A 72089-nucleotide genomic window follows, 5' to 3' on the forward strand; every position below is an offset into this window, starting at 1 on the left:
TTTTAAAATTGGCTAGTCACAGACTGTAATCCCAGCTCCTCCAGCCAAGGCAAGGGGAGTGCTATATTAGCAGCAGACTGCCTCTCCATGTTTGCGTGCTCACTGGATTCCCTCTGGGGGCACGCTCTTCTGCAGAAGAATGATATTTTTTTGCCTTGTTGATCCACTTCAGAGCATGCATTTGATATCTTGCAGCACTCTGATATTTCTAACATCGGGACACAACATCTAGCACTATGTATTTATCATAGGAAGCCTCACCCATGACTAATGATTTAAAGGTACACATGACCTCCCATTATACCTGATTGTGCCAGTCAGGAGCCAGCTCAAACGAAGAGTCTGTGACTCAGGAGGTTCCACAACAACCTGCCCACATGGGAACTTGAGGTTCTAACCACTGCGTCTCACACCACTTGCCGACTGGCAAGATGCATCTGAGGACACTGCTGCCTGAGAGGCTCAGGCCCACACACTGGCATCCTCAGAGACCAGGGATCTGGAGCAGGTAAAGAGGCTGCCCTAGGACAGCCCAGGACTGGACAGGCAGGACTTTACAGTTCCATATTTCACATCTGTCATTCTCTTGTCCCCTGACTGACACTGAAAGAAAAAGAATGAAAGACTGTGACCCAATTCTCAATGTCTTCTCTCTAATCAAAGGGAAGATTTTTATTATTCATGAATGTACCATTTTTCTCCATCAGCTAATGCAGGTCTGTATTCTTTATTACTCCTTTCGCATATGTGTGTGTGTGTATATATATATATATATAAAATTTTAAGATTTTTATTCCTTAGGGGACTCAAGAAAGCTGATCTGCATGTGAACCCCAATGGATTTTTCAGTCAATGGTCCTCTGCTATGACCCACCATGAGCATGATGCTCCATGAGATAGGATTCTTTTCCCTGAGACCACAGCATCTTCATTCCCCTGGGATTAGAGACTCCCAGAGGCTCTGCATTGCTATGCTCATCAACATCTTCACAAACACAGCCTACACACCCCTGTCACAGGAAGGTGACCTATGATTGGGAAGGGTTGGACCCTTTCTTTGCAGGGATCCTTTACCCCTTAATAATCTGAAACAGGACAGAGTTTTTCCTGGAGCCATCCACAACACATACATAGATTGAAAGTTTGGGACAAAACTTCTGTTCCTCACTCTGATCCCCATCCTGTTCAACCTTATTCTCTATCTTTATTTTTTATTTATTTGTTTTTGTGTGTGTGTGTGTGTGGTGCTGTGGATCGAACCCAAGGTCTCATGCATGCTAGGAGAGCACTCTACCACTGAGCCACAACCCCAGCCCAACCTTATTCTCTAGAAGAATGATATTCATCCTTCCCGAGTGTGATCTTAGATATCTCTTACTGATGTTAGTGATTAGGTATGAAGTGGAATAGGCAGATGGCTTTTGCTGGTTGCAGGGTCTAGTGTTCTCTTAAATCTCTGATTTCCTCAAATACTGGTTAAAAATTGATTCTTCTCTAGATCATAGATAAGCAGAAGCTCCATCCCACATAGGAGATAAAAATAGAATTCATGGCACATGGAATCCAACTTGAGTTCAACTATGCGTTCTAGATGTCCTCAGAGCAAAGAAACAGTTCTCTGGTGTTTCAGGTACACTTGCTGGCACTGTTGCCTGGAGCTTCCAAATGAGTGCATGTTCCAGACGAGAGTTCCGTGCCAGCATCACAGACTGATGAAATAGCATGAAGAGTTCTTTGGGGAGGGGGAAGAGATAAAAAGGAGGTACACTTTGTCCCACCTCCTGCCCTCCAGCCTGGGTTACCAGGCCTCGTATCCGAAGACCTTCAGTCTTTCCTGGGTCTTCATTTGTCCCGCAGCATCCATCCTGTCATATCAAATGTAGTTCTTGGTAGAATTCCATTTATTCCACACATAACCTAGATATCAGAGGGTCCTAGCATCACTCTTGGAGAGTTAGACTTTAGCCCTGCCAGCCTCAGCCCTGAAAATTCAGAAATATCCTGCAAATTTTTTTGTTAATTCCTGAGGGTTCATTGTCTTGGATCTACCATGTCCTCTGTTTGAGCTTCCCTGTACCATATACCTGTACTTTAACTCAGTTTTTTCCTCTCATGTACCTCAAAGAAACCACTTCCACAGATGCCTCAGTGAGCCATTTGGCCTTTATTAAGGAGGCCATATGTCGGACACATGGGGAGAGAGAACCGTCTAGCCCCATGAGAAACAAGTCAATAAACTTAGAGTAAGTACTTTTCTACAGCATGTCTCCTGGGCTGCTCTGCCAGTTAGGAAATCACAGTTCTTTGCTCTCTATCTAGGCAGCTCCTTTCCCTGCTATCCCATTCTTCTCCCCGCTGCTCCATCTCACCCACAACATTCTGTATCCTCCATTTTTGTAGATAAATTCTGCTATCCCAGGTCCATTCCCTAGCTTATATGCCTAACCCATTGTGATTTGGAGAAGTGCAAGTCTTCTCTTTTGTACAATCCAACCTATTTTATTTATTTATTTATTTTTTATAATGGGGATTGAATCCAAAGGTGCTTTACCACCTAGCAACATCCCCAGTCCGCTTTACTTTTGGCTTGATACAAGGTCTCCTTATGTTGATGAGGCTGCCCTTGAACCTGTGATCCTCCTACATCAGTCTCTGGAGCACTGGGGTTAGAGGCTTGTGCCACTCTGCCCTACAATTCAAACTCTTTTTGGGGGGGCGGGTACAGGGGATTGAGCTCAGGGGCACTCAAATACTGAGACACAACCCCACACTATATTGTATTTTGTTTGGAGACAAGGTCTCACTGAGTTGCTTAGTGCCTCACTATTGCTGAAACTGGCTTTGAACTCTGGATCCTCCTGCCTCAGCTTCCCCAGCTGCTGGGATTACAGGTGTGCGCCACCACACCTAGCTATAATTCAAACCTTTGAAAGAGCAATGAGTTATATATAGCAGTACAGTATGAGTTTGCTGTTTTGTTTTAAAAGCCGTTTTGTTGAGGTATGTTACACATATAAAAAGTCATAGGTATTTAATGTATATAACCTGAAGCGTTTGGAGAATAGTACACATCCATAAAACTATTATCACAATGTCATAAAACACTCAGCGCCTTCAAAAGTTCCCTCCCATTGTCTACATTTTCTTAAGTTTTGTTGTTTTTTATTTCTTTCTGTGATAAAAGCACCTCTACAATCTACCTTCTTAGCAAATTTCAAGTGTATAATGCAATATCGTTAGTCAATGCCCTGTAGGTACAGTACCTCTCCAAAACTTATTTATCATGTATTATATTGTACCCTTTGACAAACCCCTCCCCATTTCAGCCTCCATGCAGACCCTCCCAACCACCACCCTTGTCCTTTCTGCTTTTGTGAGTGCAACTATTTTAGGTTTCACATATAAGCAAAGTCATATAGTATTTGTCTTTCTGTGTATGACATTTCACTTTGCATGTCTTTTCCAGGTTCATAGATGTCCTTGCAAATGCCTTATAAAAAATAACCTTATAAAAGAATTTACTTCTTTTATAAGGTTAAATAATATTCCCTGAGGTGTGCATGTGCATGTGTGCTGTGTGTGTTTGTGTGTGTGTGTTCTTTATCCATTAATCCACTGATGGACACTTAGATTTTCCCCACATTTGGTTTACTGTGGCAATGAACATGAAGTACAGGTATCTCTTCAAGGTTACTAATTTCATTTACTTTGGATATTTACTTAGAAGTGGGATTGCTAGATCCATATTACTGTTCTCTTTTTAACTTCTTGAGAAATATTCATTGTTTTCCATAATAGATTTATCATTTACATTCAAATCTTTCTTGTTTGTGATGTTTTTCATTGCTCCATTAGCCAGTCTTACACACAGGTGGAAAGATACTAACTAGCATGTTCAGAACCCAGCACGGGATATTGGAGATGCTTAAGAACTTGGTAGATATTTTAGTTTTAAGCTCTATCAATTAATCTTTTACCACTGATTGAAAGAACTATTTTTAGTCACTTCTTGTTTATTTTAAGTTCTATCAATTTGGAATTCCTGGAGCTGATCATGATCACCTGACAAATACCCAGGTTACTCATGGAACTACCTCTGATCACTCTAAGAATATTGAGCAAACAACATGAATTCTCAAATGAGCAAGTATATATCAAGATAGGGAAACAGCCATACTGAAGAATTTTATTTTATTTTATTTTTGTATCAGAAATGAATCCAGGGGTGCTTAACAGGTGAGTCATATCCACAGTCCTTCTTCCCTTCCCTTTAAATTTAACTTGCTAGATTGTTGAGGTTCGCTTTGACCTGCCATCTTCCTGCCTGGGCCTACTGAGCCACTGGGATACAGGCTGTAGGCCACTGTGCCTGACAAGAACTCTTTTAAAGTAATTTTAAAACCCAATGTTTTGCCTACACATTCCAAGTGGAAAATCTTTCTTACTTTTTTGTTATAAGGGATTGAACCTGGAGGTACAGAACCATTGAGCCACATCCCCGGGCCTTTGTATTTTTTAATTAATTACAGGGTCTCACTTAGTTGCTCAGATCCTCAATAGCTTCCTGAAGCTGCCTTTGAACTTGGCAGTACTCCTCCTTCAGCCTCCCAAATGGGTGGGATTAGAGACATGCACCACTGAGCCCCGCGCCTAAGTGGGAAATTTCTTAAGGGCAAAAGGAAGTATTTGAAAGTATTACACATATGTTTTATATATTTTCCTAATTATAGAATAAATAATTATAAAACATTTCTATTGTATATTTTGTATATTTAATATTTAATGTTTCCAAATGTAATAACATAAAACATAAATAGTATATAGTTATAGGCACATCCCAAAATATAAATTATGTCAACGTCACTAAAAACTAAGATTTTTTTTCGGCATAAGGGGAAAAAGGAGTACAAATATAAAATTTATAACCCCGTAAGTTTTTATTTGAATTGACATTATTAAGATGAATTCATGATTAGAAATATCACTACCATCTCAATTTCTAAAATGCACGGTTCCCCGAACTATCCATTGAAAAATCTGGAACTGATGACAACCTAGTAGCAATATACGTCCCCGTCCCCCCCCCCCCCCCCCGGAAGGATTAGCTAGGAAACACTCGCTGCCCAAAGGAACTAGGGCTTCTTGAAGAAATGCGTGATCTAAGATGGTTCAAAGACTCCACTTCTGACAGTAAAATAAGCCGCTGGTCTTAGGGGAGGCGCCTGAAATACCACGTTTGAAACCAGGGGAGGAAGGGCAGGGAGAAATTTTCTGCGGAAATCCGACGAGTGGACGGGAATAGCACTCCAAGGAAAGGGGTGCAGCTGGGACGATGAGGCTTGTTGACAAGAAATGCTCAGGCAGCTCTATTTTCACCCCTCAAGGGGGAAAGGGGAGGAGGAAACGTCTAGATAGGGCCTCGGGCGTCAGTAGGAAAGGTCAGGATTTTACCCCTTTCAGAGCTTCTACAGAAAGCAAAGATCCTCCCGCCTCTTCCCGCACAACGGTGCCGGGAGGTGGTCCTCCAACCAGCCTAACCACTGCCAGACCAGCCAAAACTTGCAGATCCGCCGGCTTCCACAAGTCATGCAAAGCCGGCTCCCAGACTCGCCCAAGGGCAGATCCGCCTCCTCCCGCTCCGGGCTCCTCATTGGTTAGAAGCAACTGCTCGTCTTGGCCGTTGTTAGCAGCGACGTGGGCGGGTACAATCTTGGTCGCTAAGAAACCCCGCACTTCCGCTTCCTTTCCCCTACTGTAAACCAATCTCTTTCTTTTGTTCAATGGTAAATGGGAAGTGGGCGGGACTTCACTTGCTCGGACCAAAGAAATGCGGGCTTGGCGCCCCGTAACGCGGCCAATGACGGTGGGGCAGCCCCTGTAGAGTGGCTCAGGCGGCCCCACGCCCGCCTTTCCTCCTCCTCCCAGCACTGCCCCTCCTAACCCCGTTTCAGCACAGCGCTGGCCGCAGTCTGATAGGAACGGGACGGAGCCAAGATGGCGGCGGCTGACGGCGACGACTCGCTCTACCCCATTGCGGTGCTCATAGATGAACTTCGCAACGAGGATGTTCAGGTCCGGAGACTCCAAGGGAGTTGGGGAAGACGGGGAGGGGGACACCGGGGCGCGGAAGGCCCTCTTGGAGAGGGCTGAGCGTTCGCTGGGAGTGGCGGAAGGAGACGAGGCCAATCAGCGTTCCGCTCTCATCGTTCCGGGTCGCCGGACTCCAAGAGACGGCGCCCTGGATTGGGTGTCGGTCCGCGGAGGGCGGGGGCTGGCGAGCCGCGCGGGTCCCGGGCCTGCGGAGCGCGCGGCGGCCCGGGACCTGGGCGCGGCGGCCGGGGTGGGGGAGTGCGGGCGCCTAGGTGATTGGCCGCAGGCTGAGTGGCCCCTGGGTCTGGGCAGCGTGCAGGATTCTCGCGAGGTGGGGCGGGGGTCTTTTCAGCGCGGCTCAGGGATGGCCACCCTTCCTTGGGTCTCTACAGCTGGGTCAGGTGGGGACCGAGAGGCAAGGCTGCCATCCCCATTCCTGCCCGCCCTCCGCGACTGATTTTGGAGTAGATCCCCAAGGCGAGGGAGACGTGAAAGCACTCTCCTCCCGAGGGAAGGGCTAGCCAGATTTGGGGGTGAATCACGCCGTAGAAACCCTCCTGGCTCCCGCTGCCCCTTAGGACAGTTTCCTTAGGGGACTGACATTTCTGGTGAGTTCGTTAGGGTGGCCCAGACCCCTGATCCCGGCTGGCTTGGGTGTGAGCTGAGTTCAGACTCCAGGTCCACCTCCCACCCTCCGAATGACCTTGTGCACGTTATTTCATCGCCCTGGGGTTGTTTTCCATAAAATAGAGGCTAATGATAGTCTTCGCTTTATTGGGTGTTTGTGAGGAACTGAAATCATAAAATAGAACGGTACCTGGGCGCTTGTAAGGGCCCAGTAAATGTTAGCTGTGTTATTAGGATTGGCATTTGAAGAGGTCCCATCCTCCATTTGGGCCCGTTTCCCCTTTATGAAGTTAAGCTAGGTGCACTGGGAAGCCTGCTGAACCTGACTGCCTTCTAGGTTCTGGTGTCAGATAGACTGCAGTTGAAAATCCTGGCTCTTCCACTTCTTGCTGATTGACAGTGGGCATTTAATCTCTTTAAACCTTGTCTTCCTCTTCTCTCAAATGTGGTTAAATATCTAGTTAATTGGCCCCTTGTATGAATTCATTTGTTTAGTGGACACCTGAATTGTCTATAGTGTCAGGCATATTATGGTCACATCAGGTGCTGTCAGGATACAGGTATATTGCAGGTAAACAGAACTAAGTATACAGTATTATTAACATGTAAGAAATGGTGAGAAGGAAACAAAAGGGATGATGTGATAGTGAATCAGCAAGGGTTTGTTGGGCCTCTACTCTGGGCATTGTCCTTGACACTGTTGCACAGCAGGGAACAAGACAGACAAACTCCAGGCCATGGGAATTTACCTTGTAGTGAGGGGAAACAGACAGTGGATATCAGGTGAAATGTATATTGTATCAGATGGGAATTTATGTGTGTGATGAGGGATGTGATTTTAAAGAGTGGTCAGGGGAGACTTTGATGTTTGAGTAAATAACCCTACTGCAGAGGCAAGGGAAGGAACTGTGAGGTTTCTGGGCAGGGGGCACAGGAAGTACAGAGTGGGGTGAGCCAGTCAGGGAAGGTACTTCTGAGGATGCATAGTTGAAGGTGGGATTGGAAGAAGAGCCTCCCAGAGGGAGCAGACCTGTAATTACTCATTCCCATCTTGGAGTGATTTAGCCCACCAGGGGACATTTGGCAATGTCTGGAGACATTTTTGGTTGTCATACCATGGGATTGCTGTTGGCCTCTAGTGGGTGCAGGTAGATGCTGTTAAACATTCTACAATGCACTGAACATTGGCCCCAAAGCAGAAAGGGGGAAAAAAAATTATCCAGCCCTAAATATCCTTAGTGCTAAGATTGAGAAGCTGTTTTATGGGAGATTTGCCTTGAGGCAAGAAGGAGCTTGGTTATCTTTGCTCAACATTCTAGTTTCCTATGGTTGCTGTAACAGTTGCTATAAACTTGTTATATTAAAGAACACAAATGTATTGTCTTATAGTTCTGGAGATCCAAAGACTGTCATGGGTCTCGCTGGACTTAAAATCAAGGTGTGGTCAAGGCTGTGTTCCTTTGATGAGACTCTAGGGGAAAATCTTGTTTCCCCACCATTTCCAGCTTCTTAAGGCTGTCACAGTCCTTGGCCCATGACTCGTTTCTCTGTTTTCAAAGCCAACCACATTGCTTCTCTCCAACTATTCTTTCTAGTCACATCTGCTTCTGACCACAGTCAGGAAAGGTTCTCTGGCCCACACAGATAATCTAGCATCATACTCCCATCTCAAGTTCCTAACCTCAGTCACCTCCACGCAATCTTTTTTTGCAATATAAAGTAGATTCTCATGTGTTCTGGAGATTAGAACATGAATATATTGATTGGTGGGTCTCATTCTGCCTATCACAATTACTATAATTAGAAAGTAGAGATTGAGGAGAAAATTCGTAGAATATTGAGGATGATTATAAAGTGTTTTCTTTTTGCTTTCTTAATTTAAATAATTGAAGGTTATTTTTTGTTACTTTTTTTCTTTCTTTTTTTTTTTTTGCCTTGAAGTCATTGAAGGGGCACTACTCACTCAGCAAGTATGTATGGAGTACTTAACTGTGTGCTAGGCATTGATCTGGGTAATGCGGACATGACAGTGTACCATGAACAAAAATGCCCTTGTGGAGCTCACTTTCTTGAGGCAAACAAGAAATCAAGTTCATTTTATAGAGGGTGGTAGACGCTGATCAGTACTGTGGAGAAAAATGAAGTAGGATTGTGTGTGGAGAAGATTGGAGAGTGTGCTGTAACTTTATATAGGATGGCCAGCGTAGGTAACACAGAGGAGGCAGCAGGCACCGTGAATGTCTATGAACTACCATTCCACGCAGAGGAAATCAGTGTAAAGGTCCCTAGGCAGGAGTATGTAGAAAGTGTTAGGAAACAGGAAGAAGGCCATAGGAGCCAAGGGAATGAGCTGTTTATGATGGGAAATGAAGTTGAATAGGAAGCCAAGGTCAGACCTTGCAAAGACCTTGTGAGCCATCATTGAAACTAGGGATTGGCAAATAGCTGCCTGGCCCTATGCTTGCTTGCTTGTTTAAATAAAGTTTTTTATTTTAATTAATTATTTTTAAAACTCAGATTTGTCCATATGTTTGCATGTCTTCTGTGGCAGCTTTCGTGCTACAGTAGTAGAGTATTTAAAGAGAGGGTCTGGCCCTCAAAGCCCCAAATATTTACTGTCTCTCCGTTTGGAGGGGAAAAATGTTAACTCCTGACTTAAACCATCTCTATCAAATTACCTGATATTTGCCTCTGCAAGATGCTGTTCAAAGGAACATTTTTTGTGTTCTCATTGGATTCTCACAACCTTGAAGTAGGTCCCTTGCTTGTCCACATTTTCCAGATGAGGAAACTGAAGTGCAGTAAAGGTAAATAACTTGGCCAAAGCCTTACAGCTGAGGCATAGAAAAGCCAGGAAAGAATATCAAAGGATGTAAGACTCAGGGTGGAGTAGAATTTGGCCTTATAGATTTCTCCTGTCTTCAGTGAGACAGTACAGTATACTAGAAAGAACATGGAATACCAGATCCTGTAGTCTGAATACATTCTTTTCAGAAAATATTTATGCAGATATAATGTGCCTGCTATTGTGGGCGATTCCATTTCAGATACTGTAGGGAGCAAAACAGCAAAGCTGCTGCCCTTGTGGAGTGTATACTTTAGTAGAAGACAGATGATTGATCAGTAGTGTGATGTCAGTGGTAGTGTTTGCTGAGAAGAAAAACAGGGCAGTGACAGGGAATAGAGCAAGCCCAGGGCTGATGTTCAGGTTAGGGAAGGCTCCCCCGAGAAGGGATGTTGAACAGGCCTTGAATGAAGTGAAGGGAAATGAACAGGTGAGGAAAAAGAACCTGGGCAGAGAGAAAGCAGGTACAGAGCCCTTAGTGTTTGATGCATTCAGAGAACAGCAGAAAGGCCCACATGGCTGAAGTTGGGTGTATGGTGAAGTGGTGTGATGTGAGGACTAAGATGAGGCTAGATTAGGTGAGGCCTGTGGGCAGGGCAAAGATCTGGGCAGAACAGTGAAATGTTCTAAAGTGTCCTTCTGGCTTTTGGGGCAGGAGATGTGCAGGAGCAGGTAGTCTTAATGAGAAGCCACTGCAGAACACAGGACCAGTGTTAGCACATAGATGGAGGAAGGTGGTGGTTAGATTCGGAACATGTCAAGAAGGGCTGATGAGTTGGATGTGGTGTTGGTGGGTGATGTAGAGGGAGGCAGCGAGGATGATGGAAGTTTGATCTCAGCTCTGCCAGTTTGTTCTCTGTGCCCCTGGAGTAGCTCCCATCTTTGGGTCCAGACCCCTCATCTGTAAAATGAGGATAATGATGAAGAATCAGCATCCACCTGGTTGTGGAGGTGCTGTGAAATGGCATGGTAAGTGGCTGTCTCAAGGTAAAGGCGTTGAGCAGGTGATGATTTCATTCGTTCCTCATGACAGCTAAGGACCTTATACTTGGAAGGTGAGGTAGTAGATGTGGTAAGGAGCAGAGGTTTAGTTCTCCCTGCTGGACCCACCATAGATTCACTAGGTTTGCATGTCTTGCCCAAGCCTCCCCTGCAAGCAAATTCCAGACGGAGACCAGAAAGCAGTGTCCCAGCTGCGAGGAGTGCTGGTGACATCTGCCAGGTAGAAGCCACCAATGCTACACCACATCCTGCTATGCCCAGGACAGCACACCTCACCCCTCCCGACAACCAGGGATTACGCAGCCCCAAATGACTGCAGTGCTGAGGCTGGAAAACCCTGCTCTGTGCTATACAGTGTGCTGAGTACTTTGTTTGTGTTAATTAAATCCTTTTCCATTAAAAATTTTTTAATCATCAAATTTCAAACATACATCAAAGTAGAGAAAATAATACTAGATACCTAGCTACAGCAATGTTTTTAATATTTGCCACATTTGTTTCATCTTTTCCTCTTCTTTTTTTCCTGAAGCATTTAAAAAATCCAGGCTTCAGACATTTCCTCCTCCATCATTCAGTATGCGCTTCTGAAACAGTGGACACTTTTATAACTGCACTGCCATTATCACACCCAAGAAAGTTAGCAGCAATTCTTTGGTATCATCTGATTTTCCTGATTGTTTCAGAAGCATCCTTTTATAGTTGGTTTGGTTTAAATCAGATTTGGCCATGAATCTTGAGTCTGATTCTTCCTATTTAATAAGGATACTCAACCAATATCATACAACCTCATGAGTGGCAAAACTAGAATTGTCCAAAGACACCAGGCTTCAGGGCACATTCCACCACCCATCTTTGGCCCCCCTGCAGAGACGGCCTTACCCCAGAGATCACATAGAAGAGGCAGTGTCCTGGGCAGGGCACGGCAAGGTTCGAATTCCAGATTGGCCCCCACAGAAGTTACTCAACCCTTTGGGTGTTTGCCTTTGGCCTTTGGTCTTCTTTTCTTTCCTGCCCCCCCCCCCCCCCCCCCAAGTACTGCAGATGGAACCCAGTGCTAGGCCAGCACTCTATCACTGAACTGAACTACATCTCCATCCCTGGGACCTTGGTGTTCTAGTTAAATGAAAAAATGAATGGAAGGCACACCAACCAGGGTTTTGCAATTAAATTAGATGGACTATGTAAAGACAGCAGTTACTAGCCATCATCTGAGACACTACAGAATTCCCCTGTGTCTACATTTTGGAAACATGGTGTTCCAGATACTGGCTTCTTTTTATGGAGTGTCTGGGGACTTGGTAAAGCAGAACAGAGAAAAAGGAGTTTGCCCTCTGAGAGTTTACAAATAAGGAGTTGGAAGAGGTGGAAGAGGGCAGTGGCTTTGCCCAAATTCACTGAGGGACAGCATCCCCCTCTCTGCCTTAGTTTTCTCATCTGTGAGAACGTGAGTGCAGAGTCGTGTTTGGCTCTTCCCTGGCTGTGAGAGAGAACAGGTATAAGTTCTAGTTTTGAACCTAGCACATAGAAAGCACTCTGTAAATAGTAGTTGGGTTTTTAAAACCTTCAAAATTTGTTGTGTATGTGTATTTATAGTGAGAAAACATAGTTAAAACTAACCAGCTGGACTTAGTTTAGACCATTTTGATTGTTTTCAGCATCCAAAGCATCACAGTCAGGAGCCAGTTGAACCTAGGCCTTCTGTCCGTTAGGACTGGTCAGCCTGTTGACCTTGGCCACACCAGTGAGATAGAGCTCCTTTACAGTGTGGCTGGTCTAGTGCTTGTTGGCCTTGGTGTCCAGAGTGAACACTGGCAACAGAGCAGTGCCTCCCGTCTGCTTCGTGGTAGACTCAGTGGTCAGGAAAGCTTGATGGTGGGATGGCAGTCACTGTGCTTCTTGGGAGGGTCTGCTTAGGGTATTTGGGCTGCCTCTGGAGCTGCAGTATCTTGGGCCCCTGGAAGGTGGGTGTCATGCGGGGGTGTGTATGTGACTTGATGCCTTTCTGCTCTACCTTGGCTCTCAGTGCCTTGGCAGAGGCAGGAGCTTCCTTGTTTTCTTTTGGTGCTGTTTTGCCAAAAGCTCTGTTTGTTTTTTAGTAGGACCAGCCCTGTACTGAAGTCTAGTTCACGAATCTTCACTTGGTACTCGTCCTGCTCCTTCCTTATCCCAGAGACAAGGTGCCTTCCAGATGGGGGAACAGGCACGTCTGTAAACGATCATAATGCCAAACAAACTGAGAAGTGCTGTTGCTTCCAGGCGGGTGGGGAGATTACTCTCCCCCCCATTTTAGTGTACTTTTTCCTTTTCCCTGCTTCAGAAGCACATGAGAATAATAATGGGTAATAGCAAGTGCTTCTGTGTCAGGCTCTTTTTCTGTGGTCCTCCTTTGATCATCCTGGCTATCCTGTGAGGCAGGCCTTTATTTCTCATTTTACAGTGGAAACTGTAGTTCCAAGGTGCCTGGGACTGGCTTGAGGATCCTTAGCCAGTAAAGGTGAAGCCAGAGTAGACTCGTTGATTTTTTTTTTTTTTTAAACAGTTTTTTAGTTGTCAATGGACCTTTATTTTATTTATTTATATGTGGTGCTGAGAATCGAACCCAGTGCTTCACACATGTGAGGCAAGTGCTCTACCACTGAGCTACAACCCCAGTCCCCTCATTGATTATTTTTAAAAAAGAAGGAAAAAAAAATTCAGATGCCACAGATGTAGAGGTCATGTTGGCTGTTCTCATTTCTCAGTGAGTCTAAACAGTCATCAGGTGGGTGCTTATTTTTTCCACACACATCCACCCACACACCTTATTTTCATTTAAAAATTTAGTCCTTCATGGAATAAAGAGGACAGCTGCATTAGACCTTAGGGCTTTATGGTGGGGATACAATGTCATTCGCTGAACATTGTCAAAGCATACGCATCACAGACACATCCCACCTCCATTATTGGCCACCATCTGTCCCAAACAGCAACTGTTTTGAGCATATTTCTCTGAGTACTTTTTTCCTCTGCATATGCTAACATCTGTATTGTTTATTTTACCAAAATTAAGCCTGCAAATATTTATTGTGTACTTTCTCTGTGTCAGGCCCTGCACTAGGTTCTTGGAGCAGAGTGAAGGAGGCAGAATCCTTTGTCCTGGTCAGGCTCATACTCTAGGAGGGGAGGAGAAACAGTAAGCTAGCAAACGCATGTTGGGGCATGATAGAAGTTAAGCCGTGCAGAGTGGTGGGTACCATTCAGAGTGGTGGGTCACCAGGTGAGGGAAGAGCCCTGCGGCACGTGGGAGAGAACTTACCAGACTAAGGAAACAACAAGCCAGCAAGTGTGCAGACCTGGGCTGGGAGTGGCTGTGGGTTTTTCATTGGTTGATTACTCTCAAGGAAGCCATTGTGACAGGCACCCAGAGAACAAGGGGAGTGATGGGGAATGAAAATGGATCACTAGACAGGCAACAAGTCAGCCAGAGTAAGACCTCTGGCAAGGCCACTGGCTTTTTATTTTGATTTTGAAAGGAAGACATTCTATGTGTGAGATCCTGTGGGATCATACTGCACTCACTCATTTCATTGAAAACTCCATGGTTTGAATGTGAGGTGAGTCTTAGAAGTGGGTAGTGTTTCTACAGGTGCATGCAAAGGGAAGGGGGATTTTATTCCTTAGGCCTTCCTGAACTGGGCTCTTGCCCAGTTCTTCTAGAGACAGATAGGTCCTTGGTAAAAGAGTAACATGAAGCCCTGTGGGTGGACTCTAGTAGGTGCTGGTGGAGCACACTTAGAATGCAGTACACAAGGAAGTCCTTTTGGGATATGACATGATGAAGGGACAGCAAAGGAGTCTTACTGACATTAATAACTGTTCGTTAAGAATGCTACAGGGAAACCCAGTCGAGGTTTGTTAAACAGCAAGTCCATAATTTTTTTTTTCCATACAAGTTCAGCTCCTCAGGGATATCACAGAATTAGGTCAAGTGTGACACTCCTTTGACCAGCCTTGAGTGGCCACAGGGTTGCCATAGCATCTGCTGTCCTCTTGGAACCACACTGAAAGAAGAGCCAGCCCAGGACATAGAAAGACTTACTTGTCTTCTTCTTCCTCTCTTGTGTCAAGGAAGTGTTCTTTTACGAACTCCTCAGCAGACTTGTCCTTAGGTCTCATTTGCAACTAGACCGTATACTGGGTCAGTTGGGATCAAGTTTACAATGATAAGAAAACTCTAAATAACAGGGGCTTAAATGAACTTGAAGTTTATTTCTGACTGATGATCAAAGTGTCTGGTGGCAGTCCAGGCCGCTCTAACACTCCAGGATGTTAGGGTTCCACTCTCTTAGCATTGTACTCTGCATATTGTTTTTTTACAAATACCTTCCAGGTTGCCTCAAGGCCCTGAGATGGCTCCTGAAGCTCCAGACATTATGACCACATTCCAAACAGGAAGGAAGGTGTGATACCATCCCACTGTAAAAGCAGGAAGTAGCACATACCATTTTCACTTGGGTTTCATTGACCATGTGCTAGTCTTCAAGTAGCAGATCCAGAATTAAGGTGATTTGGAAATGTCTTTTTCAAGGGGGTCTTATTCATAGCTGAAAAGCAGGTGATATGAACCACAGTATAACCGAAGTAGGTGCTCTTGACTGGGGCTCATCTCTGATTCCCAGGAAGGCCCATGAATTTGAATGGGAACAATAACTTAATTTCCACTAACTTCTAACTTACATTTAACTTTTCTTCTATTGAAAGCATATTATTACAGAATCCTTTTATAACCTGTCACCAGTGGGAATCACAACATATCCGTATCTTATTTTACCGATTGTGTGCACCACTTAATATGCTTCCATTTAATGTGTTTATGCTTACTCTATTTCAAAATCGTGCCAGTGCTAGGCCTGCTAACACTGGACCTTGCTAAGGGGTCCATGGCACCAGCGCCAGCTTCCCTCCCACTAGAAAAGGCAGAGGCCTGTGGACCAGTAGCACCTGGTGGCTAGACTGTATTCTGGCTCTGCTCCCCGTGGACTGTGTGAGGGTGTTCAGCCACTCTGTGCTTGCTTTCTCTACCCTCAGATGGGTGTCCTGTGTCCCCTCATGGGGGTGTGAGGGTCAGATGAGTTGAACGCTAAAGCATGCATAGTAAGCACTGTGGGTATAATCTGCCACCACATTTTGGTGGGCAGCTAGCCAGCTGCCTGTTGTGCTCTTCCTGATTACCCCAACAAAATCAGAGTGCTGGGGCTAGGTATGTAGCTCAGTTAGTAGAGTGCTTGCCTCGTAAGCACAGGGCCCTGTTTTCAATCTCCAGCATTGCCCCCCCTCCAAAAAAGTACTCAAAATCAGAGTGCTGTTAGCAGGGGGTGCCACAGCTGCTTTTACTGATCTTTTTCTAGTGCTAGGGTGTTCTGGGGAGTTTGTCATTTTGTACTCATGACAACCTTCTGAGGTTAGGTTATCGTTCCCACTTCCCAGTGGAAAAATTGAGGCTCAGAAAGGTAGAAAAATTGCCCAAGATCCCACAGCTTCTGTATAAACAGTTTACCTTGAACTGAGGTGGTGTGGCTCTGAAACAGCACCTGTTACACCTTTATTAGGCATTCTTGTGCCCTCTGCCCAAACAGACCCGTGGACATTATCAACAAAACCACAACTAGGATGTCCAAGGACAGCTCTCCACTGTGGGAGAGGAGGGCTGCTCTCTGAACCTGCCTCTTGGGTATCTCCCTTAATGGTGGTGTGATGTTGAGATTGAGTCAGGTACGTGAGCTCTGCTTGTGGCTCCGCTGCTTTCCAGCAGGTGACAGCTTCTCCAAGTCACCACCCTCCCTGTAAAATGAGTCATTCTAGAAACAAACCCATGGGCACCGTTCTGGGGATTGTGTTGATCACCCTTGTTGAGCGTTCAGAAGTGCACAGGAAACAACCAACAGAAGTGGTCGGCACGTTTGCTGGCCTGGTTACGATGATCATTGTGGTGAGGCTCACTTCCTGTGGTCCTCGGGGCTGCTGCTCCCTTCAGCCCTCGGCCCGTGCTTGCCTTTCCCTGACGTGCAGCTGGGAGAGCTCAGAGCTAGTCTGAAGCAAAGATGAAGAAGACAGGCAACCAGAGCAGTGCTCCCCCTGTACCTTATGAAAAGGTTCAGACACAAGAACATTGAAAAACTAGTACAAGAGTCGGCGAAGTGCAGCCTGTGGGCCACATTCAGTCACTCCTGCTTGCACAGTATGCTTTTGTTGGAACACAGCCACGCTCCTTTGTGTATACGATATTGGGTTCTGCGGCTGCTCTTGTACCATGAGGGCAAAGTTGAGTGTTTGGGATAGAGACTGGGTGGGGGGTGTGCAAAGCTGAGAATATCTACCAGCAGTTCATGGAACAATTTTACTGACCTCTTGGCTGACACCCTAAGCTGCTGTATACTTAGCACCCAGATTCGGTGATGGATCATTTTCGTTGTATTTGCTTTTCTATCATTCCATAGGTATGTTTCTGTGTACATTTTATCATTTGAAAGTGAATTGTGTGTCTAACTGTCTAACAGGACTTTATTCTTTGGTCCTTTTATTGCTCAGAAGATGAGTTTTGGGGCCACCTGAAGCTCAGGTGGTCCAAAAGGCCCAGTAAAGTTCTGTGAGAAATTCCGGGTGTGCGTTTCATTAGGATCTCAGTGTTGCCTGTGGTCCAAGGAGGTGCTTAGACCCCTCACCAGAGAATACCCCTCATAGGCCCTCGGTCACTTGTAGACCTCTTCTCAGTTTTCCCTGGGCTCAGAGCAGGCAGTGGGAGCCTGCTCCTTGCCTCACCCAGTCCCTCCTGTTCTCCACTGAGAGGACTCCTGTGTGTGACCACTGGTGCTGGCTCACCCTTGGCTGCTTCCTTGACGCCCACTGCGTGGTCTTTTCACATCTCTGGACAGCCTTGAGAGACCCACACTTGTGGAGTCAGCCTGCAGTCAGAGCAGCTGGACCTCTGCCACGGGTGGAGAGGTGTCAGCAAAGCCTTCTTCCCAGGCTGGACAGGCTGCATTGAGGATCCGCCACATAAATGCTCTGAGAGTGACCTGTCGTGTGTTAACCAATGTATTCATTTTCTAGAGCTATGTACTGCAGCAAATCACCACAAACCAGGTGACTTAAGACAGCAGATTTGTCCTGTCTCTCTTTGGAGACCAGAAGTCTAAAATCAAGGTGTCAGCAGGGTTTCCTCTGCAGGCTCTGAGGATGTGATCTAATAATAGACAGGGTGGGAAAATCCAGCTAGGCCTGTGTGCAAGCGTTCCTGTTGCCAGGGTATGGGTAGGACCCATTCTGAAGTGGGGGTCTTATGATCTACTGTCAGATGAGGAATTCCAGAGAATTCCATCTGGGGCAGCTCCAAGACAGATTGAGGAAGGTTACAGTTTCTGTAGCCTACCTTGAGAAAGAGAAATTTTGGTGTCTGCAGCCTGCCTTGAGGAGAGAGTTACAAGGTAGGAACTCTAGAAGAAAATGAAAATATGTGTCATAATCATGGGCCACAGGTTAATCCACTATGCTAGTGGTATATCAGCACTATTAATGCTGTTGTTTCATAGGAATGTTGTGGCATTGTTAGTTACTTCATCATCACTGTTAGCTAGCAACCTTGGCTTTCAATGCCTGCTTCAGGCCATCTTAGCTCTGTGACTCTGAGAAGGAACTTTGGCTCCCTAAGCCTGTTTCCCTTCGTAAAAGGGGACTTTAGAAAATAGCTTAGATCTCAAGGGCTGTTGTGAGGGTGAAGTGGGATCTTGAGTGAGTGCCTGGCGTAGGACCTGGCCCAGAGTAAGCCTTCTGTGCCAAGGCTGCTGCCGTCCAAGGGCACGCATATCTTGTCAGATGGGCGAAGCAGGGGGAGCGGTGTTGGGAGGCAGGGTGCAGTCTTGAGAAGTGCCGCTGAGGAGTGGTGGGCTCGGTGAGACCCAGAGGGTGCTCTGGCATCTGGTTGCCTCTGCTGCCATTGCTTTTGTGTTTTGTTTGTTTTTTCCTACCATTGTTTTTAATGGTCCATTCGAGGTCGTAGAACATTTGGTAGGTGATGACTACATCACTACTGAAAATCTTTACATGTAGATGTTTCTAGGAATTGACTGGTTTCCAGAGCTGTGGAACTGCCTTGAGTTGTGGATTCCTAACTTTCTTCCCTTTTTTTGTTCTCTGGTTAGCTTCGCCTCAACAGCATTAAGAAGCTGTCCACCATTGCCTTGGCCCTCGGGGTTGAGAGGACCCGAAGCGAGCTTCTGCCCTTCCTTACAGGTAATGAGGTGGACTCCTGGGGCACAGGTGGAGGGCAAGTACCGGGTGGTTCCTACTGATTAAAATAGAAGTGCATTGCAGACCTAACATACTGTGCCTGCTCCATGCTTCTGTGAAGTGGGGACAGGGCTTCAGGAGTCAGGTGCAGCCCTGCTGAGTGAAGGCCTGCAGTGATGGTGGCAGGCTGGTGTCGGGGCCTCGAGGCACTTGAAGCCCATCTGCACTGGGCTCCAGCTGTTAGCTGATGACTGTAGCAGGTTTCTTTACTTGACTCTTCCCTTTTTTATTTTCTATCAACAAAATGGGGATAATCATCTCTGCATTCTAGCATGACTGAGCATTAGAGATGAATGATGACTGCTGACACTTGGAATATGCTTGCCATGTGCCGGTGGTATCTGGGCTGTTCTGTGAAATTGAGTCAGTTCACATGAAGCGTTCATGTGGTGCCTACACCTGTGAGGGTTTCTCTCCCTTGCCATTCACCAAGCCAATCTCTCAGCAGTGCCGTGTGGCCAGTGATACTACTGTCCCCGTTTTGTGGATGAGGAGACGGAGATGTGGAGAGGTGAAATTATTTGCCTGAGGTCGTACTGTTGGGGAGGCAATGTCTCCAAACTTGATAGCATTTGTTAATGGACCAGTAACACAAACTTGGGGTCCCTGCTACCTGATTCAAATCCAGTCTCCTGCTTTCCTTGTGTGTGACTTGGGACTAGACAGCCCGTGTTGCCCTCCCTCAGATTCCTGATGGGTGAATAGGTGTAGCAGTGTGAGTGAAGGTGAGGACTGAGGCAGTCTTCTGTAGAGGGCTGTGATGGCGCCAGGCTGTGGCCCGCGCTCGTCTGCTGGTGGTGGGCTGCCTCCACGCCCACCCTCTGTGAAGATGTGTGGGACTGCTCGTGGCACGCCTGGCACAGGCTGGACCTTGGTCAGTAGTGAATCTCAGGCATACTACTTAAATTCCCTCTGGACGTTACATTTGTACTAGTTAAAACTGCAGCTGAAGGTCTAAGTGCTGCCACTGGCGGTGTCTGCTCTCTGGTCATCCCTTCTGGACCCAGGGATGATCCTAGGGTTGGAGGCGGCCAGGACTGTTACCCCTCCCACCAGCAGTTGGGAAAACAGGCCAGAACGAGTTCAGTGACTTGCTCACAGTGACGCTGTGGCTAAGGGGCACAGGTGTGTGAAACTCTGACCACCACCTGAGGAGTAGGTGTGTGCACTTGTGATTCTGAGCAGGTGACCCCCAAACCAGGTGCGTTGGAGTTTGCTGAAACAGGGAGCAGTTGGGTTTAAACCTGTAGGGGAGGACAGGGTACCATCGTCGATAGCTGCTAAGGGTAGAGCCAGTTAGATGTAGAAAAACCTCACGTACATTCTGAATTTGTTATACGAGGAAAATTACCACATTATATTTTTTTGCTAAGGACAAAATACCACAGACCAGGTGTCTTAAACATCAGAAATTTAGTTTTGCATTTCTGGCAGCTGGAAGTGTGAAATCAAAGTGTCCGCAGGCCTGCTTTCTCCTTAGGCCACTCTCCTTGGCTTGCAGATAGCAAAAATCCAAGCTCAGAGGTGTTCAAATGCTGGTGGATGTCAGAGACATGGTTCTCTCTGCCAGTGGTAGCAGTTCCCACGGCCTTGGGGAGAGTCTTGAGCTCAAGGGGAGAGGCCTTTGAATTGGTCATACAGGGATCATTTTCCCATTGCAGAATCAGTCGTTCCGAATCTGAATCGAGCTCTTTGCTGGTATCTGGCAGGAGTGGGTACATCCAGGGGCCAGCCCAGGGTGAACACAGACGGTGATGATAAAGGCAGCGTGGAGGAGAGGGCCCAAGGAAGGGGTCTGACTTGGTCTAGGGCCATTCTGGAATTCCTGCAAGAGGTGGAAGCTAAGCCAAGTCTGGAAAGACAGACAAGACTGTATTAGGCAGAAGAGGAAGAAGTTCCTGGCAGAACTTCCTGGAAGCTTGCCCCACACAAGAAAGCTTCCAGTGACCAAGTTCTGCCCTGTATACATATCGTCTGCTCACTGAGAGACAACAGTGATGAGCACCCTTTTCAGGAGCAGTAAATGAGGCTCAGTGGGTGATAGACCTCTCCCATTGCCCCACACCTAGCACAGGGCAGTCCTGGGACTTATTGTCCAACCCAAACCTGTGGCTCAGTGTTTGTGCCAGTTGGGTGGTAGGTGGGAGACTGGGTGCTGACAGTGTAAGGAAGCAGAGTGGAGCCTGCCTGTTCTAAGCTTGGATTACTGAGGGTCTGGGGTTTAACTTGGGGGGGTGGCACTGTAACAGAATCTGTGTTGATCCCACAGACACCATCTATGATGAGGATGAGGTCCTCTTGGCCCTGGCGGAGCAGTTGGGGACCTTTACCACTCTGGTGGGAGGCCCAGAGTACGTGCACTGCTTGTTGGTGAGTCTGGAAGTGCCAAGTCCTCTTCCAACCCCTTCTGCCAAGTCTGACCTGTGATCCTTCCTGCCGGGGCCAGAAAGGGGAAGATAGAGTAGAGGCTGGGAACCACCTCAGAACAGACAGGGCTTGACATTACCTTAGTCCATCAGGTCAGTAGTGGTATTGAATATGGTTTTACTGAAGTTGCACTTATCATCCACACTGTTCCCCGGACACCTCTCTGATTAGTGCCAGGCCCAGCAGGCACGGCTTTGGGTTTGGAGTTGGACTGGGATCTACCACTTGTTGTGTGACTTGTAAGAAAGTTACTTGACTTCTCTGTGTCCTCTTATATGAAATGGGAATCATCAACCCCTATTTTATAACTGACTTTAGAAGTCCGTGGCACAGCACTTGGCACATAGTACTAAGTAATGCTCCCTACAATTGTCCTTGTCACTGTCATGTCTCCCCTTAGGGGTAGAGAGAGTCTGAATAGAGGGACCACCTGGAGCACTGGGAAGGTGAGCATCCCAGCAAAGTCACACAGCTAGTAAGGGTACAGCTGGGATTCCAGGGTGCCCATTTGACTCTCTGCCAGACCCTGCCCTGCTGCCTGCCTGTGTGTCATTATCCTGGATGATGGCCAGGGACACAAAGAGGGTCAGATACTAACAGGAACTGCAGTTTAGGAGAAGATAGAGTCCAGGGGGCCTGGTTTTAGGTCCTAGGTTGTAGCGGTTGCCAATTTGGACAAGTAACTTAGGCTCTCTGTACCTCAGATTCCTGCTCTTTGAAATAAGGCCAGTATCAGGACCCATTCACAGGATTTAGTGACACAGTGACCCTGCTTCAAACACAGTAAATAGGCATTCTGCTCAATGTCAGTGAAGATCGTTGCACCTGGAGAGGAAGGGACAGGTGGTGCCCCTTCCTACAAAAGTGCCTAGTGTAATTTTAAGATTGGTGGATCCCAGTGAAGATCTTTCAAGGACCCTTCAGTAAGAGCCTTTATGGAAGGCTCACCAGATGAAGAATGGGATGGGGTGATCAGAGATGAGTCCTCCCGGGAGCACAAGGTGGGGCTTCAGAGCTGAGATGGCAGGAAGGGGGCTGTCCCCCAGTGACCTCATGTTCTTGCCACAGCCACCCCTAGAGTCGCTGGCCACAGTGGAGGAGACGGTGGTGCGGGACAAGGCGGTGGAATCCTTGCGGGCCATCTCACATGAGCACTCACCCTCAGACCTGGAGGCCCACTTCGTGCCGCTGGTGAAGCGGCTGGCGGGTGGCGACTGGTTCACCTCCCGCACCTCGGCTTGTGGCCTCTTCTCCGTCTGCTACCCCCGAGTGTCCAGTGCTGTCAAGGCAGAATTGCGGCAGTGAGTCCCTCCTCTTTCTCCCTTGGCAGCCAGCCTCCCTGTCAGCTTGGTCCCCTTCTCTGGAGCCTCAGCCCCTCTGGGTCTACCCAGGGCCCTGATGTCCCCAAGCTCTCCCAGCTCCTCCCGTCGGAGGCCTGTCCTCAAGAGTGATCTCTGGATGCCATGGCAGTAAACCCACAGGCTCTGCCTCAGTGGGAGCTCCTCCTCCCAAGCCGCTGTGGGGCTTTAAAAGAATTGTCCCTGTAGAGTGCTTACTGCAGAATCGGGTACTCGGAGCCTTGATGGATGATGCCAGACGTTCCCTGGGGCCTGTCCCAGGTCTGCAGTCCTCAGCAGCTACACCCTCAGGTTTTGACCGTCTCCATCACTCCTCTCGCTGCTGCCCTGTACCTCACTCCACGATGCCGGCTCACACGCACGCTTGAAGGTGTGCGATAGTCCCCACACCACTGGTCGACATAATTGCTGCTGAAAGATGAGACCCTTCAGTGGCATTTTGGTTGAGCACTTTATGTGGTCATTACATAGTTGTGAGCTCCTGCCATTGTTTGCGAATGTACTGTGTGCAGACAGGACCTCAGTGTCTCAACCACGTTGAAATCTGGTGTCAACCTGTGGGGAGGAACTCTTGCTGTCAGCCCCACTGAACAGGCTGGGAAGACTCAGAGGGGCCTTCACTTGCACAGTCCCCCAGCCAGAGTTAGCACCTGAGTGACTGTGGAATCTGTGGTGCCCCTCTCAGCCCTGCGCAGTCTGTTGCCTTGGGATCCCCAGGGTTCCTCCTCCTGAACCCCCTTCTCTCCACCCCAGGTACTTCCGGAACCTGTGCTCAGATGATACCCCCATGGTGCGGCGGGCCGCAGCCTCCAAGCTGGGGGAGTTTGCAAAGGTACTAGAACTGGACAACGTCAAAAGCGAGATCATCCCCATGTTCTCCAACCTGGCCTCTGACGAGCAGGTGGGTTTGTCCCCTGGCCCCGTCATTCCTGCCTCTGATGGTCCCAGTTTCTTAAAGGGAATGCTGGGACTCAGTGGAACCCCTGCTCCAATCCTTTCCCCAGGACTCGGTACGGCTGCTGGCTGTGGAGGCGTGTGTGAACATTGCCCAGCTTCTGCCACAGGAGGACCTGGAGGCCCTAGTGATGCCCACCCTGCGCCAGGCTGCTGAGGACAAGTCCTGGCGTGTCCGCTACATGGTGGCTGACAAGTTCACCGAGGTAGGCAATGGGCCTACCTATGGGAGGGGACACACAGAGGACCGGGAAGGCATGTGCAGGAGTGGAGGTTTTCATTAGGCTAGCGTATTCTCTCAGGTGGTGGAACAGGAAGATCTCTGTGATTGCCCTGTTGAATCCCATTACACATGCCAATCCTGGGTGGTTGATATGGCAACTGAAGTGCCATAGTGAGAGATTTGAGGCCAAATTTAGACTCCCAAAAGTTTAATTGGTCAGATTGACACCTCCAGCAGATAGAACAGGGGCAGCAACCCAGGACAGTGCTCTTTGTTGATCATCCTCTCTTTACTGGGAGTTTTTGGGGTGTAGTGAATTTAGCATATTCCTCTTCAAAGGGGCTGGTCAGCCTAGATAGAGGGAAACTGATAATGAAGTGTCAGAGGTGTGGGGCACATAGGTAGTGGGGACCAGGAAGCATTGAGGAGAGTGTGCTTTAGCTGGTTGTGGTGCTTTAATTGGTTGTGGAAGATACATGGGTGAGGGAGAGCTAGGGTAGGACTTGTGTCCCGGGAAGAGCAGGTGTGAGCAGGAAGATTCAGGGCTGGATCTAGGGCCCAGTGCAGTGGAGATGGGCAGGGTCGGATCAGACACACTTCTCTTGCCACTCTCATCGTGGGCTCCCTCTCCTGTGTTGTTGCTTATTTACACTGGTGTCTGCTGGAAAGGTCAGAGCCTCCAGTACTGTTTCCCTGGGCTCTGTGAAGATGCAAGGGAACTAGACCATGCAAGCAGGTGTGCACATGCCTGTGGGTCAGTGCCTCCCTGGCCTTGTCTCCTGAATAGCACACACTGGGTCTATCTGGGCCTTGGAGTAAAAGTTCTAGGAGGGCAGGGCTTTGGGCTGTTGAAACAGTGCTTGGCTCCCAGCAGACAACAATATGTGTTAAAGGAAAGCCTGACAAGGTCTTTACTTATTTATTCCCCTTTTGGTAATGAGTTGTCCTGCTCCCATCTGTGTCTGTGGGAATGAACTCTGAGCAGGTCTGTGCTAGGAGACAGGTAGGACTTGTGTACTTCTCCCCCCTCAGTCTGTATCATTTCATTTTAATTATAAAAGTAGTACCTATTTCTGGTAACCAGTCTTAAAAAAATAAAAATCGTATCCGTTAAAATGTTTCTGGATCAGGTAACATAAAACCAAACACAAAATCATCTGAATGATAAGGAGGTCTGTTGTTATCTTTAATGCAAACAGCACTGTGAAGGCCATGCCCTCAGGACCCTCACTTTGCTTCTGAAGAAGCTAGGGTTCAGAGAGGTACAGAGTTTTATCCAGGGTCATTTGGTGCCAGGATTAGAGCTCAGTGAAGATTCTGGTCCCCTTGCTCAGGCCCCTGATTCTGGCGTCTTGATTTTGATTTTACCCATTGGCCCAGGGTGGCTTCCCAGCTGACCCTCACTCTCCCCTGCCACTCATCCTCTTTCTCCCTCTCTGTAGCTTCAGAAAGCAGTGGGGCCTGAGATCACCAAGACAGATCTGGTCCCCGCCTTCCAGAACCTGATGAAGGACTGTGAGGCTGAGGTGAGGGCTGCAGCCTCCCACAAGGTCAAAGGTTGGTGCTGGCAACCAGAACACAGCAAGGGGGGTGGGTGCCCAAGGGGCGGGAGTGGGAGCAGGACGCCGGGTCTCACCTGCCCTCCCTCTCCTCACCCGCAGAGTTCTGCGAAAGCCTCTCAGCCGACTGTCGGGAGAATGTGATCATGACGCAAATCTTGCCCTGTGTTAAGGTGAGGGGAGCTGAGTGGGAGGGTCAGAGAAGAAGCGTGTGCTGGCCTCAGGGCTGCCAGGCACAAACTAGGTTCCCCACCTGCCAGTGCCCCACTTGGGCTTGAGGCAACTGGGGTTCTAACTACAGACAGAACCTGAGGCTTGGACCAGGGCATGAGACCTCAAGTTGGAGGGCAGCCTCAGCAGCTTAGCGAGACCCTATCTTAAAGTATGAAATGAAGAGGATTGGGGGGCCACGTGCTCGGTAGTAGAGCGCTCCTAGGTTAAGTCCCCAGTATCCAAAAAACACGCAGGAATCTGAGGCTCAGGCTGACTTTGGCAGCAAGTGCTGGCAGTGAGCGTCCTCAGACGGGATCCTAGTCCCCTCATCCACAGAGCTTTGGGATTGGGGTGGGGTTACTGGGTGCAGGGTCATCAGCTCTAAGCAATGGGGGCATGTTTGAAACTGGTTTGCCCCGTCCCTGAACTGCCTGTCCCATGAGTGAGCAGGGCAGGGGAGTGGTCATCTCAGAGCTTCCTCGGAGTTGGCGTCTGCTTGGCCATTGCCACTGCAGGGCTGGCCTGTGCTGGTGCCTCCCTCAGAGTTGGCGTCTGCTTGGTCATTGCCCCTGCAGGGCTGGCCTGATGCCGGTGCCTCCCTCCTTGTCCCTCCAGGAGCTGGTGTCAGATGCCAACCAGCACGTCAAGTCAGCCCTGGCCTCGGTCATCATGGGCCTCTCACCCATCTTGGGCAAAGACAACACCATTGAGCACCTCTTGCCCCTCTTCTTGGCTCAGCTGAAGGATGAGGTAAGGTGCCAGGAGGGATTTCAACTCTTGAGTTTGCACAGGTGACGGTCTGGCTGCCCTGATTGACCAGGGATCTCCTAGAACTTCAGCAGGCATTCAGATCTCTGCTGAGTTTATTGTTTGTGGGCACAATGGTCTGTGTGTTCACCCATTCTCTTATTAGGCTTTGATTTGTGTGTCCCACACTCTGTGTTTGGTCCTTTTCCTGGGTGTTGGGAATACAAATGAGGAAGAACAAGTCCGTTTTAATCTTCAACCTTCAGAAACTGGCAGCAGAGAAGGCAGAAGGGCAATACGCATCTACAGCATCCAAGGTGCTATAGGTGCTGAGAGGGGTGGGTCATGTGTTTTACGGTTCAGGTGAAGATGCTGTAATAGAGACCCCAAGATGCAGTGACTTAAATAAGACAGGTTTGTTTCTCTCTCAGTGGGCCCACACTGGTGGGTTAGCCCTGCCGACTTCAGCTCCCTCTGGGCTGAGGTGAATGCTGTAATTTTTACCGTCTCCTAGTCCCAATGAAGGGGTAGGCACCTTACAGCAGCAGGCCTGGTCCTCCTAAGGACAACACACATCACGTCTGCTCACACCCCACGTGCCCCATTAGTCAGAGATACTCAGGTGGTTACTCGTGACTGTCCAAGTAAGCTGGACCACAGAAAGCAAGAGAAGGTGATAACTAGAGAGATCACCAGTGTGACCACTGGGAAAGGAGTTTGGATTTGTGTCTGTGGGCAAGTGGCAGAGCCGAGACTCATCTGGTGTTAGAATAGAACCCTGAGGCCAGTGCAAAGGAAGGAAGGTGACCTTAGGGTGCAGGGAGGCCACAGGGACTGGCTGTAGGGGTCAGGAGGAGCCAGCTGGACCAGTGGTGCCATTTTATTTGGGTCATGTCTACCTCTAATGGAGCTCTTTGATGACGTGTAGTTGTAGATTCTGATGTGTACACATGAACCTTTTCCTAGACTGGGGTGAAGATAGGTGTTCCTACTCCAGAAGTCTTTTTCTAGAGCAGGAAGGAAGGGCAGGTCAGAAGATCATAGCATATGATTGTGGATTTTTTCCTGAGGAGAGTCAGTCTTCAGTTTAACTCTGTCAGGCTCAGGTCCCAAAGAGCTGTTTATGGGAGCCAAGGTAGAACAAAGCAGAAGGGTTATGTTAGATTTAAAACTGCTGGTGGAAATCTTTTCAAGTTTTGCTTTGGTAAGAGGAAACCACTGAATGACTCTCCTGATGTCATGACAGGCCAAGCTTTTGTAAACTGTGGAATACAAATGCCTTTGAAGGAAAGCTAGGTAAGCTTTCAACAGACTCATTTATGTCAGTTTCTGAACACATGAGCAGCGTTTCACAGAAGTTCAAGGAGTGGACTGTTGAAGCACTCAAAGAGGAAAGTGAGATCAACAACCTGATGAGCCCTGGAACTCTTCCTGCCCTCCCCCTGAGCATCTGGGTCGTAGAAAATTGAGTTTGCTCCTTGTCAGGGCGGGCGGGAGGAATGTTGGTTCTAAGACTTCTTTAGCCTTCAGACTAGGTAGCAGAATACTGGCTGTCTTCCATTTCCAGTGGAGAATCATGTTTTTGGATAAGAGGGATTTATATGCTTTTTACAAAGGAGTTGTTGGGGAACCTCTTGGGGGATTCTACTTTGGGGTCCCGGATAAGGCCACCTTGTCCTCCCATTGATCGCCAGTCCTTTTGTTCATTGCTCGCTGCGTCTGGGTCCTTGAGTCCACCCTCAGGTTCAGTGAGTTGCTGCAACAGCCCGCAGAGTTCAGATGAGCTGTTGTGTCCACATTTCCTGTTTCGTGCAGTGCAGGGATCCAGATCGAGTCTGCTGATTCACAGGTGATGGGAGAGACCAGCTGGGTTTCTCTTACTTCTCCCAGCACAGTTGTGGGGACAGTGTTTACTTCACCCGGCTACGATATGTGGCAGCACCCATGGAGTATTGCCAACCAGGAGGCTCAGCCTGAGCCTTAATGGCCAGGATTTCATTGGCAGTTGGTTGCACAGGCCAGGAGCATCTGTGTGACTGATAATTTTTACTTAGTCTCCAGCCCCTCCAGAGGGCATGCTTGATACCAAATGTTCCAAGATCTCAACCATGTATCACACTGTTAGCACAGATTATCTGGAGTGACACGAGGTACAAGGTGAACCAGGACACTCTTGCCTATCAGGACATCCCAGGGGCTTAGAGGTTCCTTCCCAGGAGCTGGTGAGGGGCAAGACCTTTTTCTGGAATGCACCACGTTTGGACAGCCTGAATCTGCTGACTTTACTGCACACTTGCTTAGTTGTCCACTGGCTTGTTTCTGTGCTTGCTTCTTTTTTCCACACTTCTAAGGGAATATAGAGAAAAGTAACTCAGTGTCTGCTATTTGGGAATATGTAATGTAGGACAAGGATCTGGGAGGCTGCTGTTTTTGAGTAACAAGAACTAATTTTGGCCCAGTGGAGTGACACATTCCTGCACTTCCATTGCTTGGGACACTGAGGCAGGAGGATCACAAGTTTGAGACCAGCCTCAGCAACTTAGCAAGATCCTGTCTCAAAATAAAAAGTGCCCCTATGTAGAATCTCTGATATCCAAAACAAAGAGAACTAACTTTGTTTATATGTCTTTTCTTATAAATTTGTTTGTATGCTTTATGGACATTGATGCAATATGTATATATACATGTGATAAATCAAAAGATCTCACAATACTGGTAATCACAAGTAGTTCAAGAAATATTTCTTAGCTAGACATGGTGGCACATGCCTATAATTACAGCTACTTTAGAGGCTGAGATAGAAGGATTGCAAATTCAAGGCCAGCCTCAGCAACTCAGTGAAACCCTGTCTTACAATAAAAATTTAAAAAGGGCCGGAAATCTTTTTTAAGCACTGGGTTCAATTCCCAGTACAGTAGAGTATACACACAAAAATTCCTTCTTTCTTTCAGCAGACACGTATTGAGACCTATGGGCCAGAGACTGCTGGGTACTGGAGATGTAGGAGGAATGAAACATGCTCTCTGGGACTCAGATGGGCAGAGAATAAAAGCAACAGCAGTGACGAGAATGAGCTCCTGCCTGTTAATCCTTTGTGTCTTAGCCGCTTGGCCCTTTCTTTGCTCTCAGTAGCCACAGCAGCTCTTTGAGGCCTGGATGCACTTTTCATGTCACAGATTGATAACCAGAAAGGAGCCCTTCCCAGAAGCCCCAACTAGCAGGAGGCAGAGGAGGTTTAAAATCATGTCTACATTACTCTTGCTTTTGCTGCAACATTGTATTTTCCCCTGTGATTCCTGCTAGTTCTTTCAAAATGGCTAAATATGTCTTGAGGTGATAAGGTATAAAAGACTGCATCACCTGGTAATACACACTGCTTGCCCTGTGTGTGCCTTTACTATAGGGCCAGGAGCTGGGAAGGCCCTTGTGAGGTGTTGGTCACACAGAGTTGGGGCTTTTGTGCTCTTTTTACTGGTCTTGGGTTGAGCACACAGAGCATTTTCTGAGAACCTCCTATCCTCTCCGCAGTGCCCAGAGGTGCGGCTGAACATCATTTCCAACCTGGACTGTGTGAATGAGGTGATCGGCATCCGGCAGCTCTCTCAGTCCTTGCTCCCTGCCATTGTGGAGCTGGCTGAGGACGCCAAGTGGCGAGTGCGACTGGCCATTATTGAATATATGCCCCTGCTGGCTGGACAGCTGGTGAGTGAGGAGACCCGGGGCCTGGCAGCACTGCCCTGGGGTGGCAGACTGCCAGGGTCTGGTAATTGGAGTGTGCAGGGCAGTGGTGGGTAATGGCATGGAAGCCTGCTGTAGGGGAGTCAGAGGAACAGACCTGGGAAACAGGTCCTTAGAACGTGTGTAGAATGCAGTAAGCAGGCGGAGGGAAAGGGGCACCTCAGGAGGCTGAGAAGTGTCCAGTGTCTGGGATGGACCTCATTTCCCTGGGGTCTCTGGCCTCTTTCTCTGCCTCTTCTCCCTTAAACCTTTATCTCCTTTGCTCTTGCAGGGGGTGGAATTCTTTGATGAGAAACTCAACTCCTTGTGCATGGCCTGGCTTGTGGATCATGGTGAGTCCCTCCAGCAAGATGGCGGGAGGAGACAAAAGCTCCAGGAGGGTTGGACGATGGGCTGGGGCCACTGCCCCGATTCCACGTGCTCAACGGACCCGTTCCCTTGCTATTTAGAGCCCTAGAGAAGTGCAGGCTGGGAAGGGGATGTGGCAGGTCACACAGGGACTGCTTGAAATAGTGAAGTTGGAGGAGCACCCAGCAGACAGACTTGGATTTGAATCCCACTCTCCTGGCTGGAAGCTTAATCGAGTCATTTTCATCTCTCAGCCCTGCACTCATTCTGTGAAACATGAGACTTCTCATCTCAGTCTCTCAGGGCCATTGTAAGAATTGCTTATTGTTTTTATTAATAGTGGTAAAAAATAAAAGTTAGTGTTTATCTCTGCCAGGTACTTGTTTGATGTGTTAAGTGTTTAATGATTTGGGCAAATGACTTCTTGGAATCTCAGTTTGCCCTTCTGTATATTGAGGCCAGTTCCTCTTGGAGTGATGAGGAGATGTTGTATGAAAAGAAGACACTAGGTAGAACATAGTGAGCCCTTTTTTCTTTCTGGCTGAGTTTATTGACTTGCATTTGGCCTGGCAACAGACATTGCTTTGTAAGCAGTAGTGTGTAGGATGTTACACACCTTGAGCCCTTCACCCCTGACCACCTCCCTCTTACTCTTCCCTGCTGTAGTCTATGCTATCCGTGAAGCAGCCACCAGCAACCTGAAGAAGCTAGTAGAGAAGTTTGGGAAGGAGTGGGCCCATGCCACTATCATCCCCAAGGTGTTGGCCATGTCTGGAGACCCCAACTACCTGCACCGCATGACTACACTCTTCTGCATCAATGTGAGCACCCTACCTGCACATCTGGGGAACAGTGTGTCTGGGAGAGGAGGGCAGAAGAGGGCCCCCAACCAAACAGCTGGTGTGGAAATGGAAGAAGTGGCAGAGACCCAGGGTACCTGGGACTGCAGGCTTGAGGCTCCCAGGCTTGGGGCCATTGGGCCTCTCATGGCCAGGACTTGCGTAGGGGGAGATGGTTGGAGAGACCTGTTAAACATGAATAGCACTCTCCAAAGTGTCGTGAGCACCCTCTTTCCTGCGAGTATGTGAGCTTATTTATTTATGACACGGTGGCTAAGCATGCAGGCTCTAGACTCAGACCTAGGTTTAAATTCTAGCTCTGCCACTCAGCAAGCTCTGCAGCTTGAGAAAATTACCTAACCACTTAATGCTTTGGTTTTCTCACTAGAAGGGTTTGCTACTGGTAACCACAGTCCCTAACTCATCAGGTCGTGTTGAGTTAAATGTGTAAAGGGCTTAGAACAGTCAGGACACATATGGGAAGTGCTCATATCTGTTTGTATTTTCTCATTTTGATTATCTCATGTACTTCTGTATTTACATACTCATCGTACACATGTCTAGAAATTCAAGAATGGGATTCGGAAACAAATGTAATTCAGTATTCTGATAATTTCTTCCCATGCCACAGTTTAAAAAAACCACTGAATGAAGAAGGGTTTTCAGGGATTAGAAATCAAGGCCCATCTCTGTCCCAGAGGACAGAGACCAGGAGTATGCCACAGTGTCAGGGGACCATGGTGTTGGGGGACCTGGAGCATCCAGAGGATAAACAACTCAGGGCAAGTCTGCTGGACCCTGATGCTGCCTAGCATCCCCTTAGCACCTGATGATCACCCCAGTGGCCTGGTCAGGGGACAGGGAACACGGAATTTAGCCTGAACTTCACATAATAATCCCTCTGTCACTCACTGGCCCCCAGGTGCTGTCTGAAGTATGTGGGCAGGACATCACCACCAAGCATATGTTACCCACAGTCTTGCGCATGGCTGGGGACCCAGTCGCCAATGTCCGTTTCAACGTGGCCAAGTCCCTACAGAAGATAGGGCCCATTCTGGACAACAGGTGAGGCCTGTATGCTCCCTCACACTAGCAGGGCATCTTATTCTTTGACCTTGAAGATGGAGCCCAGGGCTGAAATCAGGCCTTTTCTTGGCTTGGTCTGAGGCCCTGTCCTCTCCCTTCCCCTCAGCATTCTTATGACCTGCCTCACAGAATGGAGGAGAGAGGAGGGGGTGGCACTGTGTGCCAGCAACTGAGCATTGAAAATGAAGTTAGCAAGTATTTTATTAGAAAATGAAATTACTGAGTATTTACATATCGTATGTATACACATACATATATAAATCTCTGTGTGTATTTATGTACATCTATATGTTTGTACATGTGCTTGTATAAATAATAACAAACATCAAATAGCCAGGAATGAATTTAATGAAAGATGTAAAACTCCTGGTGAAATCTATAAAACATTGTTCGGAGAAATTCAGGGAGATCTATACGATATCCACATATGGGACAGTTCCCCAAATTCATCTTTAGATTTGTTATCAGCCCATTAAATGTCAGCAGATATTTTTAGTGGAAAATTGACAGGATGGTACTTGCTGGAAATAACACAGAAGTGCAGAGATCTGAATCAGCCATAGCATTCCTGAGTATGAAGTTGGACAAGGTATTGTACCAGATACCAAGACATACAATGTCACTGTGCTCAAAAGAGCTGTCGACGCAAGAACATTTATAGCACAGTGGCATCGGGTGGAGGCGGCAGAGCAAACTGAGCTTGTGCTGCAGCAGGCCCCATTGCACCCAGCAGGGAATGCCCATAGTTTCAAAAGTGGCTGGCTCACTTGGATGTCCACATCACTTGGATGCCTCAGTGTATAAGCATATTAATTTGAAATGACAGAGCAGAGCCAGAAAGATAAATAAGTCTCCTGGAAGAAAATGTAGGAGAATGTATATCTTTACGACTTGGCATAGGAAGAGGTCAATAGGATGGCCTTTAGTAAAATGAAGAATAGTTTATGAAAAGGTAATATTTTGAAGTGGAATGGAAAACCTCAGACTCAGAGGAGGTATTTCTGATAAAGGATTCACCCAGAAAACTTGTCTACAAATACTAAGGCAAGGGAAGCCCAAGAAAGACAGAGGCAAAGACTTGAACTGATAGCTCAAAAGGAGGGTCTTCACATGGCCAGGAAGGGCATGACAGGCGTCAGCATCGTTCATCATCAGGAAGGCGTGGCCACAGCTGGGCCAGGTGTCATGGCACTGCCAGACCAGCTGCATAACAGTGCTCTGTGACCGGGTGTGGAACAGCAGAAGGCTCCCGACTGCCAGAGGCTGTGGAGGGGCCATGACACGCTCCGAATGCTGGTGGGCTGTGGTGAGCCTCGTAATCCCTGAATGCTGCATGCCAGCCCTCGCACCCTGGTCTACGTCCCAAAGAAGACAGAAGGATGCTGGCGGCAGCTTTGCACATAGTAGCTGCAAGATGGAAGCAACCCAAGTGCCCGTCCACCCTAGAGTGGATTCTTTGGGGCTTATTTGTAGGATGGAAAACTCAGCAATGAGAAAGCAGACCCTTGCAATGACACGTGTGACTCAAATATCCTGTTGCGGGAGAAGCCAGACCCAGGAAGCTTACCATTTTTATCAATTCAGAAATAAAACAAATCGGTGGTTACATGGGAGAAAGGGGGAGTTCTCTTGTCTACCAGGAGAAGACAAATGGGGTCTGCAAACCTTGTTTCTCTGTGTTGCTCCAGAGACTCTCACGTTTAGTTTGTCTCAGAGATCTTCCTTCATTCCCAGAATTACTGATTTTCCAGTGAAGGCAGATGTACTTGGGCCCAATCAAGAGGTGGATTTCTCTGCTGAGCTCCTGCAGGAACAAGAACTCCCCAGCTGAGCCTCTGGCCACACGACTTTTACTTATTCCCAGTTTGGACTGTGTCTTTCTCCTGGTTCAAGCTGCACGTGTGCAAGAATCAGGAGTGATGTGCCACTGCATGCACACATGATATGCAGTTCGCTAGATAGGTGTCTGATCAGTGAAAGGCACCCAGCTGCCCAGTTGAGACTCAGGGTTCTCTGCTTCTTTGCTCTGCTTTCCCTGACAGCTCTGATGTTCCTTTTCTGGGCCTCTGAGATGTCTGTCCTTGTTTGTCACCTTCCAGCCTTCAAAGTAATTGCCTCCATAGTCAGGAACTCTGCCCATCTGTGGCCTCCAGCCAAGCCTGGCTTACCCTGTCCTCTCCCTTCTCCCAGCACCCTGCAGAGTGAAGTCAAGCCCATCCTGGAGAAGCTGACCCAGGACCAGGATGTGGATGTCAAGTACTTTGCCCAGGAGGCTCTGACTGGTAAGGCCTTGAAAGCATAGAGCCCCAGTTCATAGTGGCCTGGGAAGAGGGAGATGTGGCAGTAGTGGGCAGAGGGACGGCTGTGGTTCTGAGTCTTGCATATTCCTGTTTTCCCAGTTCTCTCTCTCGCCTGATGCTGGAAGAAGAGCCAACACCGGCCTCTGGTGTCCACCCTTCATCTCTCCTGAGTACCTCCTTGGGGAGACAGTGAGGGGCCACTGACTGTCACTCCCTGTGCATGGTCTGACCCCAGGCCCCTTCACCCAGCACGGTTTCTCCTCTCCCCATCCTGGGATGACTTCTCACTGTCCTCCTCCCAGGGGCTAGGGGAGCACAAGGTAGGACAGGGCAGCAACCCTGGGAGGAAGGGGCCACCCCTGCTCACACTGGGGAGAGATGTAAGCGTCCCAGGTCACTGGCTCCTGCTGCTGTAGTGGGGCCCCTTCCTGTCTGCTTGTCCACTTCCCTTTCTCCATCCTCCAGTGGATTTTATTGTGTCAACTCTGCCATTTTTATTTTATTCCTTTTTCCTCCTTTTCACAGAGAAATAAAGGTCTAGAAATAGTCCTCTGGTCTGAGTTGTCAGCATGGAGGAGGGGTGCCACCTCAGGGCCACAGACACTGCCCTTCTCTCTGGGGAGACCTAGTCCTGGAGCCATTACAGCTGGTGTCCCCAGAGTGAGAAGGGCTCTCTGAGGCCCACCAGCGGTGTGTTGGCCTGTAGGGCAGTGGTCCCCTGTGAAGTCTGCCTATGGAGTCCTGTGCTGTGATTGACTCGTGTAGGCACTGATGGCGTATTTGGTGCTTAAAAGCATAGTCCTTGGTTTTGTGCTTTGTAAAATGGGGTTACAGTTGTGCCTAGGTTGTAAGGCCAGTCGTGAATACCAATGGGTTAGTCCTGTGGAGTGGGAAGCCCCGAGTGGCACCTCATGTGCAGTCAGGCTCGCTCTAGATGCTGCACACCCGTACGCCAGGCCCTTCGTGCTAGGAAGTCTTGGGCCTGCACCCTCTCTCCGAATCTCAGAATGGTCAAAGCTATAGCCGTAAGCAGTAAGAGGACTTGTGTAGCAAGCATTTGTTCTCAATTTCTGTTCTGCCCCTCTTAACATGGAAACTCTTGGGCACATGGCTGCTTGAAGCCAAGACATTTCCCAGTGTCTGTTGAAGTTTTGTGTGGAGTTGTGACTAAACTCTGGCCAGAAAGGTGTGGACAGAGATGGTATATATATGGCTTCTATGAAATGATCCTTGGGGGTAGGGTGGGGAGGGAGAGGCATGACCCCCTCCTTCCCTGCTTCCGTAACTCTGGACTGTAGATGAGATGGCTGGAATGGAGACAGCTATCTTAGGCCAGAAGATTACCTAGGGAATGTAGGCCCTGCAAGGCAGAAGAGCAAGACAGAAGCCTGGGCTCCTGACACTGAACAGCCAGCTGGTATTGGTCACAAGGAAGGGTCGAGAAGGAGCCTGGTACCAGGGACGGTGTGTATGTGCGGAAGGGTTTCACAGAACAAGGCCCTTAGTCCTGGAACTGGTCACGATAGGGCCAGGATGGGCTCCTCTGTCATCCTCTCCTCCCTGCAGGTCTGAATCAGCAGCTGCACAGCTTCTCTCTAGTGACCACTTCAGAGCACCCACACATAAGCGTTGTCTTCTTTTTGGATGATTCTACTTCTTTGATTTTTTTGCCAGAAACCTCTCTACTGTTTTACTAGTCTGACCCAGACCACCTGGGTCAAAGGTGAAGTCGTGGAGTTATCCAGTGCCTTTAGCTAATGAGCAGAGGTTCGGGCAGAGCCTCAGACATGGCACTGTCTCTTGGGCACAGGAATTGCTGCAGCTTCCCAAAGCCAGTGGGGTTCACAAGGTGATGCCTGCTCACCCCAAGGAGCGGTCCTGCGTTTCATCAGAATGGATGAAAGGAAGACTCCAGGTGTGTCTGTCCAAGGGTGACAGCAGGCCTGGAAACTTCCCTCGCCATCACCTTTGTGCTCCTGGTGGAGCCCGTGTGCACCTCCGCAGAGATGTCCCTGCTGCGCGGAGCTCCTTCTGAGCCTTGCTGCCTGGGCTGGGTCCGCCTGTTTGGCTGTGGGGGGTACTTATGTCACTCACTTTCCACCCCAGCTCCTCTTTTGCCTCCTTTCTCCTGAGGCAGCGTGTGGTTGTCCCACAGCATGCCTGTCATTTGTGGAGGACTCCTTGGCATTGCACTGCAGCTGTCACGCTGGGGAGCAGGCAGTTCCTGGTCTCTTAGGGAGGGTCTCTCCCTTCCTGTGGTACCCACCTGAGAGGGGCACTGTCAGGGTGGCCTGCTTCTAGATAGCAACGTCGTGCGGCTGGCCCGTGAGCAGCACCTGCCTTGTTTCTAGGCCTTGCCCTTTTGTTCCTTCAGGGAGCACATCAAAAAAGTCTTCAAACATACACTCCCACCCAGTTCTACCTCCACTGGACCGTGAGTAAGCCTCTAAACTGTAGAAAATGTCCACCGTTCCCAGGAGAGTGCTCCTATCTCCAGGGTTTCTTTAGAGCAGGCTGCCTTGGGAAGGGAGGGTGTGCAAAACACTTGCTCACATGGGGGGTCAGTTTCCTGTCCTGAGCTTGGAAGCCACTTCTGTCCTGTGGCTGGAGAGGGATGTGTGCTGCTTGAAAATAGGGAGATTCCTGCCCATGTCTGCAGGTATCATGTCCTCCTTCTCTTCCTGGCTTTTAGGCTTGCCCGCGGCTTGCTCTTCCTTTGGTCCAGTGTTGAGATAGCCGGGGTTACTATTGACACACCAAGCACCATAGCTCTCAGACTGCCTGCCTGCACAGTAGGTCTGAGGCAGAAAGGGGAGGTAGCAATGTGAGAACACGTCCCTTTGGGTCAGGGAAGGCCCACAGCCCATAGCAGTGTTCCTATGGCTACCCTGCTTCCCCGCTCAGGGAAGGTTTCTCTTTCCTGCTCCTCTAGAATGTGCTCAGGGTGGAATCTCAGGCTGTGCTTGAGTGTCGGGAACTGAGTACAGCTCTCGGCCTCTGTGGGGCAGGGCAGTCTTATCCTGGAGATGTCTCAGATGCACGGCTTTCTTCCCACTCCTCCTCAGGATCTAGCCACCCCCACTTCCCGTTCCCATTACTAACACTGGAGGTGCTCGTTCCTTACCTTTCCTGGAGGTCTAGTGGGAGGGAAGCCCTCAGAAGCCTGTCGCTCCAGTGACCCCACAGCTCTGTAACATTTGACACTGAAGGTGCAAGGGGAGGGCAGCTTGAGCCAGGTCCTGATGTGAGGTCTTCCTTGAATTTTCTTGTTTCAAACGTCCCAATGTTTCTGTAGAGAGTATTTTTTTCAAATGGCATTAAAAAAAAAAAAAAATACATGTAGTCTAAAAATAAAACATCTGAGCAAATGTGCATTAAGTCATCTGCAGTGGAAAAGGATGTGCTGGGCCACTGTTGTCTTCCCTGCATGACCCGGGCAGCATTTCAGAGCAAGGGCTGGCTTTGGGTGTGCTGGGTGTGAACCCCGTCCTTGACCAAGGCCACGTCCTAGGTGAGCCTGCACTCCAGTGTGGCCCACGCAGAAGACACTTTTTGGAACACAGTATGTCTTTACGTAGGAGCAGTAAGCATTCCTGGTAATCAGAAGTGCCTTCCTCAAAAGTTGACCTAGGATGAAAACTAATGCATTTTTTTCTGCCTTCTGGATTTTCATGAAAATTTGTTTTCCCAGGGGGGAACAGAGGGAAATTTTCTGGATGACCAAAAATAGACTCCCAAAGCCAGCCTGGGGCTAGGAGGGGGTGACCTGAGGATCTGGGATCCTTGGCACCTGCTGATAGGGTCAGGTTGGCTCCCTGGGGTTTTGAAAGGACTTAGGCCTCAAACACAGTTGCTGACACTAGAATCTCAACATGTTTATAGATGTTGGTCCCTTTCTCTGATGGGTCTGCCACAACATGTCTGTGACCCTCAGATGTGGCCAACAGCTTAGAATTTCACATTTGTCACTGGTCTTTGCTCAAGGCAGGAGACAGTTACAAGTTACAAGGATTCCCATCAGTGGACTCTGCCTGGGCTGCCTCATGCTGATGTCCTCTGTAAGCTCAAAATCTAAGGTTCAGCCCCAGTTCAGCTCTCGGTCAGGCTCTCCTAATCCTTAGCACAACCTGCTGCCTACAGAACCAGCCCTGGTTTGAGAGTGGGGTTGGCCTAGGATCTCCGAGGCTCACTCCTAGTTCAGTGTTTGCAGGTATCCCTCTGCTTGGAGTTTCCTGAGTTGAACCAACTGAAGCAAATTGACTTCCTCCTTTGTAGAAACCCCTCCCCTGTGGCAAGAACTGGATTCCCTCCTAAATCAGGATTCTGCTCATCCTGTATCCATACTAGGGGCTCCTCCTGTGGGCTAGTAGATCCGTCTTGCCTCTCTCCTTGGTGTTCTGATTTCAGTCTCCTCAGGTCCCTCCTCTCTTCCTTCAGGTCTAGATTCTTATCCTGCCTCTTGGGCCTTGTCTTAGTCCATTTGGGTTCTACAAGGGCATAACATGCACTGGTATTGAACAGCTGAGACTAGCTTATGAGCTGCAAAGGCATTGAAAGTCCTCAGAGATGGTGGGCCTGTTGCCTCAGGGAGGGATTAGAGGGGCACCCTGGAGACCCTGGGGTGAAACAGGCAGATCTGTGACTCAGTTTTCCACCTTTGCTACCCTTCTTACTTCTGCACTGATAACTGAAAGATAAGAAGAGCGACTGGAACTCCAGTCTCACTGTCATTTCTCCAGACAAATGGCAGAAACTCATTATGAATATTTTGACTTTCTAGGTCTGTTACTTTGTTGTTACTCATTTTTAAGGTGGGTAAAATTTTTTTCATTGTCTTTCCTTCAAGGGATTTGTGTCTCCTAAGATTTTATGATCTTTAATTGTTCATTCAGTCCGTGGTCTTCTACTAGGGAAGGGGACAGACTTTTGCCTCCTGGAGCATGAAACTCCACCAGATATAATTGTGCCTCCTGAGCTCAGGGCTTCCTCTTTCCCACGTAAGACAGGTTTCCACAGTCTGTGTTCTCTTTAGATCATTCCTATCCTGGAGGTTTGGTCCAGAGGTCTTGGTATGGAAGGTGTCCGATGAACAAGTTTTGCCGTTGCCTCTTCCCTGAGGATCCTGCGCTCTCTGATGCTGTCGTCTAAGCCATTGAAATACTCTGATATTTTCCCAGAAGTCGTCCACCACACACCGATGAATCGTGAACTTCGGACAAGTCCCAGGCCTTATTCTCACTCGTCATGCCCAGACAGGTTTCCTCTAGGAATAGAGATCTGGTATCTCCTGAGAGGCCCATCTCAGTGTGTCTCTGTGCCTGCATAACTGGTTAATATGAGCGGAAGAACACGCAAGGGGTAGGCTGTACTGGGGACTAGTTCTAGGGTTCCCTTACTTGACATAACTCTTGAGTTTCTTAAATAATGATAGAAACAAATTCATCTCAGTGTGGCAGAGAAACAGGAGAAGTCCCACGTGGTGAATGGGAAATGCAGTCTGCAGCATGTTATCTAGTCCCACTCGGCCGTGACCCGCTGTCTCTTTGGAAGAAAGGAAGCACTCTCCTTGTCTGTCGCAGCCTTGTCCCAGGCAGCCTGGTGTGAGGAGGCATGCTCTCTGACCCTTGCCAATGGACGGTCTCTGAGGATTCTCCAGTGGAGGAGAGAAGCTCAGACAAGGGGAGCTGGGCTCACAGCCCCCACCACACTCTGGCCTTAGGCCCCCACTTGCCCTGCCTGGCCAGTCCCCCTGGTCTCCTTTCCAAGCATCAGTCTTTCATCGTATTTCACGTGCAGTTTAGACTATCTCCCTTGCTATTCCATAGTGACCCAACTATCACCTACCTTTCCTTACCCCATAGAAATTTTGAGTCTGATACCACCAAAGCCAGAGCCTTGAAAGTCTGAAACCATCCAAGGTAATTACATTCTTAGAATGTCCACTAGGTTCACCTATGGCTCCCTTTCAAAATCCGTCTGCCTCATATCAACCTGGACTTAGGACTCATTTTCTCATAAAAATCCAGGTTTATAACTAAAGCCTCAGTGCCCCACCCCTTGCTTCATAGAGCCAATACCCGCCCGTCAGCAGATGAGAACAAAACGTTCATCAGCACTACCATTTTCCCTAAGAAAAAAAAAGTTGCTCTTATTCTTGAATTTGCCATTGGTAGTTGGTGGTCTTTTGGGACAGATGTGTACCATGTTCTTTTTGGAATTCCAGTTGACATACCTTGAAATGGGAATGTCAGATTGGAGTCATATGACTCAGCCTTCTCGACAACAGCCTAGTTGCAAGTTAATGGCTGACTTTCAAAACAGTGTGCCGCGCCGTGCCAGTGTAGCTTGGTGTTAGAGTGCGTGCCTGTCTTGTTCCAGGTCATGGGTTCCATCCCCTGACACACAGACACATACACACAAGCATGCACACACAGCAGGCTGGTCCTGAGTCCATACTCTAAGAGGTACTCCAAATGAGTGCTGCCTGCCTTTGCTGGAGGCTCCAAAACATGAAACCCCTAGAGTTTTCTTCACTGCTGGAAGCACTGAGGATTACAGATTGGAGAGGAATTACCATCCAAAAGGCCTAAGGTTGAGGAATTACCATCTTAAAGGCCTAAGACTTAGGCTTCTCACTTTCCCACAGCACCATCAATATGGTGAGAAATTTGGTCTTAGAGTAGAGAGGCACAAGCTAATTTCTGACTTGTCCCTCATGGCTAATGAGGGAGTTCTGTCACTCTTCTTGAACCTCACCCACATCAGGATGACTTAATTTAGGAGTTGAAATGGATTCTTTGAGTATTCCTAGAGACAAATTCACAATTTGATCCAGGTTCATTATCCAGGCATCCCCAGTATTCAACTTGGATTGGAGGTAGACGCAGACTAGATAAAAAAGCCGATTTGCACACTTACAGGAGGATGCAGACTGCATGTGGTCATTCACATTCACGTACACACCAGGCAGCTTACCTGATGCTCAGACAGTCCCTCACCTTCAGTGTCTTGCACACTCAAACCTTAAATACCCTTGCTGTGTGTGTGGACATGCTCATGTGGAGTAGAGGAGTTATATCTCCAGACCTCTGGATGCCGGAGGAGAGGGTCCATCCCATCATTTGTAGCCCCACACAACTTACAGGACAATATTTATAAATAACTCTTACCTTTCTGTAGCTGAAGAAATACCTGAGATAATCAACTCATAAGGGGAAAAGGCGTATTTTGGCTCGCGGTTTTGGGGCTTCCATTTTATGATCAATTGACCCTAATACTTTGGTGCTGTAGCAAGGCAGCATGTCATGGTAGCAGTGTGTGCCAGAGAAAAGCCACTTACCTCAGCAGCCAGGAAGCAAGCTGGAAGACAAAGGGCCAGACAAAGGACCAGAATTCCCGGGGACCATTAGGTCCCTCCTCTTAAAGGGCCTTTCACCTCCTAATAGCACCACCCTGGTAACTAGGCCTTTAACACACGAATCTCCGGGGAGCATTGCAAATCCAGACTACAGCCACAGCCTTAGAAATCGGTGAGTGTTACCACCTCACATTGAGACACCTGGTAAGAAGACTGCAGCACTGGGAGGAGAGAAGGTGCTGGGGTGGAGGACAGCGGCATACAAAAGGGGCAGGGTACTGATGAATAATAGTGGTGCAGAGTCTGGGCATGGCGGCACAGAGCAGAAGAGAGAATCTGCAAGGATGAGAGGCAGCTGGTGAGAGGTGTGGCAGGGCGTCGACATGCATTGCAGGGACCAGGGCGTGGGGCAGAATATAGGGAGGGGAGTTAAGTGTGAAGAGAGAGTCTGCAGGACTTCTGGAGAGTGAAGGGGCAAATGCAGATGTGGTCCTGGGCAAAAGGTAAAGGTCAGTGGTTTGCGAAAGTCACAGGAAACCTATTGCAGATTTAGAAATGGGGCGTGACAGGAAGAGAAGTATGAGCTGGCAGATCTTGGAGGTAGGCAGTGGTGGAAGGAGGGTACAAGTGTGAGGAGGAGGTTGAGCCACAAGAAAGAGGCCTGGGCAAGGGGGCAGTGGCACAGGATAGAGAAGGCTCTGGGGGACAGTGGCAGGAGTCGCTAAGGAAACCAAGAGAGAATGTCAGCAATCAGAAGTGGGCGTATTCTCTTTTATTTTTTTTTTCCGTGGTGTTGGGAATTGAACCTTACACAGAGACTTACACAGACTAAGCAAGTGCTGTACCACTAAGCTACATTCCAGTCCTGGGAAAATAAGCTTAAATGGGGGGGGGGGGGGGGGGGGCGGGGAAATACAAAGGCGAACATGTCAAGTTTAAAATTAAGAGATTTTTTTTTTTTCTTCGTGTGAATTGCATATACAAATTTTGGAAAATGGAAAGCATTTTCTGAAACTGAGGTGATGTAAATCTGTATATTAAAGCTGGAGATCCAACTTCCTATACAAAGCCCTGCTGTGTGGGCATCAAGGGAGGGAAGAGTCATTGCTGGATACCCACACAATTGAATCCGATCACTATCAGTGTGAAAATGCAGGCAAGTTCACAAGCATGTAATTTTAGCTAAATACTAAAGAGTTTGTGCAATGTGATTCCATTTATACAAAATACAAAAGAGAAGAAAGTGACTCATGTAGTTAACTGTCACATCGTGCTCACCTACGGACCACAATGGGACAGGAATGAGGTGGCACCAATGAGGAGAACCTTGCTGTCTTTTTGACAAAGGAGCTGCATGCAGAGCTGTGTTTGGTTCAGTTAGTGAAATATCATTGAATAAAGCACTTGTGGCCTGTAATAAATTTAAAATTATTTTTAAAAACACACGAACAATTAAAACTTGAAAAGAAGGTAAACGGGTTAGTATACAACAACCTTACATCATCAGTGTGGAGACTGAGTTCTAAATGATTTTACCCAATGGCCAGTTTTCAAAAATATGCTGTGATTTCTAAGTTGAAATCTAAAGTGGTAAATATTCACCATCAAAGAAAAGGGGTAAAATGTGAAATTATGAAAATAAATTACACAGAAGAAATGAACACAGAATAAGAAAATAGAACAAGTGTCATGAAGAGTACATGATCTGTAGGTAAATCCTTCCCAAGGATGCCCATGGTTATATTAACAGAAAAGGCTTATTTCACTTACTAACTGCTCTTTTAAAGTCAAATACTATTTGATTGTTATTCATCTGGATATTTTTTCAAGAGAAAAGGCCAAGACAGGAGGCCTCATGGCACAAGGGGAGCATATTGGACTCCAGAAATAGCTAAGACTGAAAGAGTCGAAGTAAATAGATGAAAGATAGTTCATTGCCTTGTAATAGGTTAATCAACTAGAATAACAAGATTGACATAAAATAGATTTTATGTTGAAGAGATTGTTGTTTTAATGAGCCTTAAAATTGAAAAATTAGTACTCGTGTAAAATTTCTTACATTGCTTCAGAGACAGTCAACATCTTGAAGCTACATGAACGAAGACACACATGCAAAAACACATTGGAAAACTCTGCAAATGTGTATGTCTGTGTGTGCTGCAGTCCTCTTACAACGTGACCGATGTATCACTGCAGTACGTTTGTAGGCAAAGCCAAGTGTGGAAGCTCTGGAGTCTCAGCTGATGAGTGAAAAGGGGCTGACAGCTGGGAAACACCCGGGACTACTGTAGCTTTGTTCACCAGGAACAAGTTGGGATTATAAATAACACCCGGGAAAACTTGAAAGATGCAGGAAAGTGGATAAGAAAAGACAAAGTTGCTTATCAGGTGAAGGATGGTTTTGTGACATCAGGGAATGTTAGCAGTGCTGCATGCAGTGAGATCAGGGTTTTATCATGAACAGCAGAACGGTATCCAAAATCGCTTAGGCCGGTGGTAATTTTGTTACTGTATTTTTTAATCACAAGAAAGTGAATGTTTACTAGGAGGTACAGGATCCAACTCAGGAGGAGCCAGTGTACCTGGGAGCTTTCATGTTAAACTGCCCACCTGGAGTCCCCGGAGTGAGTGTGATGGCCTTGAAAATGTTGAAGAGGCAAGGACACACCTCTGCCCACCCTGTGGAGAAAGAAAAGTGCCAGTGGACACTCCTCTGCCCACCCTGTGGAGAAAGAAAAGTGCCAGTGGACACACCTCTGCCCGCCCTGTGGAGAAAGAAAAGTGCCAGTGGACACACCTCTGCCCGCCCTGTGGAGAAGGTAGTTTCCATGTTTCAGAGTAAAAGCCCACTGTCTGGGGAACTCCTCTGCACAGGAGGGTTAACAAGCTGGCCACAATCAAGTGCCTCAGAATCAAGTCTGTGGCCTTACCCTGCACCCAGTGAAGTCAAAGACCAGGTAACGGAGGAGAAGAAAGGAAGTGCCCAGAGCTCCAGCCACAGTCTGTGACAGGAAGATGATTCCTGCAGCCACATCACTGGCTGCCATCCTGCCAGTTCCTGCTGTCCCAGCCAGAGGGTCCTGCAGGGGAACAGGAGGCCTGGGCTGCATGTGTCCCGTCAACCAAAATCCAACGTTCTCTGCTCACAAGAACTGCTCAGAAAATTCACCTCATGTTTCTTCTTTTAAGGCTGTTTCTAAAAGATTTAATCTAAAGGCATCAATCATGGCTGAATCCCTGCTATGAAGGCAGCACTTGTGACTTCTTGAATCTTCACAATAGGAGATTGTGAAGATAGGCAGAGGTGACTTCCAAATGAGGAGGAGAACGTGGGCACACAGAGGTCTAAATTCATAATGAGGACAGAAAGGGGGTCTTGAAACTGGCTGAATGGACACAGGGTTCAGTGAACCACCAGGCTTCCCTAAAAACCAGTTAACTGGATTCTTCAAACAGTCCAGTTCTATATTTACTTTTGCTCTTCTACATTCCTATTCTAAACTAGTGGTATCTTATGACTTCTTATTTTAATGTTTCCATTAAAATGCTTGTAAATATTTATTCTACATGAAATATCAAATATAAATGAACATTTAGGTATTTTAATAACTGCAGAGGCACCGAGGGAGCTATAGCACTGCAGGCACCTGTCCATGGTGAGTTACATCCAGTGAAGAAGGACTGACTCCACATCAGGACAGCTGCCCCAGGACTCATATGCATAGTATGTTAGGAACACAGGCTCAATGACCCCAGCACAGGAATCTGTGACAATCCTGCCATGAAGCATCAGGTACCTGATAAAAGAGCATAGAGTAGAAACAAAACCATTACTGATTTCAGATGCTACGTTTATGGGTTAATAATACCTGAGTTAAGTGCAACTGTTAGCACAGAGCAAGATTGGTGAGTGATAGTACACCATGAAGTCCTGTGTATTTAAACACTTGAAATAGATTTTTGTCTATATTGTGCATTTAAAAACTCAAATACAGCTGTCCTTGAAATGTATATATTGAATAGGGCTTCTGTATTTATAACATTTAGGTCAAAAAAATTAACATAGGTGAAGAGATTTCTTCCTGCCCGTACACAGCCTCCTCCTTCCTGGATCAGATGATGTATTTGCTACAGTCAGGAGAATATATTTTAAATAGGTGAAAACAAGATATTATTCACCTGATAACTGGTGTTGGACCCTGTAATATGTAGGCAGTTTTCTTGGAATATCACTTTTCATGTTGAGTGGGAAATGGCCTCACCATGATCATAGATCACTGATGGTTTCAAGATTGGTACAGTTACTGTCTCCGTTGTGTTTCTACCCAACATGGAGAAAACATCACCCAGCAAACATCACTCAGATGACTTTCCACACAGGACTAGGGGATTCCTGTAAGTTCTTCTGACTTGTTACAGTAAGCATGGAGCAAGTACAGGTCCAGCTCTTGAAATCCTATAGATTTAGGCTAGGGTTCCTTTCAGGGAGGCTGAGCAGCAATCTGATTTTAAGACAATACCACACATCTTGAAAATTAGTGTTGTTTAATTCAACAACCACTGTCAGTCAAGATCACATTAAGTTAAATTAGAAACCATCAGGGATTGGTGCAGGGTCTGGAACCCCATTTGTCTTTATATCATGAATTCACTCCTCAGAATTTTTTCTGTTCCTGAGTAGCTTTAACATTTACCATGTGCATTCCAGAATCCTTTTTTTCTAATATGATCACTTATTCAGACTCTTAAAATGGGTTTTCCCTGAACAAAATCTGACATTGGAAATACTCAACTGGTTATTTATTTATTTATTTAATTTTTTAAATTTTATTTCTTCTAATTAGTTGTACCTGACAGTAGAATGCATTTATACATTTTAATAGATCATACATGAGCATAATCTCTCATTTTTCTGATTATACATATTGCAGGATCACATTAGTCATGCAGTCATACATGTACATGAGGTAATAATGTCTGTTTCTCTCTACTATCCTTCCTATGTTCGGACTCCTTCCCCTTCCTTCACTCCCCTCTACATAATATAAAGTAACGCTATTCTTCCCTATCCCCACCCCCTATTGTGAATTAGCTTCCGCATATCACAGAAAACATTCAGCCTTTGTTTTTTTGGGTTTGGCTTATTTCACTTAGCATGATATTCTCTAACTCCATCCATTTACCATCAGATGCCAGAATTTCATTCTTCTTTAAAGATGAGTAATATCACATTTTGTGTGTGTGTGTGTGTGTATCTCACATTTCCTTTATGCATTCATCTGTTGAAGGGCATCTAGGTTGGTTCCATAGTTTATTGTGATTTGAGCTGCTGCAAAATTGATGGGGCTGTGTCACTATAATCTGCTGATTTTAAGTCCTTTGGGTATAAACCTAGGAGTGGGATGACTGGGTCAGATGGTGGTTCCCTAAAAACTCATTGGATGTACAATGGAGAACAGCAGCAGCATGGTTCTTTTCCTAGGGATGCCTGGTTCAGGATGCAATGTGGGCAGGTCTGGCAGGAGGTGTTATTCACTGACACCTGGTACCTGCATCTGTGGGAATTTCCAATTACTTCTTTACTTCCTGGGTAATCAGTGATGCCTATGACTGCTATCTTTTTTCATTAAGCCTTTGGAAGGGCTTGCCCTTTCTGTGACCAGAATGGGTTGTTTTGCCCCCAGGGTGCCATAGTTTGGGTGGGGTTTGTCTCCCAAGACTTTTTGTATTAAAAAAGGTGACCAGTGTGGTGATGTTATGAGCTGGTGGGGTGTTTATGAATTGAGTCCTGAAGGGTGAATGCTAGGTCGCTGGATCTGCGGTGGAAATGATTGAGATAGCCCAACTGTGAACCGAGTGAGTACAAATAAGAGAATGATTATAAGATAGAAAGCCCCTCTCTGCCTTCCTGCCTCGACATATGACCTCTCCTTCTTACCTGGTCCTGCTTGGATTCCATCTTCAGCCAGGGGAGCCTGGCTCACAGGAACTGAGCCAATGTTGGTGCCATGCTCTTGAACCTCCAAACTGAGGTCAATGAAACTTTTTCTATAAAGTCCACAGTCTCAAGGATTTCGTCATGGAAATGGAAAACAGGCTAATATACACTTTTTTCTGCTACATTCATGGCTTATCCAGAGATTCTTCCCTCTGAATTGGGAGGTCCAGCTCCACATTCTCTTCTTGGTGTTCTCCAAACTTCAGTCTCCTAGGATCATCTATCCCTTCAGTATGGACTGTATTCTTTTGGATCTTTGAAGCCTATTGTTTGGAGCACTGATGTACAGATCACCCATCTGCTCCTCTGAGGTCCACGTGAATGCACAGTGCCTAGAGGATTCACAAGTCCAACAGGTGCAATCTGGGGCAAGGCAATGAGAAGTCAGAGGGCACATCTGGGGCATGGTCATTACAAGGGGGCAAACTTGAAGTTGGCTTTATCTTCACCTTCGTGCCAAGTTGATTTTAAATAAACGAGTTATCCAGAATACGGGCAACCAACATTCTTGATGGAGGGAGCATGACATGGTTGTTAGAGCTTCTAGATGATCCATCCCTCACTTAACCTTTGATGGTTTTATAACTCATCATCTCTCTCTCTCTCTCTCTCTCTCTCTCTCTCTCTCTCTCTCTGTCTTTCTCATACTCTAAAAATTTTTTTGGTGCATTATATTTACACATAGAATTCTCTTGATTTAGTTGAGGACCTGGAGACTTCTCACATGCAGCTTTCCCATGGATCTCCAACTTTCCTGGCACCTTGGATATTGCTGTTACTTGGCTGGATACTTACTTCCCTATAAAGTAAACTAGTTTGTTTTCTACCCTTATTGGGCAAGGATATTTATTATTATAAACAACCATGAAAATGCAGTACATCAGAGAAAATGCACAACCATCAACCTCTAGTATGTGTGAATACACAGGAAACCCATAGAGAATTATTTTTGGAAATATCCGTCCACTCACTCTTCCTTCCTTTTATTTTTTTTTTTTCAACACTGAGATTGAAATCAAGACCTTCACATGGTTAACAAGTGACCTACAACTCAATGGCACCCCAGTCCTTTTTAAAAGTATTTGAAGACAGGATCTCCCTAACTGGTTAGGCTCTCCTTGAACTGGCAATCCTCCTGCTGCAGCCTCCTGAGTAGCTGGAATTCAAGGTCTTCTTCACCTCGGCTGACCCCATTTCTTCACTCCATTTCCATTGGCAAAGTTTTCCAAGAGCAAACGACTTAGTGAAACACTGGTTTTCAAACATAGGAGTCAGTACCTTGTGTTTCAAGCCACATTTGGAGAATAATGATATGAAAGGATACTGTTCACCACCACCATTCTCAGACGACGGAAATACCCATGTGTTTCCCTTAGGAAAATGTATCCTCCTTAAGTATCTGTGTTGCCTTGTATAGTTAAATGGATAAATTGCTGACAGTTGTGCAAAAACAACACATTTCTGATCAACTTAGGGAGTTTTGTGTTGCTTATCCAGTGAAAGCAGAACCTGATAGAGAGGAATCCCAAGTTATGAACAGAAAGGAGGTGAAGTTAGAAATTGGTCAGAAATGTTTATCAGCCACCAACTGAGATGATAGAAAAGAGCAAAGAAGATGTGAAGGATGGAGACGAGGGTGTGAAAACACACAAAGATGATCTCCAAACAAGGGTGCTTTCTGTCCCTCTGGACTCAGGGAACCTGGGAGAAACATTAGTGCTGTGACTGTGCTGAACCTGCTCATGGTTTGAAAATCACAGGGCCACTGGCTGTGATCGTGAGCACAGAAAAGAAATTCCAGGGAATACTATTAACGCTATATAGATGCAACCAGCAATTTTCCATGATCTACAGTGGAACAATATCCAATGTCTCATTTCTTTGTGGTTTTTCTCATGCTGTTTTCTGGACACGTGCAACACACAGGAAAAAATGAAACTGATCAATATGCGTAGGAAACCAGATGGAAGCAGAGAAGCCAATGTACTTCACCACATTTACTTTAAGATCCATCACATGAGAATTCATGGGGATGGATATGATGGTCTGAAAGACACTCGAGGTAGATGGTGCCGATAGAAACACCCCTACCCACTCTCTGAAGATAGAGGAAGGCTACCATTGCCTGGGGCAGTCCCTTAGAAAGTCTGATTAGGAGCTGGTATACACAGCTGCCTGAGAATCACATGGGCAGACGTAGCCTGCTCTTAGTGTGATAAAGTAAAGGACAACGGTAAAGACCAGAGAAACTGCCCAGGATTCTGACAGTAGCCTGAGAAGAGCACGTTTGCCAAATACCTGGAGGCTGTGTTTCATTCAGCACGTTTTTCTTTAAATCAAGATAACAAAGATTCCTGTAAGCACAGGGGCTCATTGTAGAGTTTGACACAAGAATAATTTAGGTGGTGCTTTGTGGGATTACCAGAGATTTCAAGAAGCTGAAGGAGATGGGGAGAATACACAGTGTATTTCATGGGAAAGTTGCCACTGATCACTGAGGGTGAGGTGGTACTAACCTGCGGGGAAGAAGTGGAGGAGCGAAGGAGGGAGAGGGAGAGAGAGCAAAACGAGACATTCTCAGCATAACCTGGAATTTAGTTACACTGGAATAAAGAAAATTGTGGTCACTACACATATCACAACATAAATCAATGCTCAATGGATTTCCAATGTAATAATCAAGAAAATATGGAAAGGTTTAGAAAAGAAAATTTCACTGTTCTCACTGTGTCTTCTGCAAGATGTGGACAGACTGCTTTAGGAGGCGATGCACATGGCTGATGTCTGGGGATCAGCTGGAGGTGGGTAGATGCTGCTGTGCTGACAGATGAAAATGTCTGATATTGATTTTAATTTAACAGTCAGACTTTCTCTTGGGAGTTTCAAGCCTACAGTGTTCTCCAGATGGTTACTGGAGAATCATTACCTCCCACAACTGTGATGGTGCGTCACTGTCTGTGGGGAGACAGAGTCCTGGTACTTCCTACCCGCAGTCTTCCCAGGATCCTGTCCCACTGAAGACTTTAGGCACCAGGACTAGCCTTGACTGTGTGGTACCCAGAAACTGATGAGTCTGAGTGAGTCAGGAGAGGAGGAAAGAGCACGAAAGTGGACATGAATCAGCTTGGAAGGGAGGTGGTGTTAGTGATAGGTGAGAGAAAGAACATCAAATCAACATTTTCAGAATATATTGAAATTTATTTCTTGTTTTTAAAAAGACTTAAATCACATAACAAAATCTGAATGGATTACTGTTGTAAATTTTAGAGAAAAAAATTGTCTTAGGAAAAAAATTTAAAAAAACACATCAGAGATACTAGAGTAGGAAGGCATATTTACCAGAAAGAGAAAAATATAAATGAAAGAGGTACAAATCAGTTAGTTTTTTAAAACTAGGAGCGTCTGGTAATGCTCAGAGTTCTGGCACCTGGGTGGCCAAGCTCCACTTGCAGGTCCTCGGGTCACACTGCAGGCCGAACACTCTCCTCAGCCCCAGGATTGTTACGGGTTCCTGACGCCCAGGAAGTTATTGGGGTGAAGCTGGTGTTGTCTCCACTCTTCCTATTGGCAGGCCATCCCTGGTACCTTCCAGACATTTTCTTTTCTAACAGAAGAAAATACTAAACAGTGTCTGCAGACACATTGCGGAGAGGAGTTCCAGCAGCTTGTCAATCTTTTCAGGAAACAGGATGAAGAAGAGGCCACCTGGATGGGCTGTTCTATCCCCTGCAGCATCTGCGAATGTGGTAAATAGCTTACAACAGACGATCCAGAGCTTGGCAGGTGTCTCTGGACTAAAGACCACAGTGTCTCACAACCTCAAGGCCACGTGTGGACAGCACCATCACAGCCGGCATGGAGGCAGACTTCCATGAAGGTGGAGGCCCAGCAGTCAGGAGGAGAAGAGAGGCTGGAGTGCAGGTGGAGGGCTGCTCCTCAGGGAGTGCAGAGGCTCACGAGCTGCAGAGGGAGATGCTGTGGAGCGTGGGGTGCCCACTGACCACCAGTATTGCAGACAAGGTGGACTGAAGGGTCTGGAAAGGTTGCCAGCATCCTTGGATGCTCAACCAAGGACACCTCACTTCTGACATATGTGACGTTAGAGCCGGTGCTGCAGGGGAAGCAGGGTGCACATAGCCGTGGTGGGCAGACCTGGTGACCCAGGGTTCCCAGATGAGGAGGACCCTCCTATGGCCTCTAGGCATCTGCAGCACAGTCTACCCACCTTCCTCGACAGAGAATGGTGTTTAGGGAGACCAAACTGCACCTCACACATGTCCCCTCAGCGTCCGTCTAGTGTTATTCAGGTGGTACAGTGACTCACTTAGATACACATGTATGGATGCAAGTCTGAATGTGTGTGCTCAAATTAAATCTCATGGCCACCTAAATGAAAAAACATCTTCACTATGGAGAAAATAAAACCTCTTAGATTTACTTTATATTTAAAATTGTTTGAGGCTATAACTCTAGCCCTTTTTGAGGGCAAAGTGTGGTTGATAGCAGAAATTTCTACAATACAGATTAATTTGATAGTGTCTACCAAGTCTTATACAAAATGGAAAGCTAGCTTTGAGAAGTTGAGAATTCTGCTATTTGAAGTCCTGGAAAGAGTTGACAGACATCCCTGATACTACTTCATTGCCCTTGTTTAATTGGAGTTAGAAGATTCACAGCAGTTGCTTTGCACATTTACCTCCCAGAATACAAAAAGCAAAACTGAGAAAGAAAATGTACTTGAGTCTTGATCGATTATCTGGTACTCTGGAAGGAAGGAATTCGGCACGTGGCACCCACTGCCAGCACTGGCCTCCTCGATTAAACAGTGCCCTGAGGTAACAACACATTTCTAGAGTGGAAATAAGGGTCTCAATGTTTGCCAGACAGTTCTGAATCTTTTGATTCTTACCATCTAAGATTGTGTATAACTTCTCTAACTTTCTTAGCACAATTTAGGAGTATATGTTAATTGCTACATGTTTACTATCTTTAAGAAAAAGTTTGCTAAAATTAGCTCAAAACACCAAGAAGAGCCCTAATATGTAATATTTCCCTCTTTTTTTTTTTTTCCCTGATACTTGGGATTGAAATCAGCAGAGCTTTACCACCAAGCTACAATACCAGCTCTTAATATTTCCCCAAGTGAATATGAAAACGGTAAATTCTATAACAGCATTATTTAACTTTGTTCAGTTCTTGGATTTCATATTAGTTTCATGTTATGATTAATAAAACCATTTTCTTCTCCTGCAAAAATATAAAATCATGCTAGGTGTGGTAGCAGATGCATGTAATCCCCCTGGCTTGAGAGGTTGAGGCAAGAGGAGTGTGAATTCAAAGCCAGACTCAATAATTTAGCAAGGCCCTAAGTACTTAGGGAGACCCTGTCTCAAAACGAAATATAAAAAGGACTGGGATTGTTGCTCAGTGTTTGTATGCCCCTGGGTTCAATCGCTGGTACAACAAACAAACAAACAAACAATCCAAAAACCATGAAATTAAAAATAGTAGCCACTTACTGGGCTGAATTTTATTGAAACATTTGGTAAACTGTGACAATATATCCTAGAGCTGAATAAGTGTTAAACTAGGATCAACAACGGCACCACTACATTTATATCCAGTAGAAATTCATACAAGTGTCCTCAAAACGTATTGCCAAATCCACATGCCAGTGCTGGTCGTGAAGCTCCAAACTAAATGACGCTCACACTTGTTCTCATCTGCTGCTATTGCCATATACTTACGGCTAGGTCCTTGCTAAAGAAAAAAAATACATTTATTTAGCTACAGTTCTGGAGATTCAGGAGCACGGTGCCAGCATCTGCTCAGCCTGGTGAGGCCTCACAGCAGATGGAGTCACAATGGTGGAGCAGGTGCGGAGAGACCACAGACACCTGCACTCGCTGTGAGACAGCCGGTTCCGCTGGGAGTTCACATACCCCTCAAGGTCGGCTTTAAGCTCTTCCAGGGTGATTGCCCCTTCTTTTTGCCTCCACTTCTCAAATGTTCCACCCCACAACATCATCATGTGGTGAAAACACTTCAAACACATGAAACTGGGGAAAAACATAAATCACATCCTCACCAGAGCACATGTGCCTCAAGAGAAAATGCCAGGGCTGTTTGAAATGCCCGAAGTTTGTCACCAACACTATGTGAAACTAACAAATTTTAAAGTACATGGAATTCTCATAAATATGAAAGTTCATGGCAAACTACTTCATTATATAAAATATAAAAGAGGTGAAAGTGATCTATGCTGTTAGATGTCATATGCTGTTCAGTGGATATGAGTCAGTTGCAATAAAAATATATTAACTTCCAATGTTGTATAATGTCAATGTGGACAGTAAATGCATTAAATAAGTATATGGTCTGATTATGTTTTGAAAAAAATGAAATGTTTCATTCTGAAAACAACACAGAAGAAGTCAACAAAGGAAATTCAATACAACACAAGTCATAAAGAGAGCATTAGTAGATCATTATTTCCCATTTCAATATTATATGAAATATACAAATCTGATTTCCCTTTCTGTAATCAAATATTGTTTGACAATGCTGACTTTGATATTTCCTTCAAGAGACTAACATGAACCTAGATAAATAATGAAAAATACATTCTACATGTTTTAACAACTTAATCAACCAGAACAGCAGAAAAACATAAGCAAAAGTAGATTTTATGTTGAAACATTTTGCCATTGTTATGATTGGTATTATAGTTAAACTGGAATTTACATTTGTTACAAAGTTACATTTTTGTTAAGAGTTACATTTTTCCAGAGTTTTTACTGGATGAATAATAAACACAATCCCAGTGATATGCATGCACACATGCTCTTGTTCAGAAGCACACACACGCACACACTAAGACATTTCTAACATAAAAGTATATGTGTATAAATCACCATTCTCATATGATATGACTGTATAACTGTGCTTATAATTTTGCAGGTATGAATGAATAAACAATCAGTGGGAAAAACCTTATTGTGGGTAAAACCTTATCATTTACACATCCCTGATGACATTAGGGGTCTTTCTGTTGCTTATCCATGCAAAGAAGAGCCTGCATACATTGGAATCTCTGCTCATGAACAGAAAGGGGCTGATAGCTGGGAAAAACCCTGTGACTATTGCAGTTGTGTTCACCAGGAACCAGTGAGGATTATAAACAACAGCCAAAGAGAGCTGAAAGAAGCAGGAAAGGGTGTAAAAAGAGACAAAAGCGCTCACCAGGAGGAGGATGGTTTTGGTGGCTCTGGACTCAGCGGAGGACCTGGGGGAGCTGGCCTTATGAACACGCTGCATTTTCTGCTTGTGTCTGTAGAGGGTGAGCACCATGGAGCTGCTGGCCCAGAGCATGAGCCCCACACCCACGACATCAGGGAATGTTAGCACTGCTGCAAACAGTGAGTCTGTGCTTGGGTCATGACGAACAGAAGAACAGTATCCATAGTCCTTTAGATTAGAGGCTGTTGCATTTTTACTCTTTGCAGTCAGGTACATAAAATTTATAATACTTAAAAGGAAGGACAGGATCCAGCCTAGGTATATGGAAGGGATGATGTACCTGGGAGCTTTCACTTTAAGCTCTGCCCACCTGGAGTTCCCAGAACTAATCTTAATGGCCTGAAAGATGCTCAGGAGGCAGATGCTGCAAATGGACACACCCCTGCCTATCCTGTGAAGAGTGAAAAGCAACTTGCATCCGATAGCACTGAGGAAATATTTCATTCCAAAAGCTGCCACTGTGTGGGGAATTCCTCTACACAGGAGGGTTAGCAAGTTGGCCACAAACAAGTGCTGAATAAGCAAGTCTGTGTGCCTTACCCTGCACCGAGTGGAGTCAAGGATCAGGAAATGGAGGAGAAGAGAGGAATTGCTCAGAATTCCAACCACAGTCTGTGACAGGAAGATGATTCCTGTAGCCACCTCACTGGCTGCCATCCTGCCAGTTCCCTGCTGTCCCAGCCAGAGGTTCCTGCAGGGGAACAGGAGGCCTGGGCTGCATGTCCTGTCAACCAAAATCCAATGTTTTTCACTCTTCAGAGTTCCCACTTTGAGAACTTAAGGTTTTATTTTCACTAACAGGGTTTACTGAGGCTTATAAGAACAGGTTAAAGCAAGAAATGAGAATAACACCCTGCTGTGAAGACAGGAGATAGTGATTCTTAAATTTTCACAACATGGGGCAGGGGCTGAGATGACTTTGCATGGTGACCAGGAGCACTTATGCACAGAGAGGTTAAGTCTCTGTCCAAATTCATACCTGATCTGATGCTTAGAGGGGTCTTGAAACTGAGTGTTTACAGAGAGGGTATATGAACCATTGGCCCTCCCTAAAGCTAGTGAGTGGGGTTCTCCTATCAATCCAGCTCATGTTTACTTCTGCTCTTCTATATTCCTATTATCTTCTAAACTACTGCTATTTTATAACTTCTTATTTGGAAAATGTTTCAATTGTCTTGTGAAGATTTACTCTGTGCATTATCAATATCAAGGAACATTTAGATATTGCAATAGCTGCAGATGCACTGAGGGAGCTAAAGCTCTGCAAGCACCTGTCCCATGGCGAGTTACGTGCAGCGAGGCAGGACTGGCTTCACATCAAGACAGCTGCCCCAGGTTGTGTGCTAGGAACACAAGTTCCATGGCCCCTGTCATAAGATTGGTGCCACATCTCCAGGCCACACCCTCAGCTTTTGAACATGAAGAATCGTCATGGTATAAATGTGTTTAGGACAAAAACAATATTTATTCATCACAGAGGATACATACATGCTTCGTTAATACTCATATTAAGTGAAATTATTTCAAAAAATCAAGTTTGAGGGATGATATTACAGTAGGAGCCATCCACGAAATGTGGCACCTGTGGGCAGGAAAATTTGTGCATTTAGAATTCAAACAAGATTTCTGAGGTTGTCTGAATGTACATGTTTACCAGATGTTACTGATGAGAGGAATTTTAGGTTCACCAGAAAGAACCAGATGAAGAGATTTTCTCTATTCCCCCTGAATATTCAGCCTGCTCCACTATCAATTCCTAAAGCAGATGGTGCATTTTCTACAACCAGGAGAATCTTTGTAACAGGGAAGACAAGATGATACACATCTGACAGCTGGTGTGGAAATAGCCTCACCATAATCAAAGACACTGGTGCTTCCAGGACTGTTACAAGTGGTGTCTCTGTTGGCTGCACCCTGCCCAGACTTAGAGAAAACTTTCTATTCAGGCAGTTACCACCATCAGATCACTTTCTACACAGGATGAGACGATTCCTGAAAACTCCCTACTCTATACACCAAGATGGAGATATTATAGGACCAGCTCTTAAAATCATGTATATTCTGCAGATAATTCCTGTAAACAACACTGAGCAGCTGACTAATTTTAAAACAACATCCTGTACACCTGGAGAACCACACTTCCTTTTCCCTTGGACTAAGGCACATCAATCACCATCAGCAAGGATCACATTCATCTAATCAGGAGTCATTAGAGATGGAGGCTGGGACTGACATTCCATTTATCTCTACTGTATTGAGCCCATTCTTCAGCACTTGAGCTCCTTCCTGCATGGCTGTGGCACATTAAAGTTTTCAATCCAGAATCCCCTTCTCTGATGTGATCACTTACCCAGACTCTTGAAATGGGTCTTCCCTCACAGACTCCACATGCCAGACGGGCTTTGGAAACAATCAGCAGACTCTTTCTCTTTGACAGGACGGTGATCTAAGTGCAGAGGACTCTACAACCAGGATGTGTGCTGCAGAGAAGCAGTCAGCTCCTGAGATATGGGTCTGTGACTGTGACCTCACCTCCCTGTGGATCTGCAATTATCCTTGTACCTGTAGCAGCAACAGGCTTGAGTTGAGGACACTTCTGAAAATTTTCTTCCCAGGTGACACCAAGAACAATTATGAAGCTTCTTGCTAGCATGTCTTGAGGGGTTATTGGAATGTTTGGAGAGACTCTTGCTTACCCATGATCTGTGGAGACAGATATGGTCTCATTTGGAGGGAGCATGAAATACTGAGGTCTGTCATGTGAAGGACAGGTAGTGAACTATGCATGCCACATTTTATTTCCTGTTTCCTTGAGAAGTATTCTACCCCAAACCTAGTTGTTTCCTATTTTCCATTTCCCCGAGTGGCACCATCTTTTAAGTTACTATCAGAGAAATAAAATGCGACAAAATATTCTGAGAAAGATTTTAAAACAGACACAATAAAAAAGAATGCGATGTTAATAATTCATCTTGAAAGTCATTTGTCCCATTGGCACAAATACAAGTCAATTAATTTGGACTTACTTGACCAAATCAATGCCAATATCTTATCAAAACTTTGCAGGTAAATATATTCTCAATATCACCCCCATTATTGACAGAGGGAGAAACTTAAGAAACAAAAAATATTCTCAAACCTCTCTCACAGGTTACGCCAGCTGGGTCAGGTGGTCTGACAGGCCTGCACTGACATTTCTGTTACTCTCAGATAGGCCTGTGCTGCTAATGTTAAAGCATCGGCCTTGAGGGGTGAGCACAGCACAGGAGTCTGCTCTGCTGCTCCTAATCCCTCCCACCCTGCAGGGACAGTATGTACCATGAACCTTCTTAATAAAGGCTGTGAAGTTCACCATTCAAGGCAAGACTGGCAGGAAAGCAGGTGTGTTTTGAACAGTGACATGGCATGGGTGTGAGATGAGGAAAAAGGTGACATGAAGAAAGGGGGACATGTGCACAGGTGGATGGTGTAGATCCCATGAGGCTGAGGAAGGAGAACACGGAGGTAAGGTCGAGGAGCGAAGTCCAGAGGTCATGAAATATCCTTAAACATTACTGTGCACAACTGGGATTGGAGGATGAGGGGACAGAGGGCAGAGGGACTTTAAGGACCTGTGGTCTAACAGGCAGTGGGGACATGGGCACAGGTCATGTGGGAATGAAGGTGCTCCTGGGAGTGGGCAGTGAGAACAGAGGTGAAGGTCACTGGGTGGTGAAAGCCACAGAAGACTGACTGTCTCAGAGGCATGAATCCCACCTGTGGACACTGTGTATAGGGGGTCCTGCCCTGAGGGGTGTCCAAAACAGGCCTGCAGCGTGACAACAAGAGGGGAGTCTGCAGAGAGGCAATGGGCCCTGGAGGGGACTCCTAGACACCTGGCCAGGGGGAGCCGGGGATGAAGCTGGTGGAGGGGCTTTTGTCTTGGAAGCTTGGTGTCTAATACAGAAGAAGCTCATACAACTCAAGAAGATATACAGGTGATTAATAAATATATAAAAAAGTGTTCAACATCTCTAGCAATTAGAGAAATGCAAATTAAAACCACTCTAAGATTTCATCTTACTCCAATTAGAATGGCTATTATCAAGAACACAAATAATAATAGATGTTGGCGTGGATGTGGGGAAAAGGTACACTTTTACATTGCTGGTGGAGTTACAAATTGGTGCAGCCACTCTGGAAAGCAGTGTGGAGAATCCTCAGAAAACTTGGAATGGACCCACCTTTTGAGCCAGTTATCCCACTCCTTGATCACTCCTTGATTTATACCCAAAGGACTTAAAATCAGCATACTACTGTAATACAGTCACATCAATGTTTATAGTAGCTCAATTTACAATAACTAGACTGTGACAAGTGGAGAATGATATATAATGGGGTGGGGGAGTGGGAGTGAGAGAAGAATGGAGGAACTTTGGATTATGTAGAAGGAAATGAGAGGGAGGTGGGGTATGAAAAATGGTGGAACAAGACAGACAGTATTACCCTATGCATATGTATGATTACACAAATGTCATGAATCTACATGATGTACAACCATAGAAACAAAAATTTGTAACCCATTTGTGTACAATGAATCAAAATGCAGTCTGTAAAAAATTGAAAGCTAAATAAAAATAATAATAAAAATTAAAAAAAAATCAAAATAGTAGTGGGGAATCTCAAAATGTGTGCTAGACTATCTACATTTCTAAATAAAATACTTCTGAAATGTTGGAAAAAAAGTAAAAATAGGAATAATCCCATTACAATTGAGTGAAGCACTTCAACAAAATGTTTCCCAGAGGGCATAGTATTTGAAAAGTACTCCATATCACTAATCATTAGAGGAATGCAAATCTAAATGACAGTGTAATGCATCCTACCCTGTTAGAATAGTTATGAAAGGTCAAAAGATATCAGAATGTTAGTGAATACAACCTTGGTACATATTTTGGTAGGTAATTGGTACAGTCATTAAGGAAAGCACCATGGAATTTCCTCAAACAATGAAAGACTGAGGTAACATGTGATCTTTCATTTGGGTTCAGAGCCAAAGGAAGGAGAGCACTGTCTCCAGAGGTCATTTGCACTGCCACAACATTGCAGCAATATTCACACAGTCATATCTGGACACAAACCAAATGTCCTTCCATGGACCAATGAATGAGTAACACATGGTTCAGTCTTCAGCCTTAGGAAGGAAGAAAATCCTTCCATTGCAACACCATGGATATATCTGGCAGTCACCATGGTAGGTATAGCATGCCAGACACAGAGGACCAAATGCTACATGGTCCCACTTCTGTGCAAAACCTAGGGATGTTGAATTTATGGAAGCAGAGAGTGAGAGGAGTTTCCCAGCAGGTAGTGTGGGGAAGTGGGAGAGGATCATCACAAGGTTCAGACTTAGTCAAAGCACGGGATGCCCTGGAGACTGGATGCAGAGCAGTGTATGTGTTTAAAGATTGCAATGGTTATATATGTATATATACTATATGTGCATGCATATACATACACATAAACTATACATACACATATACTACTTATACTACATACACATATGCATACATACACACTTATGTGTGTGTGTGTGTGTATATATATATATATATATATATATATATATATATATCTTTGCAATCCTTCAATGTCCACAATTTTGGTCAGTTATAATTTAATAAAGCAGGAAACATAAAAGTGTCATATTTTAAGCTTTATGGGTTTCACTATATATGTATTATTTTTATAAAAATAAAACAAGTGAAGATTTTAGTTTCCCACGTGCTCTTTCTTTTAAGAAATTGTCACGAGGAATCATCAGTGGAAAAATTTTTGTAGGTGTATTTACAATTGCATAACCATTTTTTCATTGCAAAAACATGCAGCAGTATCATAATGCCAGGGAAAATTTCCAACCCCAGCTGTTATTGTAAAGCAAGATCACTATGGCTGGATACTGACTTCTAGTCTGGCGAAACAGCACACCTACACACCCTAGGTTCAACAAGCAAGTTTTTACTTACAGATAGGTAGCAAGGGACAGCAGAAGCTTAGCACTCATTCCAAGCTTGTTCTCAGCACTCATGAAGACTCCTCATGGAGGACTCAGTTTCATCCAGGTGTGCCTGACTTACACCACAGCTGAGGATCCCAGAAAGATGTCCTCTATGGGTTTTATGCCCTAGAATCACATGACTCTCTAAACTATTAAAGGGTGACCTGACTTCAAGGAAAATTGGAACATAGACTGTGCTGTTCCACCTGCTCCCTCCCTATATTACTGTGTCACCTTCTCAGCACATTCTGCAGTTATCCTGAGAAATACAAGTGAAAACTGGGCTGTGAACAGGGTTGTTCCAAGGTGACCTGGAGAGTGGTCCCATAGTCTCTCCTGAGGTTATGTTAGATTTCATGGGTTTTAAAGATGGTACTAAGATGACTGATCGCCTGATCTTGAGATAGGGAATACCTGGGTAATCTGGTTGACCTAGAGTGTTTACATGGACCCTTAATGCAGAAGGCAGAAAGGTGCAGCTGAACAGATGGTCAGAGATAAGACATATGAGAGGGATGTTTCGTATTATTGCTGGCACTGAAGATGGTAAGTGTGTGAGCACCTGACGAAACTGCGAGAAACAGATGCTTTAAATTAATTTATTAATTTACTGTTATTACTAGGAGTAGTAGCAGGGATTGATTCCAGTGGTGCTATACCACTGAGCTACATCCCATCCCTTATTTTTATTTTGAGTCAGGGTGTTGCTAATCATTTAGGGTCTCCCTAAGTTCCTGAAGCTTTGAAATTGTTATCCTCCTACCTCAGTCGTCCAAGTCACTTGGATTGCAAGTGTACCCCATCCTGCACAGCTAAATTTACTTACCTTTATCTGAGTCTTTAAAAATTGTACATATTTATAGGGTACCACAGGATATAAGAATACAGTGTGCACATTTGTCAATCTTCAAATCAGAGTAAGCATATCTATCTCCTCAAATAGCGAGAATATCTCAAGCAAAAACTCTCAAAATATTTTCCCAGAGGTTTTAAAATATAGAGTACATTATGACAAATCAGAGACAAAAAATATCTAATGCAACATTTTCAGAACACTTTGGAATTCATAATTTGCTTCTTTTAAAAGTTTTAAGTCACTGTCAACATATATATAAAGGTGATTCTGATGATAGTTCATTGATGTAAATTTTCAAGGTATTAATTTTTTTTAAATTTTTATTATTTATTTATTTATTTATTGTAAACAAATGGGATACATGTTGTTTCTCTGTTTGTACATGGCGTAAAGGCATACCATTTGTGTAATCATAAATTTACATAGAGTAATGTTGTTTGATTCATTCTGTTATTTTTTCCCTTTCCCCCACCCCTCCCACCCCTCTTTACCCTCTATACAGTGCTTCCTTCCTCCATACTTGCCCCCCTCCCTAACCCTAACTCTAACCCTAACACTAACCCTTCCCTCCCCCCCATTATGTGTCATCCTCCGCTTATTAGCGATATCATTCATCCTTTGGCTTTTTGAGATTGGTTTATCTCACTTAGCATGATATTCTCCAATTTCATCCATTTGCCTGCAAATGCCATAATTTTATCATTCTTTATGGCTGAGTAATATTCCATTGTATATATATACCACAGTTTCTTTATCCATTCATCAATTGAAGGCCATCTGGGTTGGTTCCACTTTCTGGCTATTGTGAATTGAGCAGCTATGAACATTGATGTGGCTGTATCTCTGTAGTATGTCAAGGTATTAATTGATATCTTTGAAGACAATGAAGGAGAATATGCCATAGGTTTTATAATAGCAAACTATGTTTAACAGAACATAAATTATTAACTCTAAAGAGGGACATATCAAATGATATTTACTAAAATAGGAGCATCTACATGGATGAAATTCATACAAACATTTGATAAATTCTTTGTCAATGTATCCTAATGCCAAGTAAGTATAAACCCGTGACCAATGAAAGCACCCTACACGCATACCAGCAGAAACTCACACAATCATCATCAAAACACTTTGTGAACCTACATGAAAGTCCTCATCATGATACTGCAAACCGAAAAATGATCACATTATATCTACCTTTTTCTGTTACAATAACCAATCACCTAAGGCTGGATACTTTAAAAAACAATTTATTTCACTACAGTTCTGGAGATTCAAGAGGACGGGGCCAGCATCTCCTCAGCTCTGTTGAGGGTCTCCTAGCAGGTGGAATCACATGGTGGAGCAGGTGCAGAGAGACCACAGGGCAGGACAGGGAGTGAGAGACAACAGAGACACCTGCGCTTGCTGTAAGACAACTCATTCTTGTGGGAGCTAATACATTCCAGGAGATCACCACTTATTCCTTCCAGGGTGACCGCTCAATGACCCAGCCTTCTTCTACTTGCCTCCACTTCTCAAAGATTCCACCACCTCCAATACTATCACACTGGTGGCAAAGATTCCAGCCTGTGAAACTTGGAGGAAAAATTCTAATCATATCCACACCATAGCACTTGTGTGTCAAGAAGGGAAAACGCAAATTAGTTATTTGATATTCCTGCAGAATTCTATCACCAAGCACATGTGAATATACAAGCTTTAATGCATATCAAATTTTCAAAGTCAAATATAAAAGAGTTCATGCTGAACTGTTCCATTTATAGGAAGTACAAGAAAATGAAAGTGGTTTATGGTCTTAGATGTCACGTGTGGCTTCCTCTTGAACATAATTATGGTAGAGGCCATGAAGAGGAAACTTTGAGACTGACAGGATTGTACTACAGTATATAAGCTGAATGCAAAGTGTGTGCTCTTTATAAGATATCATTGAGCAATTCATACCTGACCTGGACATAAAACTGCTTTGAAGGTACATATCAGTAATTTAAAAATCATTTGTAACAATAAAAAGTAGTACCTATTTCATGCATATGTATTCATAGTAGACAAATAAAAAATTCATTCTGCATTTTTGAACATAACAAGCCTGCAGAATAGCAAGAAAATATGTAAGTGGCTTTTATGTGAAATCAGTTTGAAATAGTTCTAATTGGTATTAAATATGAAATTCACATTTGACACATACAATTTTCTAGAATTATCACTTTATGGATAATAACAAAGTGATATTCATGCACACATGCTCATGTTCACAAATGCACATACAAATCCACATGTACACATTTAGAAGGTGTGTAAACCACCTCTCAAGAGATACAACCAATCCAGTGCCTACATTTTTGTGGATAAGAATGAACTCTGCAAAACCTTACAATTTACATGTTGCTCATAAATTTAAAATTTTTTTATAGAGACAAAACAGAGCCTGGATGCACTGGAGTGTCTGCTTATGATCAGAAAGGGGCTGACAGCTGGGAAACACCAGAGAAATTTGCAGCTGTGTTCACCAACAACCGGTTGGGATTATAAGTAGCAGACACACAAACCTGAAAGATGCAGGAAAGGGTGTAAAAAGAGACAAAGGTGCTCAGCAGGAGGAGGATGGTCATGGCTCTAGACTCAGGAGAGGACCTGGGGGAGCTGGTCTTGTGAACGTGCTGGATTCTCTGCTTGTGCCTGTGCAGGATGCACATCAGGGAGCTGCTGGCCCAGAGCATGAGCCCCCCCGCCCCACAGCATCAGGGAATGGCAGCAATGCTGCATGCAGTGAGTCTGTGTTTATGTCAGGATGAATGGCAGGACAGTATCCAAAATCTTTTAGGTCTGTCGTGGTTATATCTCTCCATTTTCCAGGCACATACATATTAGTAATAATATCTATACATATACAGTATCCAGCTCAGGCGTATGGAGCAACCAATGTACCTGGGAGCTTTCACTTTAAGACCTGCCCACCTGGAGTCCCTGGGGCTGATAGTGGTGGCCTGAAAGGCACTAAGCAGGTACATGGTTACAATGAACACACTCCTGCCCACCCTGTAAACATAGAAAAGCAGTTTGCATTCAATATTACCAAGGAAAAATTTCAAACTTAAAGCCACCATTGTTTGAGGAATTCCTTTACCCAGGAGAATTAACAAGTTGGCCACAATCAAGTGCCTCAGAATCAATTGCACCCAGTGAAGTCAAGAATCATGTAATGGAGGAGAAGAGAGGAAGTGCCCAGAGCTCCAACCACAGTCTGTGACAGGAAGATGATTCCTGCAGCCACATCACTGGCTGCCATCCTGCCAGTTCCCTGCTGTCCCAGCCAGAGGTTCCTGCAGGGGAACAGGAGGCCTGGACTGCATGTCCTGAAAACCAAAACCTGCATTGCCCACTCTCCAGAGTTATTACTGTGAAGATCTACATAAGGTTCTTCTTTTACTAGGCTATTTCTAAGTGATTTTTATATATTTTTAAACATGAATTATGCACACTTTGCTGCTGTGTATGGAACACATGTGGTGACTTCATGGATCTTCACAACAAGGGGCGGTTGCTAAGATGACGTTCCATGATGACAAGGAACTTGAACCTTCAGTGGTTAAATGTCTATCCAAATTCATGTCCTGATTCGGGACAGAGAGAGGTCTTGAAACTGGCTGAGGGGAAATAGAGAGAGTTCAGTGAACCACCAGGGTATCCTAAAGGCTTGTTATCTGTGTTCTTCAAACTATCCAGTTCCGTATTTACTTTTGTTTGTCAACATTCCTATTATATGCTAAACTCATGGTACTTTATATTTTATTATTGTAATATGTTTCAATTTGCTTGTAAAGATTTAGACTATGGATCAGTATATATTACTAGGAAATGTTTAGACACTTTAGTACCTGCAGATGCAATGGGGGAACTATAGCACTGCAGGCACCTGTCCCATGGTGAGTTACATGCAATGAGACAGGACTGGCCACATCAGGACAGCAACCCCAGGACTCACATGGTTGTGTGATAGGCTCAATGGCCCCTATTACAGGAATTTGTGATAATCTCATGCAATGTCCTAAGCTTTAGCATCAGGCACCAACATCTGATAAAAGAGTAGAGTAGAAACAAAACCATTACTGATTTCAGATGATACATTTATTGGGTTAATTAATACCTATGTTAAGTGAAACTTAACAAAATCTTCACAGCGGTAACCCTGGAGAGTGGGCAATATTGGATATTGGTTAGCACAGAGCAAGATTGGTGAGTGATATTTCAGTATGTAATGTGGCATATGTACAGAAAGAAGTCTTGAGTTTTTAAAAAATTGCAATAGTGTCTGTTTCACTGTACTATAATTCCTCATGTACATGGATGACTGCATGACTGATGTGATCCTGCAATATGTATAATCAGAAAAATGAGAGATTACGTTCCATTTATGTATGATCTATCAAATGTATAAATGCATTCTACTGTCATATGTAACACATTAGAACAAATTTTTAAAAATACAAAAATTAAAATAAAAAATTGCAATAGTAAATTTTCTGTTGTAATCTAGAAATATCAATTTAGTAGATTTTATTCTTAGGATGGTTTTATGTCCATGAAATAATGAATAGAAGGTGAAGACATGCCCATGTGCCCCCTCCATACCCTAAGTCTGCTCCATGATCATTTCCTGGGCCAGATGGTGCATTTGTTACCATGAGAATTAGAATATTTTCATACGGAAGCAAGATGATAGATGTATGGCAGATGATGCTGGAAAACCCAAAATAATTAAGCTCACTTTTCCATACATGTTGCTTACCACCCTAAGAGGGAAATAGTCTCACTGTAAACATAGAACTCTGATGCTTTCAGGACTGGTACAACTACTGTCTGCATTAACTGCACCATGCCCAGAGTCAGAGAAAACTGCTCAAGCAGTCACCATCAGATCACTTTCTCCATAAGGCGAGATGCTTTCTGTAAATTTCTTTCTCCATACATCAAGCATGGAGAGAGACTATTGGTTCATGTCTAGAAGTCCTGAGGATTCAGGCTAGGATTCCTGTCATGGAGGCTAAGCTGAAGACTGATTTTAAAACAATCTACTTTCGCACCTTGAAAATCAGTTTTCATTTTTACTTGCATTAAACCACAACAATCACTGTCAATGAGTATCACATTAGTTACATTAGGAGCCATAAGGAATTGGGGCTGGACATGGAAACCCATTTATATTTCCTGACTTGAGTCCATTCTTCAGTAACCGTTCTACTTTCTCAGTGGATTTGAAATTCTATTGTATTTAATCTAGCGTTTCCTATTCTGGTGTGATCACTTACCCAGACTCTTGAAATGGGTCTTCCTTCACCTATGCTGCTCTCAGATTGACATTGCATTACTCACCAGACACTTTCTCTTTGCCAGGAAGACGATCTCAGTGCAGAGGCCTCTGTGACCAAGATGTGTGCTGCAGGGAGTCAGCCAGCTCCTGGGACATGGGTCTGTGTCTGTGACCTCCCCTCCCCTTGGACCTGCTATTATCAATGTGCCTGTAGCTGCAATGGGCAGGCTTGGGGAGCTGAGGACACTTCTATAAACTTTCCCCCTAGTGACACTCACCAAAAACAATTATGTTTCTTCATAATATGTCTTCAGTGGAACTGGGATTGTTTGGAGAGGCTCTTACTTATCCATGATCTCTGAAGGCAAGAGAGGGTCTCACTTTGTAGGGGCAGGAAACACTGAGGTCAGTTGTGTGAAGGATTGGGATTTAAGCTATGAATATCCTGTTGTATTCCTTGCTTCCCTGAGAAATTTTCTACCCCAAACCAAGTACTTTGTGTTTTTCATTTCCCTGAGTGGCACCATCTTTGAAGGAATTAATGGAGAAATGAAATGAGTTAATACCTGGGAAGGGTTAGAAAGAGACACGAGTAAAAAGAAGAACATGATGCTAATAATTCACTTTGGAAGTTATTGGACTCTTCTGCACAAAAATAAGTCAATTTTTTGGACTCGCTTGCATAATTCAATGAATATATATCTATATTTGTAGCAAAATATGCTTTACCATATTTACCCTAATGAGTGAAAGGAAGGAAACAGATCAATACCCATAGCAGAAACAGAGAAGCATCAACAAATATTTCACACACATAAAAACACCAGGATGAGATTACTCGGCAGGATATTTGTATAGATCAGATAAGTAGTTCTAGTTACTTAAGAATATCAAACATTGCTGGGCACAGTGGTGCATGCATGTAATCCCAGTGACTCAGGAGCTGAGGCAGTAGGATCTCAAGTTCAAAGGCAGCCTCAGCAAAATCAAGGCACTAAGCAACTCAGTGAAACCCTGTCACTAAATAAAATACAAAATAGGGCTGGTGATGTGGCTCAGTGACTGAGTACCCCTGAGTTCAATCCCTGATACCAAAAGAAAAAAAAAAAAAAGAATATAAAATGGTTACCAAAAAATATATAGTGGGGATGGGGTGGAGAGTGAGAGAAGAATGGGGGAACTTCAGATTATGTAGAAGGAAATGAAAGGGAGCAGGGTATGAAAAATGGTGGAATGAGACAGACATCATTACCCTATGAACATGTGTGGGTTACACGAATAGTATGAATCTACATCATGCACAACCATAGCAACGAAATGATGTACCTCATTTGTGTACAATGAAACAAAATGCAGTCTGTAAAAAATTAAAAGCTAAATAAAAAAGATAAAGAAAGATACTGGCTTGATATAAACATTTTGCATAAATATTCTTGCAAAATTAATATAAATAAACACTAAAAAATATCCTGTACCATTTTTTGTGAAGAAATTTCAGTAATGAGTGCTTGTTGCTCTGATAAGAAACACAAAGTAATACTTGAAACTGACTCTGTTATTTATTAAAAATATCCACAATTGTATGTAAAGTTCACTATCCAATCACTCCCATTTTCAGGTCAGGGATTAGAGTCATTATTGTGGGCCAGCCCTCTACACACACACACACACACACACACACACACACACACACACACACAATATCACATATTCTCATGCATTGGTGAGAATTTGAACTGAAAAAATATGTGGAATCAAGGTCATTGAGGCTGCATTCAGTGAGAGCCCTTGTTGGGAGGACTGGTTTGTGCTACAGATTCTGCTTCCACATAGGGCTAAAATCTGAGCTCTGTTCTGTGGACTCAGGCAGCATCAGTATTCTGAGAAGATAGTCCAGAGGGATGAGGTCAGGTCTCCAGGTTCTGAGCCTGGTGGGGGTCTCCAATGTGCTGACAATCCTTTGGGTCCTGGGGTGGGTGGGAGACAGAACCTGTAGTAGAACTGGAATAGTTGGGAGTGATTTTTGGCTGTAAGATTGATCCTCTGAGGGGTAGAGTCAGGCAAGTACCTGGCTCTGAGTGATGGTAGGTGGGCTTAGGCAGTTAGGGCAGATGGTGAGTGAGGAGGCTGGACATGGGGCAGAACAAAGAAGCATGGAGAGGGTCTTCTCATGAGGTTCCTGCTTGACAAAAGCACTTGGGCTTTTTTATGTATGTAAGGATGCACAGAATTGAGTCACTGTTTGTTTAAATCTCTCTCTGCCCCTCTCTGGCTCTTCCAAGTGCTGGACATATGCACATGACCCCACTGCTGCCTGGATTCTGTCAGGGCTGTATGAAGTGCAGATTTCCAGCAAACATGCTCACTTTGTTGAAAGGGAGCCTTCAGTTGAGACCATGAGTTGGACTGAAATGAAAAATCAACCTTACCCAAGTGAGGTCAGGCCTTTGCCTTTAGCTACTGAGCAGTGGTCACCAGACCACTGAACTTTCATTCCTGAGAGGAGTGGTTGTGTTTGCCTGGAGGCTTGGCCACAAGATATTCTAATGATGTGAGTGGTGCTGGGTTTGGGATCCTACAGTAAAATCCCAGCCTTAGGCTAATCTCATCCATGTGGAGTGTGTGATGGGCTCCAGAAGAAGCTCTTGGCACCCACGTTTAGGTTAGATTCCCTGATTGATGGTATCCAGGACTGTTCTCTCATATGGTGGGGAAGCAGTGCATCTGGGACCCCACAGGGAGGATGATAGGCAACTCCACATTAGAAACCTCTCCTGGACTCTTCCTCTCAGATTCTTCCCTGGGCTGACTCTAATCTGCATTCCTGTCCTGTATTGAATGGCAGCCATGAACATGAGGTGTGGATGTCATGAGTGCTTATAGGGAGTTAAGAGGTCAAAGATGATTGAAGGAATCCCCAGACTGACAGATGGGTCAGAAATGATTGTTGTTTTTTGTGTCCTGTATCCCTTAACCTTATCCTTTGACAAAAAGTCCTCACAGACAAATGGATAGTGGACATAGGTCAACTTTGCAACAATAGAGGGATTGTCTTTGACCATGAAAATTTACATTTCTTTCTTACTTCCATAGTTAAAAGTCAATGTATATTCCTTTAATTTGCGGTGAAAAAGTATGTGGAGTAATTCTGAAAAACATTCACTGCTATTGGATTGAGATGGTAGCATTTACTTATAGGATACTCAATAAATATGACAGAATTTGCTGGCAGATCCTATAATACTGGTTAGTTTATTTGTGATATAGTGTTATAAGCATCTCTCTTCTAGCGATACTGTTCTGATTAGACTTCCTACCACTGTTGGGGTAATATTCATGAAATAATTTTTCCTACAATATTTTTACATTATCATTTTCAAATTAGATCATATTCAATTTTACAAATAAGTCCAGGGTTTTGTATTGTAAATTATGACATATTTTTCCTTTACCTTTAATGTCATTGGACATCCTGCTTAAATGATTTCTATCATTCTGTTGATCCATTTATATATTTTTGCTTTCTTTTGTTGTTTTCTTCTTTTATTCTTTTCTTCCTTTTCTGGGATCAACCACAAATATCTGAATATTAAGAATTAACAAGGCAGATGGACATGGAACATGGATCCTGCCTGCTCCCCCCCTGCCAGACAGATACTGGACCCCACGCAGGCCTGCCCATGCTGCACTAACTCAGCATGCCCTTGCTGGTGCTCCCCAGCTTCTTTGGAGGCTGGTGCAGGCATTTTTAATTATTTCTGAGGGCATGGCCACCATCCTTGGGAGGGCGGCTCCCTTCCTGAGACACCTGCAGGAGACTGGAGGCCCTTTGACGGGTGCCTCTATATATTCACTTACATCCTACATCCTTCCCCCTCCTCTTTGTTCACCGCTAGAAGTACTGTGAATAATAATCAAACTCATTCTGCTTATTAAAATAATGTTAATGTCTTTATAGGGGCTCTCTGGTCCAGGGTTGCATTTTCTTTGTATTGGGTACTGCTAATGTTGATCTCCCCTTCAAAGGAGAGGTAGTGGAAAACTGCAGGGTCACAATAAGCCTACAGGGGGGAAACTTCAGTACCTCAGATTTTCACTGCTAGAGAGGAATATGTAGAAATAATATGAAAAAACAGTGGAAGAAAAGTGTCCCTAACAAACCAAGATGCTATTTTGATAGAATCCTATGACAGCATGGCAGCAGAAATGACAGAAAAAGAGTTTAGAATCTGCATAATTAAAATGATCCAAAGCAAAAGATGAGATAAGTGAGCAAATACATGCAATAAGCAGTTGAAAAAGCAACTGCAGGAAGCAAAAGATCATTTCAACTAAGAGATAAAGATTCTGAAAAAAAAAAAAAACTAAACAGAAATCCTTGAAATGAAGGAGACAATAAACCAAATTAAAAACTCAATGGAAAGCATCACCAGCAGACTAGATCCCTTGGAAGACAGAACCTCAGACAATGAAGGCAAAGTATTTATTCTTGAAAATAAAGTTGCCCAAACAGAGAAGATGGTGAGAAATCATGAACAGAATCTCCA

At 45.4% G+C, this 72089-nt stretch overlaps 2 protein-coding genes across 3 annotated transcripts; one reads left to right on the forward strand and one right to left on the reverse strand.

Annotated features, from left to right (window-relative positions):
* Positions 1-5910: 5910 nt before the first annotated feature.
* On the forward strand, positions 5911-35230 carry PPP2R1A (protein phosphatase 2 scaffold subunit Aalpha; the record flags this gene model as incomplete). Of its 2 annotated transcripts, XM_079119868.1 has the most annotated exons (15): positions 5980-6072; positions 18742-18832; positions 21159-21259; positions 22385-22617; positions 23428-23575; positions 23679-23834; positions 25294-25408; positions 25513-25583; positions 26239-26373; positions 29899-30072; positions 30380-30440; positions 31123-31277; positions 32218-32360; positions 34572-34663; positions 34781-35230. In XM_079119868.1, the coding sequence occupies exons 1-15, from the start codon at positions 5995-5997 to the stop codon at positions 34795-34797; spliced, it is 1770 nt and encodes a 589-aa protein (XP_078975994.1). In that variant the 5' UTR covers positions 5980-5994. The 2 variants fall into 2 exon arrangements, with proteins under 2 accessions (XP_078975995.1, XP_078975994.1); XM_079119869.1 differs by lacking the exon at positions 34781-35230 and having other exon boundaries at positions 5911-6072; positions 34572-34683.
* An 18579-nt stretch (positions 35231-53809) lies between these two features.
* On the reverse strand, positions 53810-56918 carry LOC306649140 (vomeronasal type-1 receptor 4-like). Its single transcript, XM_079119871.1, has one exon. The coding sequence runs from the start codon at positions 55990-55992 to the stop codon at positions 55054-55056; it is 939 nt and encodes a 312-aa protein (XP_078975997.1). The 5' UTR covers positions 55993-56918; the 3' UTR covers positions 53810-55053.
* Positions 56919-72089: the final 15171 nt, after the last annotated feature.

Source organism: Sciurus vulgaris, assembly GCF_902686455.1.
Source record: "Sciurus vulgaris genome assembly, chromosome: 17".
Taxonomy (NCBI): Eukaryota; Metazoa; Chordata; class Mammalia; order Rodentia; family Sciuridae; genus Sciurus; species Sciurus vulgaris.

Bases quoted from the DNA above. Each gene is read 5' to 3' on its own strand.
- LOC306649140 (XM_079119871.1), bottom strand. From the start codon at position 55,992: ATGGCAGCCAGTGAGGTGGCTACAGGAATCATCTTCCTGTCACAGACT.